Genomic DNA, 72089 nt, shown 5'->3' on the forward strand with positions numbered 1-72089 from the left:
CATCATCATTCAATAGTGTTTAGAGTATGACGTCATCATCCAATGGTCCCATCGTCAACAGTGGCACGCACTTCGATCACTTAAACAGTGTCACGCTTGCGTTATCTTTCAACAATAACGGCAACGATGACGTCATTATTCAACAATGATGCCAATTATGACATCATCAGTTAACAATGACGTCATCTTCCAACAATGACGTCATCATTCAAAAATGACTCAAATGATGAGATCATCATCCAATAGCGTCGCTCGTCAATAGTACCATGCCATCAACATTGCCACGTTTGCATCATCTTTCAACAATGACGCCAACGATGACGTAATCATCCAACAGTGATGCCAATGATGCCGTAATCGTTCAACAATGTCTATCATATGACATCATCGTCCAACAGTGTCGTCGTCAACAGTAATGTCGTTGATGCCATCAACAGTGTCATCATTCAACAATGACGCCTTGTACGACATCATTAACCAACAGTGATGCCGCATACGACGTCATCATCCAACAATGACCCCGCGTATGACGTCGTCATCCAACAATGCCGCCTCAACATTGTTGCCCTTGTGTCATCTTCCAATAGTGTTGACAAAGCCTCGCACGCGAATTGAGGCAAAATCGTGGCACGCAAATTGAGGTAGAAAAAAGGTGCATAATTCAAGGCAGTGATGTAGCACTCAAACCGAGATGATGACTTGGCATGCTTATCGGGGACATGGTACGTTTATCGAGGATGAGTGGTGCATACAAAATCAAGGCAGGGTAAGGCACGAAAATCAAGACAAAAAAAGGGTACTTAAATCGAGGCGACAAAGGTCATGCAAATCGAGTTGGTGATGTTGCAACATAACAAGCAAGTAGAGGCAGGGCACGAAAACCAAGGCAAAAAGGGCACATAAATCGAGGCGATAACATGGTATGCATATTAAAAAACAAATGACACAAATCAAGATAGAAATGGGCACGTAAATCAAGGAAAACAATGAATCGTAAATCAAGACGAAGACATGGCACGCTTATTAAGACAAAAAAAGGCATGGAAATCAAGGCATTAATATCGAACGCTTATCGAGGCACAAAAAGGCATGCAAATCGAGCAGTAAGGGTTAAGCGATCAAAGTGACCTAACCTGGCTCAATCTAGAAGGGCCCTCAATCATCTATTTCGTCTTAGGAACTCCTAAAAGAGTTTACATGCCTAGCTCAATGAAAAGCCAAGTCATTCAATTCCAGGTTCAAGTGATGGTTCACTAGTAAGAGATCAAAGAAAAGCAAGCCTTCTTCCCAGTTTGAACTAAAAGAAAGTAGTTGAAAACCAAACCAAAAGAGTGTACGTCACTTAAGGAAGACCCAAAACCCAAAACCTGGAAACCCTGAAACCCGAACCCTGTTCCCCGTGAACCCCCGAACACTTGAAACCCTGAACCCTAAACCTTAAACCCTAACCCCTAAACCCAAAATCCTCAACCCCCCTCAAAACCCTCAACCCTTCAAACCCTCATCACTCACCCCTAAACCCTTAACCCCTAGCCCCTAGCCCCTAGCCCTCAGCCCCTCAGCCCTAAACCCCAAGCTCGAAAACCTAAACCCTAAACCACAATGGGAATGTGGATAGGTTTACAATGCAACTCTATGATAATGCATAAACAGTTTCCTTTTCAATAGAAACATTTCAGAACTCGGACCACACATCCGAACTTTTAAGAGAGCAACAAAGTCAAGCTGCATATTCCTTCTTTCAAAATCCTCAATAGATGCATCACCATAGTTCAAACTTTCCACTAACTAAATCATGGGGCAAATGCAAAAAATAACATATAACATAGTATATTTCTCTCATGTATCATACAATTCAACTTTACCAAGAGAATATATTCTCCACGGAAATAACTAATTCGTAATTGTGGCTTCTGAGTTCATGAAAGTTTGATTGTCTGATCAGCCAAAGTAGCAAAATTCTCAACAATATTATGCTCTGTCAATATGGCTGCACTAACAGCTTATGTCCTTCTCCTTTTTATGAAAAATGGATCTCAACTTCTCTTTTTTATGTATATTTACCTTCTCTTGTTTTCCAATGAACCCAACTACCCTCTGTACACATGCCAAATGCATCCGTGTTCATTGTATGCTTCATTCCAGAGTTGTTTTATAGTTAACCATGTATATTGCAACAATTGTAATGATGGCGCCACTTAATTGCAAGGGCGAGAAGATCTCACCAAGATAAAGATACCTGCAGTTAGATATCTATGAGACACAAAAAAACAGGAATCGAATTTTTATTATCAGAAACATGGAATATTCCATTAATAATTACGAGCAGGTGTGTCAATTACTTTACACAAGTCCCTAAACTGTGCTTTATTGTTAAACTATATTATTGTTATGAGTAAAGTTATTGTTGAACTATATTAGACAGGGGACATCATTACGGGTTTATTAACTTTATTTATTTAGTTGAATGATCTTACCCAAATATCGATGCAAACATTGGAGTAAGAAAGGTAAGAGAGCTGAGCTTTGTCAGGCTACCTGAAATCCGATCAGAAAAAGAACCTCAATTCTACAGGCAGAGAATATCATCTTTGCAAATTATAGTGTGAATCTAGTGGAATGAGGTAGAACAAATTACTCTTCAAAGACAGAAATTCTGACTAAAGGATCTTAAAAAAATAATGGTGCAAGTGAAAGGTTTGAAAATAAAACTACTGGAGTTCATGACGAAAATAAATGAAAACATAAATTCTATTAAAAAAAATTTAGACCACACCTTTTGTTGCACTGTAGAAGTAAACACCATAGCTGATGGCACTTCCAAAAATGGATGTGTAAAAAAGTGCCAATGTATCATTTGTTGTGAACTCCACTAGACTCCCACTGACAGCATTTTCATGGTTAAGAATGGAGATTAGAACCAGAGGTGCGCCACCAATAACCATGTGCTGCAACCAAACATACACAGAAGGGTTTATGGGCCCCTGACCTCTATGCATTCTTGATATACTAAAACACTACAGCAAGTTCAGGTCCAAAAGCTAAGTATATAAATATTTTATGACTTCAAACAATGCATTGCTGAAGGTACCTATGAATAAAATAACCCACCCTCCTCTCAAGAATACGAAAGTAGACTACCCTGGTTTGTGTTTCCATATTACTCAAACCTCCTTTCAGTTTCATATTTTGCACACTATATTCTAACAGCACCTTGTCACTATTGAATAGCCATTTCCTTTTAACTATTCATCAGGTAAGTTGACGAAGATATGTATAATAACAGCACCTTGTCACTAGTGAACCACTATTTCCTTTCACCCGAACTAACACCTACTCGAGAAATGAAATAATACAAAATATTTGTAGACAACCAACTTTAGCTCAATTGGTTTTCCTGGTTATATGAACCCAAGAGTAGTGGGGAGAGGTAAATCATTGATTTACAGTTACAATCTAAGGGTAGTTTTGAAATGTGTTTTAATAAATAAAGCACCAAACGCTGAGAGCGAGGGTTGAAACTTTCTTCAACTATGAGTACATTTAATATCCCAATTTTAGATTTATACACTGAAGGTAAGCACGTTTAAAATAGAGATCAGAGTTTTGATGCTACAATAAATAATTCTAAGATAACCCAAGAAATAACATCAGTAATAAGCATTATCAAGTGAGTTGACATCGCCTACCCATCCAGTTGCCATAATAGGATCAGAGTACTTGGAAACCCAGCGCACCATGACTGTGCCAACTGCCATGCTTTGAGCTGCAAGAAGCATCCACCACTCCCCACTTTGCCATAATGAAAAGTTACTTCCATCAAAAACAAGTGAAGGTGCCTGGAGAATAAAGCTTAGGAAATAATATAAGCAAGTGACGGGGTAATACAGTAAGTCTTGACCAAACCTCTTTTACAAGCACATATGAGGAAATTATGTTCTCCAATTCCGCCAAATATGAGAAACATAAAGGAACCTTAAAAAAATCTAATTCTTTCACTATTTCATTATTACTAAATGCAGATTATGAGCAAAAGAATTATGTCCCTATGAGATTTATTTCCAAGGACTTTGGTTTGAGCCTCAGTTCCTCACCTCACAACCCCACTAATTAGAAACAAGATCATATCTAGCTCAGATGATAACTTGCCAAATAGATTCGGAATTACCCACTGCAAGGCCTCCTCTATCCTGAGATCTAGTCAAAACCGACTTCATCAATGACGTTTCTTCCCTTCTTTGATTGTACTGATATAAGCCTCCATTCTTTTAGCAAAAAATGCTCTCTTCTTCCATCTAATCTCTTCTCCACTTTTTGCACAAGTGTCCCAAAAAAGTCCATTGCTCTTGAATTTTCCCTAATGCAAGTCCCAAATATTTCATTGGCCATCCATCTACGTCCAACTCAAACCTATTTGTCAAAATTCCTACCCACAGATTCTCTCAAATGTAATCATATGAATTCAACTTCACTAGCCCAGCCATAATGAACAAATGCCCACTGTGGTTCACCCATTTTCTAATCAGAATTAAGCATCAGTGCTTTCCTCTGCATGCTGATTGGGCAGTGGCAAAATATGACAAGTAGCACATCATATTACTTGAAAGCAAAGTATGGGATCATAACTACTAACACCGCTAGTTCATTTCCCAGAACAAAATAGACATTTGAAAGAAGGAAAAGAACAAACAGAAAGGATAAAAAAATAGAAATTCATTATGCTAGCTTATTCAAGGCTAAAAAAAATAACAAAAGCATCAGTTAGCTGTGTGTAGGAAAAGCTTAAGATAATTACTAGAACTAGCAATTCAGAGATGTTGTTCAATGACGCAATGTCAAATCCAAAATGCAGCAAAAAGAATTAAAAGAAGAAAATGGCAAAACATAAAACAAGCTTAAGAAGCATTTCCAGTAAATGAAAGTTGTGAATTCAGATGTAGTTCGTCCCCGCTTAGATTTCTGAATTCAAATTCGAAGGGGCAATAGGCAATAACTAGATCAATAGAAAACAGGAGATAGAATGAAAATGACAAAAAGAAAAAGTTTACCTCAAGAAGTAGAAGTCCAATGACACCAAGAACAAGGCCAGCAGCTCCAAGAAAGCCAATAGACTCGCCGAAGAACAAGGAAGCAAGTATAGCTACCGTCAAAGGTTGTGAATCAATTATAACCTACAAGTGCAGTGGCAGTAGATTCAGTCTACCAACTGGAGTTGGAGGATTAGAAATGTGTGTGTGCGTTGATTTAAACTGACAAACTTACACTGCCCAGACCAGCAGATGTCCGCTGCAAACCTTGAGCGAGAAACCCTTGGAAACAAGCGGCATCGACGAGGCCAAAAAGTGCAATCGATAGCCAGGCGGTGAGGCCAGATGGAAAGGGGCGCCTTCGGAAGGAGGCAAAGGCAACTAGGAGAAGGCCGGCAGGAATTAGACGGAAGGCTGAGACGAAGAAAGGGCCCGTTCTTGGCAGAACCTCCTTCATGGCCACCATGGAGGTACCCCAAAAGAAGAAGGGAGAGACCAATACTGCCCATTCTTGTACTTGCTGTATCAATTCCAAATCCAATCCAACGGTAGTCTGCTGTTGAGTTTCTTCGGAAGAGACCACGTGCTCTACGTCCTGGCCTGTCCCCAAGCAATCGACGGCAGACGAATACTGTGAATCTTGGAGTTCGGGGTCACCACTACCATTACCAAGGGTGCAATTGGCAATAAAATTATTCTTCGGGTCACTGCTTCGTCGTCTTCCATTATATTGAGAAACAGAAACAGGAAGGCAAGTCCAAGTGGAAGAACATGGGAGTGGAGGAGGACCGAGTGCGAGTGGTCCATTACCTCGTCTTCTGATACCAGTAACCGAATGGCGGCTTGGCGACGCAATAGCAACGGAGACAAGGCAATAGCTGGCGCAGCGGCAGCAAGAAAAGCCTGAGGCTGAGACTGAGGATAGCAGCCACCCCATCCCCATTAGTTAGTACCTCGACCACTCAAATTGAAAATCATTTCATTCAGCGGAGGAGTTAATAACTCACCGGTCACCAAGTGACCACACACGTCACCTCCACTTTGGTAACTATTTGGAGAAATTCTGCCCGATCTGTTTCTACTTTCGAGTTTCAATTTTGCATAGCTGTATTCTCTCTCTACGCGTTCTTAAAGGGGAACTCTTTAAAAGTGAAATTATTTATAAATTTTCTATTATATATCTGTTTAACATTAATTGTCATATTAGTATTATAAAATATTATATTAAAAATATGAAATATCAATGAGTTCATGAAAAGTGTCATTTTTTAGAGGGTTCCCGCTTCTTACTATAAAAGAAAGACTTATCGAAAATTTGGTTGGTCCAACCAAGAAAAGCACGGGAGCCATAGGTGGAGAGTCCATTTTCTTAATAATAATATAAAAAAAAGGCCCAATAGCTCTTACGACCAAGAAGAAGCGGCAAGCACCGAGCACAAAATATATAAACCATACTATGCTAAGACTAGAAAAATGTCTTATACAAGATTAAAAATTGATTTTAGTCCCTAGACTATAATGTCAGCATATGCATTCAATTTCTTTTTTAATTTATTATTTTTTGTGTCCATAAATTAAATTTATGAAAAATACTATTAATTTTAATACCCATTTGAATTCAAATGAATTATCTTTATTTGTTGACATTTTGCGCCACCAATTTATGGTAAGTATCTTATATAAGAAAATATTTTGATGGAGAATTTTCGATACACTCAAGTTTTGCATATTTTCTAAAGTGCCACTGATGTATTACAGTATATTTAGGTTCGAATAGGTAGGTGCACTAGTTTAGTACAATATGTTTAGTGTAACAACCCGTCCTTAATTTTACTATTTTATTAATTTTAAAAGAGTGAATTGACGAGAATGCCCAACAGGCGAGGACTTTGACTTTCGTTAACCATTGTTTAGAAAGACGTATGACCTCTTCTTTTAGCGTATTTGGGTAATACTCGACAATACAAACGCGTAAACGCAAGGGGAATCGAATTTAGAGCTATGATGAAAATTCTACGGAACTAAGAACGTGAAGGGCAGTTAGGTAATTTCACATTTTCGAAAGATATTTTTTTGTTTCGTTCTTTTGTGGTTTGGGCTATGTGCCAAGTGGGACCCACACCTTACTCTTTTCCCTTACTCCCATGCTCCCTTTTCCAAAACTCTCGAACTCTCTCCCTCTTTCATTTTTCAAACCCTCTCAACTGTCATCCCTCTCCTTTCTTCCTCAGCAAGCACCGAGAAGGTGCAACGGCAACACCACACATACCACCTCCCCAGCGAACTCCACCAAAACCACCAATGACTGTCATGACATACTCTCCCTCTGTCATTACCTCCCCTTCTCGTTTCTCCCTATCTCTGCAAGTGTAGAGAAAACACATCAACACCACCGCCATTTTTCAGAGCAAAACTTCACTGTGCAACCAAGGTGAGCCTCAAAAACCCTTTAGTTCCTTCTTATTTTGAAGTCTTGATGCTGTTTATAATACGAGGGGGATGATCTAATGCAAAAAAGCCATGGAATAACCTCTTCAAATTTTCTAGAAAACTAGAATCCGTGACCATTTGGCCACTTTCAGACCATTTTCTCGACCAACACCAGCTATGAATGGGCTTCCAATAGGTATAGTATTGTTCTCTACATTCCTAGCTTTAAATTGGCTTTTAAATCACTGAATTTGGTTAAGTATCGAGCTCAAAATGAGCTCTAGAAGTCGAGGAAGGCGCGTGAAGCACGCGTGCTGGCCGGCGCGTGAGGCGAGCGTGCTGGCTGGCACATGCAGCGCATAGCTGCCTGTGCATCCACTATGTGGTGGCACGTGCGGCGACACGTGGAGGAACTCGAGATCCCTCTTTAGGTTTCTCGACATGCTGAACCCGAATTCGTCGTCCGTTTTTCGAAATTCGATCGTTTTAAAATATTTTCTTTATTAGCTGTACTTTGTACAAAAACGCATATTTACGTTAGTTCGTTATATATTTACATAAATGATTTCGTTTCTAGGTGAAACGCGTTTCAAGGATCTTCGATGCCCATGAGGCGAGTTCGACCTGACGGCATGATTTGTGAGTAGATCTTTGCTTTTAAATATTTTATATTTAATTAGTTTCCATATATACTTAATAAAGAATTTTCTACGTTATACCATGATTTGACTAACGTTTTAAGAATTAGCGTACTGGCAGAATTTATGAAATTCTCATAAATTCTACGGGATGCACGTTTATGCATATTTTGATGTGATGCCATAAATATATTTACGGTCGCGAATATTATTATTTTATTATTGTGGATTACGAGATTTATGTAGTATGATCATATTTATATTACTGCTCATCATGCATGCTACACTGGTGTTTGTAATCGCCCGGGCCAGGGCTAAGCTTCGCGTGTATGTTCACATCGCACCGTATGCTCACTTTAGATTCATTGTAGGTGCCAGTCCTATCCTAGATTGCTATAGGCAATTAGGACTCGTATTTGACACACTTAGTGCCAGTCTTCACGTGATTGTAAATGTCGATAAGCATGAACTCATGTGTCAGAATACCTCTGCATGAACTCGTGTGTCAGCATATGTCGATAAGCACTCGATATGATTTGTTTGTGTATGCAAGACTATGTGATTACCGGACATTAGATGTTTATTTACAAAATATTGTGACGTATTGAATATTTGAGATATTGCAACCTACGGTAATCATTTTCATACTATACGTAGTATGTATATTTTGAAAACTATACTTGTTTTACGGCGAGGGGTTATTACGTTTTGAAAAAAAAATTTCAAAACTTTATTTTTAGGCCCACTCACCCTTATTTTTTGCCCCTCCAGGGTTTAATGGCAGTGTTCATGTCGACGAGGATTTCTAGTAAACGCTGATATCGGAGACTACTCCCGATGATATAATTCTTATTCTAATTTTATTGTACTTTACTTATGCTCTGACATCACATGTGAAATGGGTTCATTCCCGCTCACAAGCACCCTCTTTCATTTAGGCACTTTTAGGTTTAAATTTACTCACATTTTCCACATCACTACACTTAATGGCTTTGTCACCCTCCTGATGTTGGCCATCATAACTCGATTCAGAGTCCAGGTGGACATTTCAGGTCGAGTATGTCATTTAGATACGAACATTTCGGTACACTAATTTAGAATAATATGTTTAGATATGAATTTTTCAATATGCTTAAGTTTTTTCATATTTTCTTATGTGCCACGAATTCATTATACTATTTTTAGATACCAACATTTCAGTACACTACTTAGTAAAATATATTATGGTACGCACGTTTAGGTACACTAAATAGAGGACGTTAAACAAAATTAATTAATTAAAATGTGCATAATAATAAATTTAAAAATTAATGTGGAGACATTAAATAAGATATCCATTAAATGTTAAAACAAATATATAATATAAAATTGAATTAAGTACAATTTAAATGACTACAATCAATATATAATCTAACACTAAATTTTTATTGAATTTTAATCTTCTTCTTCTTCAAGGATTAAAGTTAAAAAGGCCCCCTTTCTCATATCCATATATTGTTTATAACTTCTCAATGTTTGATTTGATTTGCAAGTAGTAAAACTATAAAATAGTTGAGCGGGGTCATCCCGCCTCCTCTGAAGGTGTTGACCCTAAAAACTACTAAGCATACGTGGCATGCAAGCCAAGTAATTAATAAGCTAACTACATCATTCGATTGTGTGTGGAGCATGCCAACTCGTCGGCCGAGCTCGGGCGAGGAGTAAAATGTGTTGATGTTGCATTATGCGCGCTGCTGCCTTCTTGATCTTGCGACTGCGGCTGAGGAAGGAACACGTCTTGGCCTTCGGGTTCTAGAGCCTGAAGACAAGGCTGCTAGTTTTGCGAAGTTCAATATCAAATTCGACTTTCAATGTGTTGAATGTAGTAACATATAACACTTCACTTCGTCGAGAAGGCTAATGAGATGACCTCTGCCAATAAGGATTCGAAAATCCTTCTCGACCGAGACTTGGATAGATAACCAGTCGGCCTCGACGCAGTGCTGTTTATCTAAACTAAAGGTGATCCACGTGCTGCTGATTCTACGGCAATAGTGTTATTTATCCAAACTGAAGATGTCACCAATTGCCTTCACAGTGTTGTATATTCAAACGGAAGATGTGTTGGCGAAAAAGGAAAATAAAAATCTCAAGGTTGTTGAGAGGTTTCGCGTAGAGCGAGAATTTGCGCAGGGCAGTTTGTGTGTTGAGTTGGGGCTCTAGTTGATGCATGCAACTCTGTATTTATAGGCTTATAGCATCCATACTTTTTGCTTGGCACGACACGATATTTCGTAGAGTCCAACTACAACTCTAACTCGCGGGCCTTAAATTGATCCGTGTCAGAAGCCAAAGCATATCCTTCATATTACTATTTGTGACTTTTCAAACAAGATAAAAACCTATCTAGGCTTATCACATTACATCAGAAGCCTAGCCCACCTAGGTTTCTTACCTCATGATCAAAACTCCATCAGTAGCCTTGCTTTATCCCATTAAGCTATCATTCATAACCAAGACTCCCAATGCAAACTATAAATCTTTCTCTCCCACGACACTTGTGCAACCATGCATGCATTTTAATTGCAATATCAGCTAATCACTTGAGATGCCATCTACCATCAAATACCACTTTGCATAGGAGTCCTAATTATGCATGTGTCATGTGGCCAAAGCAATACCACATATGCAAAACATATCCCCAATATCTTTGCATGTTGTTATTTGATACCATGCCTTAATGCATATCCCCATATTCCATCATCATTCAAATCAATTGGGATTTAGACAAATATTAGGTTCAAATAATTTAATATATTAATAAGAGATAACATTATGATTAAAATCACAATATTATTTCTCAATAATAATTGAAAATTATTTCAACCATTTTGTCCTTCAACGGTCTAAAATTCTACTCATTCAACGGGCTCGATTGCTCAAGCCGATAGTGTAAAATCGGGTCCAAATAGAAGGCAAGGCCTAAGTCCTACCCAGCCCTAAGTTTTAGGGTTTAGAAACAACCTTGGGCCGGCACGAGCGCTCTACTAAATATGTAAGGCCCTGACCCAAATGATGGCCAAAGAAACTTCAAGCTTATGAGCGGGTTGTCCAGCATAGCGTAATTTACATTATAAATGAAACATGTAAATTTAAATATAATAAAAGAATATGCAAGAGCAAGAACGTGTTCAAAGCATACAACTAATCAAGATTTCAGCGGAAAGAATATTATTTAAAAGTGCAATTACAAGGAAGAGGTCCTACACCAGGAGGAGGACTCAAAGCTACTGCTACGAGAATGCCTCAATGTCGGAATCGTACGCTTCGATTACAAGTCCTGAAGAGGGCGTAAAACAAAACATGAGTGGACCAAAGTTTAATATACATAATAAAATAAAACCAATCTTTCTTCTGAACATACTAACCCCCCATTTTGAAAACATATGTAGTACTATATAGTAGGTTTTCTAAAAACCATGACATGCCATGAAAACCTTCGTAAAACATGTATGTATAAAACAGTGCTCAGTAGCAACATAGTCGATGGTGTATTTAACTAGGGGTATCATAGTTGCCCGAAGGCATATCCATCACCCGATGGTGAGTTATACGACACTGGGTTACGTCAGTGAAGAAACATGGTAGGCCTCATCACACGAAGGTGAAGATGTACGACTCTGGGTTACGTCAGAGAATAAATATAACATAACACACCGACACTAGCCATGGGTAGTGAAGTTGTCCGACACTAGTTTCGCCAGTAAAGCTGGGAGTATGTCATAAACATCTCACTACTCATCAATTGTGTCCTATGACAATAGACGGATACATACTCATGTTGTGTGTATGTGTTGTATGATTACCCACTAAATAAACACGGAAAACATAAATCATATTTTTTCATGTCAAACCTCAAAGCTTAAAACCTCAAACATCATATCACAAAACCATGGAAGCTTTCTAGCTCAAAACGTCATAACCATGAATCATAAACATTTCAATAAATGTGATTTCCATAAGCATGAAATTTCATTAAACGTTAATTCGATAAATTGTAAATACTTCATAAAGGTAAATTAAATAAATCATAAATTCTTCAATAGTGTAACGTATTAATAAACATAAATAATTCATGAAATGTAGAATTATGAAATCATGTTTTTCATGAATGCAAGCCTAATATTTTTAGGCTTTTTAGCCAAAATGGTCCATGAGATTTGCATAACACATCACTTTACTCCTTGAGATTGAAAATCAATAGAGATGGTCCCGAAGATTGTCCACCATCCATTATTTTGGTCCTTCTGTTAAAAACTCTATTAAATGTCCCGGAGCTCTTGGCCGAAAGTTTGAGCAATTTTCAAGGCTTCGTAACTCAATCGTTTCTTAACCAAATTCGACCCATAATATATCAAAATGAAGATAGGAAAGTGTAGAACAAGATTATAACTATTTGAAAGAACAATGGTTGCCGAAGATGGTCAGAAAATAGCCTGAAATGTAATTGGAAAACTCGCCAGAAACTTGGTAAACTTTAAACGTTCATAACTTCTTCAATACTCAACAAAATTAAGTGATTCAAAAACGAAAATCATACTTCTTGACAAGACGAAGAGAATGGTACCTTTCTCGATGGCTAACTCACCATGGTTTGGCCTAAAAAGGGCTCAAAAGTGACTGTCTTGGTCTCGAGTTAGGAAATTTTCATATGGCTATATCTCTCTCATTTCTCATCTAAATTTGACCCATAATATATCAAAATGAAGCTAGAGAAGAGCAGAACAAGATTATACCTATTTGGAAACCAAAAGGTGGTCGGATATGGCCAAAAAAAGCTTGTAAAACGGTAGAGTTTTGCTGGAAAACTAGGGAAGCTTTCCCTGAGAAGTTGTGTCCAAACAACATAACATCTCAAAAACAAGCCAAACGTACTCCTATACACGATCTACAAATTTCTAAAGAGTTTTCAAGCCTTACCTTCGTCAGAATCAACGAGAACTCACCGAAGATATTTTTGCATAGTGACCGTTAATGTGTAGCAAGGGATGGATGAGTTCGAGGGGTGTTTTTTTTCTTGATTCTAGCTCGTTGGTTAACAAAGAGGATAAGGATGGTGGTGGGAGTGTTGTTGTTGTTGTTGTTGTGAGCTCGGAAAGAGAGTTGCAAGGAGAGATAAGGGAGAGAAAGAAAGTCACAGGGAGGGCATTCAAAGAACAAGGAAACATATGTTGGCCCTAGTGGCTCATATAACAAGGCTAAAAAAGATGAAATAGGGAAATATCTTGCGAAACCTAAAATTATCAAAATACCCCTAACGTTTTGAATTTCGTAAAAACGTCGTTCTATGCGTTTGTAACAACGAGTACTACAAGGATACCCTAATAGAATGGGTTATATGTCTCACGATACAAGGGTTAACGAAAGTCAAAAATCTCGCCTTTCGGGGCATTTTGGTCAACTCATACCTTTAAAATTATAAAAACCGTAAAATTAAGGAAAGGTTATTACAATACCCCTAAGGCTTTAAGGCTGTTAATAGAACCTAGCTCTCACAACTCCAACAAAATTAATTTGTGCCACAAGCTCAACCCATCATCGACTAATTATGCAAAATCAGTTTTGAAAGTATATGCAGATGCACTTTGTATCCTTTATTAACTAGGATATTAATATAATATTTTTTATTTTTTAAATTTTATCAAGGATTCAGTCTTCTTGATTTGTTTGGAAAGATCGAGAGGGAAAGAGAAATTATAGTTTCTTCACTTTCTATGACTCCAAATACAATCATAATTTTTTAGACCTCTTTTGTACTCAGTCATGACCAAACAAAAACAAACTCTTTCGAAAGTTATAAATCATCATTTCATATTGATCTGCAACTGCTCATACTACTGCTGAGTTTGGTAGTACGCCAGAGCACCATTGGTGCTGTTCTTCCGGTTGAGAGCAGCAGCGGTAACATCATTTAGTTTCGCGGAGCTTGGAGCCTATTGAAGCAAGGGACGGAAAATTGGGGGTGGAGATGACAAAGCAGATATGGTGGTGGAGAGAGACGTAAACTGAGCCGTATGAGGAAGAAGATTGGTCCTTCATCTTCAGGAGTGACGGTTTAGAGAATGAAGCAATGGGTTTTGGATACGAGGCGATGGCATGTGAGGGAATTGCAAAGAGAAAGAGAAGAGGGAGCAACGATGAATGATGAAAGAGATAGAAGTGGGTATTTTCATAACTTATAGTCTAGAGAAAAATGTTAATGATGTCATTTTTACATTATTAACTTTGTCTCTCTTTGAAATGTTTAAAATGAAGGGAATATTTGTGAAAACTAGTTCATTTGAGCAACATATATGCATGCAATTAACAATTAAAGGCTGAATCATGCTTGTATGCACTCAAAAACAAAACTTAACCCATGAAATTCAAAGCCTAGTAGTTATGGTGAACCAAGACTCAACTCAAGATTTAAGAGAAAGAGTTGAGATTTTTTATACCTTTGAAGCACCTCTTTGCTTAGCAAAGGTTACTCACCCATATGAAGGCATTCTTCCCTTTGTCACCTTGCTCCTTGGCTCCATGGATGTGGATGGAGGAACTTTGCTTCTTGGCTCCATGTCTTCTTGGATATGGATAGAAGAATTGGTTTCTCCAAAAGTCCCCAAAGTTGGAGACCTCTAAGTTCCGACACCAAGGATGGTTAAGGAAGAAGATGAATAACCATGGAAGAATTAGATGCTAGTAAATTCCTCCATGGTGGCCGACCCTCTAGAGAGAAAGAGAGAGCCAAAGTTTTCTCATTTTTCCTCAAAGAAAACCCTAATGAAGAAAAGGCTATAAAGTCACATTTATACCTACCTTCATTGTAGTGGCAAACTTGTAATACGTCCAAAAACCCACTCCCTCTCTATGCATGGCCGGCCTCCTTATTGTTAGTGGGTTAATTGCCCATTTTGTTTTAGTTGTCACACAACTTAAACCTTATGTGCCTTGTGCACCAAAACCCCTTTGTGTCTAATAAGCTCATATTTATATATATTTTATATCAAATTCACTTGTCTTTTCTTAGTTAGTTCCTTATATTTTTGAGTTATTTACTTTGTTTTTGTGTTTTGTAGGATTTGCCAAGTAAAGAAAAGAAAAATAACACAAGTGGAATTTTAAGTAATAAATTCGTCAAAACTGCCTGTGCAGGTCAGCTGACTTTGGAAGCAAGTTGCGGACAGCTCAGAATGAATTAGAGAATGAGCCTTATATGCTTGGAAAGCTACGGATGTCTATTTTCTGGATTATTTAACAGATTGTTAATATCATTTTTCTAGAAAAAGTTATGGTCGTTCTAACACTGAAAGGTTCCCAAGAGGCTGAGCAGTTTGTAACTGACAAGAAAGCATTGAAAGCAATAAATCCCATAAAACTAACAGCCAAAACTGATGCAGCCAAGAACAAGCCAGCTAACACCTATTCAAATATCAGAGGAAATGAAAAATTAAGTGAGAGTAATGGGCATAAAGGCTGCCTAAAGAGTTACAATTGTTTTAGCATTTCCTCCCACTTATTGTCATCACTAAATGGCTGTTAGTGGGGTGAGTTATGGAGAAAAAACTGTGGCAGCAGAAAAGAAGAAAAGACCTACAGGTTGCAGCAAAAAAAAGGGAGAAAAGGTGTGAAAAAAAAGTGAGAAAAAAAAGGAAGCAAAGCCAGGGAAAAAGGCAAGGTTGTTGCGTTGGGGAAGGAAGGAAAGGAAGGAGGAAATCTTGGCATTCTCTTCTCTCGGTTTTATCTTCTCAAACTCAAGTCTTTCTTTTGATTTAATTTGAGAATTATGTGTAACTAATTTTTAGTAGTTAGGGGCTGTTTTGAAGCCCCAAATATGATTGCAAATTTGTTATGACATTTCGTTTGAATTACTTTTACGAATGGATGAAAATTGGTTCACTACTTGTCTCATTGATGAATTCTTTTTGTGTTTTCTACGGATGCATACTTAGTAAGCATATCTAGGATTTTAATGCTATGAATATGTGTGTGCCTGCCCTTGTCAAATGAGGACCTACATATGTTCTAGAGTAGTACTTGTTAATTGCATTTAACATGTGAATCAATTTCTAGGATAAGTAAGACAACGCTAGTACTTACGATACCTTGTGATGACTCAAACTCTTTTCGTTCTTAATGATTTCTACTTGTTAAATCTATGAACACACCATTCTAGATTGCATGTTAGGGACTAAGTTAAGTTGAAAACGTCATTCTCTTAACATACTACATAAGAAAGAGTAATAGGTTGGGTTATAACATTGAGCCAACTTGAGCATCTTCATCCAAAAATGAAAGGAATTTGAATGAAACATGTTTGCATGATTATTTGGTGGTGGATAGCAATTCCCCTAACTCGTTTTTCTTAATTTGTGAACTACTCAAAAATCTGTCTCTGTTCTGTTTTTGTTCGATTTAATTTAAATAGCAACGGGGGTTGGTGCTATGTGTTAGGTCCTTCCCAACCCCCATTGTGAGTGTAGCTCTGTGTGTCTAGTATCTGCATATAAAATTTCGTAGACTTTAGATAAGTGTAAGTCAGTCTAATAATTATTTTTCGGTGGCTGGTCAGTAGGGACAGCAGCCCAGTTTTTGTGACATTTTAAGTAGTTAGATAAAACAATCTTCTGCGGGAAAGACCCTTATTTTCATATGCTACAATTGACAAATATTATTGTTAATAAGGAAAATTAATAGGACATTTGTGTGCTACTTTGTGGTGTGCTTTTAATCCTATCAGTGTCCCAAAACCCAAAACTAACTTAAGGCCTAAAACAAACCTTTCTTTCTAGATTAATTAAATTTTAATTAATCCTTGCCATATACAATTAAACTATTTAATTGTCCTTATTCATCTTCGTTATATCCTTCAATCATTACCTTACATGGTGTGCGATCCATTAGGTTCCTTTTAGCAAGGCAGTGGGCGATTAGAACTCTTCAAATCAATTGTGAATTGAAACTTACTTTCAATTCTCCCCTTAGTGATTATACCTTTAGGGCTTCCACAAACCATGAGTGACACCTAACAGTATATCATGGCTACCCAGGCTAATCAGAAAAGGTGGAGAACCTATTCAGTTTAGGATTACAATGCAATACGATCTTTCTCTAATACAATACTCTGGACCACATTGTTTGGTTTAATAGTTTATTCATGTCTACTATCCAATGTGATTCTTTTACTTATATGATTACCTTGAATGTGATTTGGAACAACTTCCTAAATCTTATTCATACTCTGGCCAGAGATTCTTAATTATATCATAAAGTATTCTCCCTCAAACAGTTTAAAGGTTAAAGATCCCTTGTTGTGCATTCACTTGCCTCCATGACTAAGTGGCTTAACCCCAACTATGTCGTGGACACCCTTTGATGGAGTGACTTTGACAGAGTCAAAGATCAGTGACCTAACCACAAGACAACTATGATGCCTCAGGTCAAATGACTACTTTGCATTATCCCAACTATGAGTTCTCATGTGACATGAGTATGAGAACTCCTTGTTGATCGCTTTCAGTGGACTCATTCTCTATTGAGCACCTACATGCTTGCCTTGGTGTCAGTCACACCAATGACTCGAGACCAGTTACTTTCTCTAAGAGAAGACATAGCACGTACTGATTTTAACAGACTATCAATTCCCAATTGGCAATCCTATGATCAGAAACATTTAGGATATGTATACGAAAGAGAATGGTCTCATGTATCTAACTTCTTTAGATCACATTCTCCCAATTACGTATTCCTTGGACTTATCGTTTAAGCATATAACGTTTATATGAGATGGCTTTAAACAATAATCTTTACCCTTTATATTAAATTAGATTAGTTTAACATGTGAAATGTCAGTGAAGTATCATCATATGATTAGCTTTTAGGGCACATTTCCAACATAAAAAATATTGTCTCAATATGTAATTAAGTATTAAAAATATACTTTATGTGTACTGTTTCCAACCTTTTACTTTTAGGAAAAATTACATATAGAGTATACTTTTAATACTTAATTTATATTAAGACAACACTTTTTAAACATTTCAAGAAGAGACAAAATTTAATGCATGTGAAACATGACATCTTAGCTTCTTCTTTTTTCTCTAGAGTGTAAGTTACTAAGATACCCATTATAGTGGTAAAGTCTTTTAACACTTATATCTCTTTCATTTATTGCTCTTTTCTCTTTTAAAAAAAAATATTGACTCGCTTTTTACTTCTCTCTCCTTTCTCTACTCACTTGCTAAGCTGTCACATCCCGACCCAGGTTCGACCACATCCCAGGCTCGACTTCACTGTAGCACGATATTGTCCGTTTTGGGCCCCGAACACACCCTCACGGTTTTTTTTCTGGGAACTCACTCGAGCAGAACTTCCCAGTGGGTCACCCATCATGGGATTACTCTCGCCTGAACTCGCTTAACTTTGGAGTTCCGATGAACTTCGAAGCCAATGAGCTCCCAAAATGCCTCGTGCTATATGGAGGTGGGAATGTACATATAAGGCATAGAGGATCATCTCCCTTAGGTGATGTGGGATCTCAACTTCTTCTTCCCATCGACCCACACCTCCACGACCTCCCATTTTCCAAGGCCGATTTCGGCCAACTTCGGTGGAGTTTTTCGACCCCACCACCACCATCTTGAAGCTCTCATTCCCCTCTACAAAATCCACCCAAGAACCACCTTGATTAACCACGGTATGTGGTGGTTTGAGGCCACGAAAGTCGACGAAAATTAGCACTGTTCCGGCCACTCTTTTCAAATTTTCGGCGAATCAGCAAAGCGATGGCCAATGCCACCACTTAAGCTTTGTAGCCCATCATCCCAGGAGAAAATCCCAACCAACCTTGACCTCGTTGGACCACCGTGAACGACGAATTGACGTCAGGAAGCTGTAGGCACCCGCCAGCTTTATGGGCAAAATTGATCATCTTCCGTCCACTTTTGGATTTCGTGGCAGGTATGAAAGTTGTTCCTCTCATTGAGATCTTCATTTTTGTAAAATTTGAGAATTTTTAAAAATAGTGGAAGTTTTTAGGCCAGCAACCGCGTGCGACGGCGCGTGAGCCGAGACCCCGCCTGACCATCTTAGGCTAATTTGGATGCTCCAATTCTATATTTGATATCTGTTTAGTTAAATTACGATGTTTTAATGTAGTTTCGTAGTTAACCACCTAGTTAGCCGTCATAGGGTCCTTGCATGAATTGATGGTCCGACCTTTGGATCATTCCGAAACTTTAGGATGTTGTTCTAGAAGCTTAGTGTGGATCTTTGGAAGTTACGGATCATAAATCTGAGGTACTAATCTTTCGGATCGAGTTACGTAAAGTTGTGGACCCTACCGTTGACCTTTGACCGACGGTTGGCTTTTAGTCAATGGGTTTCAAATCATTCTAGCACGTCCTTGAGGATGTGTTTTACGTGAGTTGCGTGTTCTATCGATAAGAATCCTGAATTGTGATTTGATAATTGTTCTAGGCGACGATCGTTCGTGACACCTTGATATTCGTGCTAGGGAGTTGTAGCACGGACTCCAGGTGAGTAGGCAATTTATTTTATACCTATACATATTGATAGTTTCCCTAAATGTTTTACTTCATTTTTTACGCTTATTGCCAAGTATTCATTATTGTGATATAAATTGTGATAAATGCTGCTATATGGTTGGGATATTACTGTCATGGCATTCATACATATTTGTACATGCTCATCTGTTGCACCCCGGTGTTAGTACTCCGCCCAGGGCTAAGGCCAGTCCTTCATGTGTATGTTCACATACGCACCATTTACTCGCCTTGGATCCAAGTTAGGTGTCAGTCCTGTCATACAGATTGCATTAGGCAATTCCGACTCATATGTGACCGCGCCTCAGCGCCAATCTTCACGTGATCGTAGTACTAGAGCATATTGATTACACCCAGTCCTGTTGTACAGGTTGCATTATGCAAGTCCGACTCTTGTGCTAGCATAGAATGATGAGCAATTGATTATACTTGATTATCACATGATTATATTACTGTGGCATTTGATATATCATGACTTGGCATATTTTTGGTTATAATGTTGTTGTATTATTATTTACATACTTACGTAGTATGTTTTAAGGAAACTATACTTGTTTTACGGTAAGGGGTTAGTATATTCGAAAATAAAGGTTTTTACAAAATGTTGTTTTGCTGACCCACTCAACTTTGTTTTTCGCCCTTCCAAGTTTAGTAGCTGTGCTTACGTGTAAACGAGGATTTTGGCAAATCTTAGTAGATGGTTATCTTTAGTGGTATAACCCTCACCTTAATTACTGTACTATTCTTATGATCTACCATCACGTGTGAAATGGGTGCAATCCCACTCACCCGCGCACTCTTTTGTTTAGGCACTTTTAGGTTTAAATTTATTCACATTCTTTTTCCACTACACTACACTTTATGGCTTCGTCACCATTCGGGTGTCAGCCAACACAACTCGATTTCAGAATCCAAGTAGACTTTCCAGGTTGGGGTGTGACATAAGCTACTTCTACGGTTTAACACCAGCAAATATTTTTCAAAAATTTATATTTTGGCAAGACAAATCAATTTTCCCCCCAAATTTTATCGTACTATTTCTATTCTTTGCCCGTCCTTGTCGTTGTCCATCATATTGTATAGGATGTGGAATAGTAGGTAGTCTAAAGCAATTAAAGCTGTGAAGATCCGTTTCTCTTTAATTTGTGAATCGTAGAGGGCATTTCTGTTAAATTTCTGTTAAATTTCTGTTAAATTTCTCTGCTTCGTTATGATATATACAAAAGTTTAGTTTCGTGATCGCTCTGTGTAATGCTAATTTGGTGGTGAAACTCTAAAACTTTGGAAACCCATGAATTTCATATTTTTCATAAATTCGTACAAGTAGTATGATTTGAATGGTCCCTCCAGGAATTTTGCACCTTCGAAAATGCCAAGGCCTACTGGTATACAACTACAAGGTAAGAGGCGATAGGGTAAATTTGACTTGTGGGTGAATAATAGCAGCAACAAGAACAACCTAATTGCTAGTTTGTAAACTATTGCTGTCATTATTTTATAATTCCTTTCTTTTTCTCCGTTTCAAGTTCAATATGCCTTGAAATTAGATCGAAGTTTGTTCTTGCTGCTTTATAGTAAAGCATATGATATTCAAACAAAACACAATTCATCACAAATAATCTTTCATTTTCTTCCAAATTAAGATGAATTTCCATTCAAACAAATTCTAAATCAAAAGACCTTTTCCTTGCTTTTCTCCTCCAAAATTCTATTGTTTTATTTCAACTTCTGCTAACGAAAAAAAGAATCTATCGAAAATTTATTTAATGGGAAAACCACGATTTGAATTTGTAACTAATTCTTCACATCTTCATTCCGTAATAAAGAAACCGTTATCCTTTGTGGAAGGAATTGATATATGCATACACAAGTTGATGTCATTTCCCTCTTTAGAAAGCACCTTTTTTTAAATCTTTATAAAGCACCTTAAGTAGTTAAAGAACCTTAGTAGAAAAAAAAAAATCTTTAAACCACTTGCTCTAATAACTGGTAAAACAACACTATTCATGTGAGTTTATAGTTACTTTCAAGAAAAAGGGCCTAATGTATCTTAGGTTTGATAGAATCACGATGGGAAGCATTGAACCCTCCCCCTGACATTGTTCCCTTTCCAAATCATGTCAGTATTATGTCGTTATAAATTGATTCTACTAAAAAAGTATACAAAACTAATTCTACATGTATTTGAAATTGATTATGCAAAAATAGTTGAATGTGGGTTGAACTGATTCTGCAAAAATTGTCGAAAATGAGTCGAAATGATTCTGTAAAAATAGTCGAGTATTGATTGAATTAATTCTGCAAAAATGGTCGAAGACGGATCAAATTGATACTGCAAAATGGTTGAGAATATGTTGAACTGATTCTGCAAAAATGGTCGATGACTGAATTGATTTTGCAAAAATGGCCGAAAATGGGTTGAACTGATTCTGCAAAATGGGCGAGGACAGTTTGAATTGATTCTTCGAAAATGGTAAATGACTGATTGAACTAACTCTGCAAAAATGGTCGATAACTGATCGAACTGATTCTGCAAAAATGACTGAAGACGGATTGGACTGATTCAAAAATGATCAAGGGCAGGTTAAACTAATTCTGCAAAAATGGTCGATGACTAATTGAATTAATTCTGAAAAAATAGCCTACGACGATTGAACTGATTCTGAAAAAAAAAAGATTGAATACGGGTTGACCTAATTCTACAAAAATGGTCGAGGACGAGTTAAACTGATTCTACAAAAAGGGTCGATGACTGATTGAACTGATTCTGCAAAACTGGTTAAGGACGAATTGAACTGATTCTGCATAATAGTCAAGGATGGGTTGAGCTTATGGCATATATTAATTTTGTTGTAGTCAAATATGGGTTGAACTGATTTTGCAAAAATAGTCGAGAACGAAACTGATTCTGCAAAAATGGTCGACGACTGATTGAACTGATTCTGCAAAACTGGTTAAGGACGGGTTGAACTGATTCTGCATAATAGTCAAGGATGGGTTGAGCTTATGACATATATTAATTTTGTGGGGTTGTTAGGGTTAGGTTTTAAGCCTTACGAGCATGGTTGGTATTTTAAAACATTGTTTCCATGTTTTTGTTGGGCTTTAGTTTTTTTCTTTCTTTTTTATATGTTTTTGTCTCTCCTTGATATATTTAAAAACTAGTAGAATTCCTTGAAATATAATGAAAATTTTTGTCTCTGTATATGAAGCTCCCTTACTTAGTAGTTTTCAATTACCGTTTCAACTAAAGTATTTGTTTGGTTAATACAGTCAATTAAATAATACAAGTATAAAAAAAAGAGAACTGTTATTAACACTCCAAAAATCTTATTCTACACTCCTCATAAGTGTATTTTTTTCTTCTAATTATAGAAAGTTTGGAGTGCCAAATAAGATTTTTAAAATTCTAATAATAACTCCCTTAAAAAATAAGTTAATTATATTACTACATTGTGCTATATCGGGCCGGACCTAACTCAGCCCATGGGTCAGCTCAAGGCATAAAATGCAAGGCTCAGGCCTTATCTATTTAAAATCGAGTCGGATAAAGCCCGACTTTAAATTTAAATCAGCAGAACGTATTTTCTACTCTCATTGTAAGTATGTGTTTGACTTGTTGACTTAAATATGGATATATGGGTGTAAAAAGCTCACACTCCGATTGAAATGAATCATAAACTGACTGAGCAAGTTGATGTACCAACCGACACGGAGCAATGTCAAGGCTTTGTTGGGAGGTTAATCGACTTAGCTCACACAAAACCACATACTGTACGTGTTGTGAGTGTTAGTAAGACCTTTTATGCATTCACTTAGTGAAACCGTGAGAGACAAAATGTTGTCGATCAAATATTAAGGTATTTGAGTCGGCGACAGGCAAATGGATAATGTTTCTAAGAATCAGGCCAGCATACAATCCAAACAATAGGGCTGGGCTTGAGCCAACCCATCGGGCCTCGACCGTTCTACAGGAATTTACTTAAAGTTGAAGATGAAAATTTAATATAATTTATGCTAGTTGGAGATGAACCATTATTAACCTTAATTTTATTTTTTCTCACAACTGTAACTAGGGCTGCATCGAGCGGGTTAGAACGCCAATTCAATTCTAACTCAACCTTTACAATTCAGGTTCGAGTTGGGTTTCACTCGGGTCCACTCAGATTTGAGTTTAAATAAGTTCTGATTTACTTGGATTGAATTCGGGTTATCAAACTTTGGAATTGGAAAAATTGTGTGAAGAAAGGAAAAGCATGATCGCTAGACCCCCTGATAGTGGTGTTTGGTCACTAGCCCACTCATAATCACGCACATCGATACTGTCTAGCTTAATCACCTATTACTTGATGTCGGATTTTATCACAAGAAGATTCGGTATTATTAAGAGTGGAACCATAAACTTGTATATTGTCTTTTATTTTTTCAAGTCCCGATGTGGAACTTATATTTAACAATTAGCAGCGTCAATAAGAACTGGAACAATACTCTTCTTCCATCCTCCCCGTTAACCATAAATAGTGGAACCCTGAGCAGTTTCTACCCTCACACATGAGTATGACACTTCGAGTTTGGCAACCATTTTATTTATTGACTCAGTAATGTTGATCTAGGTGAATGATCACCACTAGATTGAATATTAGAATATAATTAGTGAAGAATAGGGTTTGAAACTACAAATTTAGACCGAGTATGCAAAGCCCTTAATTCATATAAAGCTTAAATAATATTATGAAGGATGATAGCCGTTGGATTTGGGTATTAATATTCACCATTTCCTTGAATAGGGTTTAGGGCCGAGGGTTAACATGGCTTTTTGGAGTAAACTTGTATAGTTCTCATTGCAGACAAAAATTTGGCTTGGTCCTGCATGACCCAGTCAGGCGGGGTACGTATCGTATTATAATATCAAATACACATAATGCTCATTACAGACAAAAATTGGCTTGGTCTTGCATGACCCAGTCAGGCGGGCTACGTATCGTATTATAATATCAAATACATATCATCATATACTCTTAAATATATTTTGTGTATTATAATACATATCATGTGGCTTGCTAAGTCATTTAGTACACTTAAATATATTTTTAATCTTTAATTTGATAATTAAAACACTATTACCAACAAATAAAATTAACAATTAAACCGAAAATAAACAATCTAGAGCAACCACTCCTCCCCCGTCCCCACACAGCCCAACTCGTCAGCAAAGAAACCCCAAGCCACTAGAGCTCTTCGCCTGGGGATAGCAAAATTATTCGCTCATTTAAAATTTACGATTAGAGTTACGGATATAGTTATTTATCTGTGAAATTTAAATAGGCAGTCACGAGTATTATTCATAGTTATAAATGAATACTATTCATGGTTATAAACGAATACTTATTTAACCCTTTATTTTAATATATGCAAAATAAATAAATAACTAAAAATCCTAAAATTGTTCGACCTCTCCCAGACTCCCGCCGCTCGTCTCTCTCCTCGTTACCCTCTCTCCCATCTCCACCTCTCTCTCTCTCATCTTTGGCAAAACAGTCGATTTGTTGCCCATTTCTAGACGTCAATGACAATTATGTTTGCATTGAAGGCCTTTGGGATTAATCATTTTAAGATAATCTGGATTGACTTGCTCCCGAGTTACGTTGGGGATACTCTGGTTTGTTACGTTTCCATTGGTGTTGTAATAATGCTTTTCATAACTAGTGCTAGAACCATTTGTTTAGAGTTATCATCCTATGTTCTGCCTGGATGCGTTATCCATAGTATATATTAACTCAAATTTCATAATAAACATAGTAATTCTATTGTATTAATTAATACTAGTATATGCCCAACACAGTGTGAAAGTTTTTACTTTTGGTTTTTTTGCTTTGTCAAACGATAGATTTGTTAAATTAAGAAACTGAAGGAGTTCAAACCCATATGTGGTGTAAGTGCAAAACTCCTCTCCACTACTGTGGTAGAGAGCTACTTTTGTTTTTAAAATTAAAGAAGAGAGGAATATAATGAGAGAGAACGTGGGAGTGGGGAGAGAGGGAGAAATGTTTGTTTTTTATATTTCTTAAATTAGAGATGATAAAATCACATGTATGTGAGGCTTAAACAAAAAACAGCAAAATTTTGTTTTGTGAAAGTACTTTATTGTCCTTAACTTTTTTGTTGTGATAAAAGACAAAAATGTCTTTTCACCATTTTTTGGTTGACAAAGAGGATTTCATTAATATGTAGTTTATATTAGCTATATATGGATGTTCTGTAAATTGTATCTATTATGTGTATACATTGTGTTTCTTTTTTAATAATCTGTACGTATATATTGTATCTAACCTATGAAATTCTTTTTCTTTATTTTTTTCAGAAGGTATGGTTGTTGTTCTTTTTTTATATACCTGTATTTACTGGCATTATAGAATTTATATAGCTGACGTTACTTACGAAAATAAATCTTGGTTAATGTTATACATTGTAGGCCTCTTTTGGTGATAACGATTCAATGTGACTTTTTATTGAATATGCTAAAGTATTAGAGTGTTCGAAAATTTAGTTACTGGCATTATAATTTCAATTATTAGAATTGTATGAAGACTTAAATGATTGAAATATGAAAATTTATTTTAAATGTACCTATAAATGGGTAAAAAAATGTGTAGATGTGTAAAAAAAGGGTAAACATGTAAAAAAAAAAAAAAAAAGTAAACGGGGTATGCGGTTATGGGTATGGCTAACCGTTTACAAACGATTATGGGTATGTGTATAACCATTTATACAGTTACCCAATGCGTAAATGGTTATGGCTAAATAACCGCGGTTAAAGCATCCCCAGTGAGGAGCTCTGTATGGAGTTGGAAAAGTGCTGGATATAGCCTATTTTAGAGTTCCGATGAATCGTTTGGGCTTTATAAAAGAATCTCTTCAAATGAGGGGTTATATACCTTGTGGGCTCTATAGGGGGCTATATAAATTTATTTTTGTCTTAATTTTTCTTAAATTGATTTTTAGACGTGTTATCTTAAATTTTTTTTAATGAACTTTTGAATCTAAAACAATTCAAATTCTGACAAAGTTAGATTTCATTACTTATGTACCGTCGGATTAGGTTATCTTATCTCAATCTCATCCATTAGCTTATTCTATGAAATCATATAAGATAAGATTTCACTTCATGACAACCATTTGATTGAATTATCTTATCTCAATCTCATCCGTTGGTTTAATTCTCTAATTGGCACATTCTCCAAAATCAAACAAGATAAGATTTTATTTCATTACAACTATTGGATTGGATTATCTTATCTCAATCTCATTCGTTGTATTATTTCTTTGATTGGCACATTCTTCGAAATCAAACAAGATAAGATTTCATTTTGTCACAACCATTGGATTGGATTTATCTTATTTCAATCTCATCCGTTGGTTTATTTATCTGATTGGCACATTCTTCAAAAATAGACAAGATAAGATTTCATCTTTCACTAATCGTTAGATCAGATTTCGCTTCTCAAGCTAACCCGTTGGATCGTCATCTCGAATGTCATTCACTTTTTATAAATTATATCACACTAATATCATAATATATAAGCTTCGAATCCCTTTACTCTCAAAAACCTTCCAACCACCAAACTATAATGGCCCAACCATGGAATGATAACTCCTCGTCTTATGAGATAATGCTACTTTTGCAATGGTAGGGGCTATGTATCAGCACTTCCAGAGATGTTTAAAGGCTGCGCAAGTGCAAAATGAGCCAAAACACGGTCACATCTTGAGTAATTTGTGCCCTTTTGTGATTTTTCCCCCATTGGAGGAAAAATGATGAGAGCAAATAGAATGAAAAAAATTTGTTGCAACTAACAATTTGGAAATGAAACAAAATTAAGAAGTTTGTGAAAAATATAAATTTTTGAAGAAATTTATGGGGATTTTATAGTAAATATGTGAAGAGAAAAATTACAAAAAAAAAAAAAATGAAAATAGAGCCGTTGAAAACAACGGTATAAAAAAAAGGGTAATAAAAAGGGAGTTTTAACGAAACAATTATGGTATTGTTCACTTTTAACAAAAAAACCACATTTTTATCTTTTCCTTGTACTATTCACTACACCTTTATTTATCATTTTTCAGTAAACCTAAAGTTTTTATAAACTTTTCGTTAGCTTTCCTTAATAAAAATGGAGGGTCACCCACCCAATTTGAATTATAAAACAAGAAGGAAAATAATTGGGATAGCAAAGCGGCAACAAAAAATGGTGGGCTCCATTTTTGAATTAAAAATAACAAAAAAAAAAGTCTGAGCTCCATTTCTGATGTGGGTCCCATTAATTTTTAAGGCTAGATGTAGTCTAACTTTTTGCTATCCAAAAAAGAAAGTTACTAGCCCTTGTGGTGGATGTAACCCCATTTTTCGGCCCATTAGAGATGAAATTTCTCACTAGGGCTTCAAATATGGTAGCCTATGGAGGATAGAGCCCCCATTGGAAATGCTCTTACCTGCCCGTCATAACCGTTGCTCATTCCTATCCCCACCCTAACCCCATCAGCCGCCCCACTCCTACACCGGTTACCTCCCTACCGCTGGTGATCCCATCACCCTAAACCATTACTCATTTTAAAAAGAAAATAAAGAAAGAGGCTAAATCTGACTTTGCTCAACTGTCTACATCGTCGGATGTACTGGTTAATATGATCATATCTTTAACTTTAGGCGGGGACTCAACACCCACCGCCCCGCGCGGGGGAATGGGATTGGATGTTAAGGTCTTTCTCTGCTTTTGTTTTTATTTTTAAGGTCTTCTAGAAGGAAAGGTGTCCATTTAACGCTTGGAGTTATCAGACGCGTGAACATATTGCTTTAAAAATAAGAAAAGCAAGAAGAAGTTTCCGGGGAACTTAAAGTCGTCGATTTTGCATACAGACGTATGTTTGTTGAATATTAACACTATAGGGGCGCAGGTAAGACCTTCCTAATAAATAAAGATACAAAGGCGCCTACAAAGTCAAAAAAGGAAGCTTCAAATTTCAATCGTGTAATGTATACGACTCTTCTCCATTGTAGCCTTGAAAGTCCGTCCAAGCAGCCTATATAACATCAGATTAATACAAGCAGAAGAAGGAAATCTTCGCTCGCTGAGCTTACTTCTTTCTCTATAATTATCAGACCCCAAAAATCTTCGCTCTCGCTGATCATCTTTGTTGCTAGATAATACATAGGGTCGTACATACATAGGTCGAACTAAATGGCAGATCACCAAAAGATTCATCCAGTACTTGATCGAGATGTTGAGGCACCACATGCAGCAGCTGAGGTACCCTTGGTACCAAGGGGAGCTTCTAAGTCGGATAGAAGTGATCCTGCCGATCAGCAGGGCAAGTATCCTCCCTTACAACGACGTACCTTTCCAGTGATGCACTCCCCACCACCCATGCACAAGAAGAGAAGTTGTTGCCGCAGGTGCCTCTGTTGGACTGTATGCCTGCTCGTGCTCCAAGTGGTGGTCATTGCGATCACTGGTGGAATTATATACCTCGTGTTCCGACCAAAGCTTCCAAAATATTCGGTGGACCAATTGCAAATAACCCAGTTCAATGTTAGCACTGATCAGACGAGCTTGTATGCTACTTTCGACGTGAACATCACCGCACGAAACCCCAACAAGAAGATCGGTATTTACTACGAAGGTGGCAGCCGCTTAAGCGTGTGGTATACACGCACTAAGCTTTGTGAAGGAGCTTTGCCAAAATTCTACCAGGGTCACCGCAACACCACGCAACTCCTGGTTCAGATGACAGGACAAAACCAAGATGCAAGCGGCCTGCTGACCGCTCTTCAACAACAGCAGCAACAGACGGGTAATGTTCCACTCACTCTCAGGGTCAGACAACCTGTAAAGATTAAACTCGGCAGCTTCAAGCTCCCAAAGATCTTCTTCGTGGTCAGGTGCAGGTTGGTAGTGGACAGTCTTTCGGAAAATAATGACATTACAATTCAAAGCAGTAGTTGCAAGTTCCGGGGGATTAGGCTGTAATATTTAGTTGTATCATTCTTTTAATTAATTAATACATTACATTTCATAAATAGGGCATAGGCTCATAGCTTGAGCGCGCGTCGTCTGTTGTCCCATAGGCGCAAGCTCTCTATTATTGGTAATATCACATTTATTTTCTTCCATCAATAAAGATTTTTCGAGTTTTTTCACACTCGCTGGGCGGATTTGTACATAATTTATTGATTATTTCCCTGTTTATTCATTAATTAAAGTTCAAATAAATAAGCTATTCATAAGTACACCTTATAAATTGTTTCGAAAGTACATTCCCTTGGTGTGTCAGGGTTTATGTTGTAGTGGCAGGGAACGGGCAACAACCTATTGCACTATGTACTGCTGTTACAATTTCACCTACCAGTCTAGTAAAAATCCATAAATTTTATTTTGTAAATCATAAATCCACCTGAAACATACTCTCACATCAAAGCACATTTCCTCAACAAAAACAAATATCTTAAAAGTTCAAACAAATCACGTTGCAGGAACAAAAAGAGCACAATGGTATAGTATTCTTTTCTCGTGTAGTCATATAATCTACATGCACATCCATTTCAGGATATCAATTTTGATATCAGTAAAGTATATACCAGAAAGTGAATAAAAGCGCCAATGACCGTTGGCCAGATCAAACTTGCCTGCTGGTCCTCATTTATAATTGTACATTGCTTGGGAGAACTACCTATGACTCCAGCATGCATTTAGTTGTGTGGTTTGCTGCTGTGATAGCTTTTCCTGCAGTATTCCAATTTTTTTCTAAGTAGACTGTAGACCGTTACAGTCTCTAAGATCGCTTCCAATCTACTAACATTTTTTCTCTTCATAATATAACATGCTATGTTGTCACACTGCCCTCTCAGAATTTTACCATAAATAAATTGATTCAAGATAATCAGCATCATATTAGATATAGCAATTTTAGTCAACAACTAAACAAGTTTAAATAGAATTGCAGCCAATATCAAATGGGTTGGGCTTCAAATTTGTGCATGATTAGTGCATTAAATCTACCGGCTGAATTGCAAAAAACAAATCCCATAAGTTATTTAAAATTGTAAAACTCACCAAAAATCAATTAATCTTGCCTAAAATGTGCGCATATAGACACAATGCATACATACACCTATTTAGCAATTCAAGATAACATTTTACCTTTCTGCTCTCTTTCGAGCGAGGAGTTCACCATTGTTAACCATGAGTAAGAATCCCACGAAGAGAACCAGCTACACCGCGATGACGACCCCTATATCATTGAAACAGATGGTAAGTTCTCAGGCATATCCTCTTCTGTTGGGTGGAGAGAGAGAGAGAGAGAGAGAGAGAGAGATACACTTCATTACTGAATAACTCTTCAGAAATGGCTTCCATTTGCTTTCTCCTTTTCTCTTCTTTCACAGACTCTACCATTTCCTCACTCCCATAGTCAGAATCTCTATCATCAAGAAACAAAGAAAAGATAAGGGTAACCTGATGATACTCTAAACATCATAAACTAGTTGGACAGGCTTGATAAAATGGATCTTACTTATATGGGGACTTCAAGAATGGAATAAGTCTGCTGAAGCTATTCCCGGATCGAGTATTTGTCTGTAATTCCAATTTGGAGTGGTGATAGAACATAGGGTCTTTCAAAATCCAAAATATCAAGACAATTGTATTCATTTCTGTTATAAATCGGTGTACTTAAAAAACACACAGTAAACATAGAGTGCATAATCCTTTTTCCCATAACATGCAAAAAGAACCTTGGACAACCTTTTTCGTATATAAGCCAAACACTAATAGGCTTATCTAATATATGGGATTGATTTAACTGCTGCATAAATCAGTAAAATCCCAAACTGGACAGGATCTAAAGATGTATTTTGTCTCGACAAGCCAAAATATAAAATTAAAAGACTAGCACAGATTGAAACCTCAACATACACCAGGTTTATTCAGAAGTTGATAATGCACCATCTCTTGACATGCCAATGTATGAACTAAAGGGTTTGGCTCATATCACTACCCATTACCCAATAACCATATGGAACTGAGAAAGATTAGAGCATTACCTTTCTGAAGCGTTTGAAATTTACAACTCTGTTGTTTGCAGTAGTAATAATGGCACAAGGTAGGCTTGTACTTCGCACAATCAAATCTTGGCTATAAATAATATCTGCAATTCCACTTTCAGACTCGTCAAGCTTGCCCCTCATGTCACTACTTCGTCTAGAGCTCATGACATAGTTATCCTCAGATTTGATAGCTGCATAACTCATGCAGATTTCATGGGGTACAGTTTCAATAACTCCTTTGGTCCCAACAGATGAAGTTGCCAGAACTGAAGTGGCCATTTCTTCTGCATCAGAATCAGCTACCACAGTTTCATCTGTGGAGCATGAAGATGATACAACTACTGCAAAACAACAAAGATTCAGGTACACTGCCTTGCAGAACACACACACACACACACACACCCACGTACTTGCATCTCACTAATAGATAATATTCTCGCACTTCAATGAAAATAGAAATAGTGTAGAGGTCATACAAAGAGTACTCACAGGAAAGAGAAAAGTGGCCAAGTAATTTTATTTTAGTGACATTAGAGAAAAGTGGCCAAGTAATTTTATTTTAGTGACATTATCTGCTACATATAAGGTGAGAGCTAGGTAATCTAGAAGGATTTCAAGTTAAAATGAAAGATATTAGACCTTAAAATATTATTGACACTCAAAGTGTTAGTGGCATTCTCTTGGAACAGATAAAGGTTTCACTTGTTTCTAGAAACAGCACAAGCCACATATATAAATACCCATTAAACCTTTGTAGTTAAGGAAACTGCATGTCTCTTGATCCATATGATTGAAGGCATAATGGGCACAGCTATTTCAGAAAGACTACAAACTTTTCTACACCAAAATCGCTTCAGAAACGTACTTAGAACTCAAAAGAAAAAGGCTTAATTAAGATATATGACTTTGAAACTTCGGTGCAAAATATTTCTTCCAGAAGGCCAAGCTTCATAAATGTCTAGCTACTCAGTCCAAACTGTCAGAACTGTTAAAGGGTGTCATTGCATTGTCGAATCATCTTTTGTGACAGTAGACATTACTTGTGGAGGGAATGTAATCTCTGTTCTTAAACCAATCTGATCATCTTTAGTCACTATATTATTTCACTATGTCAAAAGAGAATTTGGTCACATGGGGCAAGGCTAGTGAATTAAGTCTGAAAATAACACAACTAGGTGTATTAGCTGCATATCTGTACCCTTTGAGCTGGAGTTTTGATTTCAGAAGTGTTATTTCAGATTTATGTTGAAAGAGAGTACAATCTCAAGGGGAAAGACTAGTGGCCTTATGAGCCAGAGTGCATCCCCAATTGAAACTCCTATTTCTCTTATCACTTCAATAGAAATTGAATGGAAGTAAACGCTCATTTTCGTCAAGCAAGATTGCTATCTATTAAAGATAGAGGATCTATATGTTTATTTGTTAATATAAATAACTAGACAGTGCATAATCTAAACAATTACAGATTCATAATCTCCCAATATCTTTTGTCCTTGTCACAGTTAGGCAGAGCAACCAATCCACTACGACGATGTAAGTAAATCTTTCATAAGTACAAATAACACAATGCATAGTACTATTTGAGTCAATCAGTTGGGCACATTTATCAAACAGATAAAAAGAATACTTACCACAAGGTGACTTTAACATGGATGTATCCAACCGTCCATTTAAAATGGCACATATTAACCCAATCTCATTCACTCTTAAAAGTGAACCAAGCTTATTGAACCCAGCATCTGATAATCGTTCTGGGATAACACATACAACACGATCATTTTCTCCACAAACTGAGCTCTGAAAGAAAATATACATTAAAAAGATTCAGAAAAAAAAAAAAAAGCCAAAATGTAATATCACACAAGCCATGCTCCATATGACAAAATTGGGTTTAAGGCATTATTTGTAAAGAAGGATGAAGAGTTAATCTTCAAGATTTTAAACGCCAATAAAATGATGCCATAAATTATAAGCCTAAGTACATAGGAAGCATGAGCTTTATTACCTTGGCCAAAATGACATGAATACAGAAAGCAACAGATAAACACTGAAAACTGGTTAATATTTTAAATCTTTCATACAGACCAAAGCAGATGAGTCACTCAAAATTTGAAAATTGAATATGAACTGTTATATGGCAGTCAATGTTGAAAGAACTGTAAGCAACCAAACTCACCATACAGCTACATGAATTTTATCCAGAGAAGATGACACTCACTCTCTGGATTTGAACACTGTTTCAGTAGTACACCAAGTGTCATAATACAAGTGATTAGTACGTGCCCTGTGGCCCAATGGATTAATCAGTTTGTGATATTTTTTTGTTCTCTCCTCTTGTCTCCCTCAACTTGTCCTAATAAATCAACTTATTAATCCATTGGGCCTTGGCTAGTACTTGCCGGACTCGTGCCAATGTGTCCTCCTGTTTCTTCAAGCCTAAAACTAAAACTACACTGAAAATCTTCCGTTATCTCTCTATGAAACAATTCTTTCAATTTCATGGTTCACTTCTAGATGTACTGATGTTTTTTATATTTGTCAAGCTTTGTGATATTTTTTGATAAGGTTGGGAAATATGCTGGTGAGGTTAGGTGTAGTGCTCGGTTAATCACAATGGTAATGTTGAGATTTTTTCTTTTTCAAGTAAAAACCGTTGTTTAGTGTGACGGGAACACAGTTCGGTAAACAAGTGTAATAATACAATTTGTTGGATTTTCACACACACACTTCTAAATGTATGTAACTACAAAAGCTTTGTGATATTTTTTTGTTCTCTCCTCTTGTCTCCCTCAACTTTTCCTAATAAATTAACTTATTAATCCATACTACCACCACAAATCCCTTTCTATTTATCAGATATTTGTCAAAGCCAACTCCTCTGACAACCCACCACAAATTGCTTTTGAATATATACGGATTCCTAAGCCCATATGGTAAAGTGGTTCATAGCATAAAACTTATATATCGAGGTCCTGTGGTGAACTAATAACATTAATATTTGTGTTTTTCTACATATTGGATAGTGTGTAGTGTTATCCAATTGCAATTGAATATCAAGTGTTACGAACCCTAAACCCTTAACCACAAGAGCTCCACAATCTGGCCCAAGCTCTATGACGCAGCATGAAGCAATCAAAGGGTTACCAACATAATCCCTAGTAGAACAAAGTCTGGAGTCCACCCGAAAATTGAGAGAAACCCCAAAGGTTAACCATTGATTAATGATTGAATGAATACAATTGTTACATCCAACGACTTAAATAAAAGATTGCAACCGCTTGGAACAACTTAAAGGACTCTAGGAATTAAAACAACCTTAATTAAACATTAATCAGATGTAAAGATCCGATTTTTATTACAAACCATTAAACTGTGTTTTGGAAGCCTAAATGAGTTCAGATGGCCTTAGAACATGACGAGCTCATGGTATACCATATCGATTGAATCCAATATTTCTCGATGCCTATTATGTTTCCATATCGATTGAATCCAATATTTCTCAACTCTAATTCTTGTTATTTAGAATTTGAAACATTTTATTTTCTTTATACTTCTTCGTTAGAATTGACCCATATCTTGTACTACATCACTCTAAAAAGCTAAACCTATTACATCCAGGAAAACAAATGGCAGTCATCTCTCTAACTAGAAAGGATCATAGGAACAACTTACAGCTGCCCCCTATCCAAATTAAGAAAGTAAACGAACATCTGTAAAAAGAACAGATACAGAAGCCTATAAAGAAGCCAACACCTCACTCTTTCACATAAAGATGTGACCCTAGCCTTTTCTTGAATATTTCATTATTTTGGCGTTCCTCTCTCACCAAAACAGCAAATATCCCAACAACAAAAAAAACCAGTGTATTTTAGCTGATAAAAATCGGGAAACACCACATACATATCCATAATCTTTCAAAGTGTAGAATTCTCTTGTCAATTTTATTTGAACAAAATAAAAACTAAAAAATCTCGTTTTGTGCAAAAAAAATTTAAACTGAGGAGTCCAAATATCACATTTTCCACACATCAAAGTAAATCAAGAGTCAACCAGCTAATAACACACAAATGATAATAAAAACATGGAAAAAAAATGGTAATGTTACTATATAGAGATAATTTTTCTTATATAAGAACTTTAAATACAGACAAAGTAAAAAAAATATATCACTAAAGCAGACATCATAATTTGCAAAGGGAACTTAAAAAAATGTTCGTGCAAAAATGTAGCGATATTGTAAAACAGAGAATCATACTTGGCTCTTCAAATTAAACCCATCAATGGAAAGTATCTTTGCACCACTCACTTCCAGTAAGGACCACAAGCGATCCATGAATTTATACTGTAAAAGCACAAAATATATAGATTAGCATATTGTGCAATCATTTCAATTTACTCTACACACGAGAATTGAGATTTCAAATATGGATTTATTTTGTAAAAGCACAAAAGTACTGTAAGACATAAATGGGTGAAGTTCATGTAGACCCCCGCACAGGTTATTCTACTCACACCCCTCAGGTTTCAGTAATGCTGATGACACAATTACTGATGACATGACAACCTCTGCTGATGATGATTATTAACAGAATATGCTTTTTAACTAAATTTGAAAGACAAAAGGAAAAATTTAACCCCACCAGAACATAATTAAGCAAGAATTTTTCTGTTCCTAACAAAAATCATTTCCTTAAAACAAAAAAATGAACTCTGGATGAAATCTGAAAATACTAAATCAACTCTGTAAGAAAAAATGCAAAAAAGTAAATTTAACTCAAAAGTCCTGAGTTGGACACCGCTCAGGCTCTCTGTCCTCATCACCTCACCCAGTGCATGTTATTCTGTTCAACCGTCCTTTGTCAGTCTCCAGTGTCCGCCACTGACATAACGCAATAGATCACAGCCGTTTCAAGTAAAAGACCATGTACCTCCTCTTCCTTTCTTGCTTTTAGGTGTCCAGGGATGCATTTATTTGTCATTTCAACACCTCCATTGCAGGTGCCTACTGCCTTCAATCTTTCAATTTTATTTATCGACTACTGAATTCAGGTTTAGGTTTAGAGAACATGGGTTTCTTATTTAATTTTTTTAACTATAATGACTCTCGTGCCCTTTGACTGTTAGTAAGAATTAAGCGGTGTGAACAATATAGGGTATTAACGGAATTAATGAAACTTTAGGGGTCTGAGCGAAATAAGTCAATCTTAGGGGATGTCGTTGGACTTCACCCAAAATGAATATATGGATTGGAGAGAGCAACAAAAAATTCATTAAATCTGCATGAAACAATTTACAACTTCTACAAATCATACTGTAGCAATAAAACTTTCAGTGTGGAGTCTGCATGATAATCTGTGTTTGGTTATCAGTTTGTCAACAGCTGAATGCACAGTTGTGAACATTTAAAAAATTTCTCTAATATAAAAAGTGATGAAACTTCATGCATTTCGAACCACTAATAAAAGTTAAACTTGTTAGATTTCAGCAAAGGTAAAATAAAATTGAATATTCTAAAAAAATTATGGGAGTCAAAACTTTTACCACAGGTTTGGAGTCCAACAAAAACGTGTATCCTTCTAAACAGTTTTCACGAGTTTTCGGATCTGTAAGTTTGACTGATACTCCTTCCACTGTTAGTGTTGGAGCAAAGCTGATTACGGGATAGATGAAAGCATACTTTTATCAGAACAACCATTGCTAATCTACAAGGAACTCAATGAAGTTAAATCCAAAACTAGATCATAATTAACACTCACGATTCACACCCAGGAAGCTCATTGCGAATGTTTTTTTCTGCAAGAAACTAAAAAAACAGCAGCAATCAGCAATAATAGAAAACAGGAATAAACTATGCTATGAAGAATTTCCCATCAACTTAGTTCTAAATAGTTCTAGGTTTAGGTAACAAAAAAAAAAAAATGTATTATACTATTATATTATATGTGTGAATTTCCACTTAAGAAAATTAGTACTTTTAGATGATGTTCTGATACCAGTGCTCATTTCGAAAATGCCAACAATGTGGGATAATATATTCAAAACATAAAAGAAAGAAAAAAAAGTACAGGAAGAACTCTACAAACACAACAGATGGAAACATGCTGGCTATTTAAAGAAAGATCTTTGAGTCAAATTCGCATCAAGCAACGTATAAACAAGAAGTAATGGTAAGGAAATCAAACACAAACTGCAACGAAGTTGAAGTTCAATGAAGTCAATGTGTAATCAAATTTTCAATTTTTTTAAGAAGAAACAAGTTTATATTGCAAAACAAACAATAAAAATACAAGAGCTGACAAGAAGTTCGCAAAAGCATATGCATCCACGTACAATCATACTTCCATTTCCTTTCACAACACTGAGAGTTAGTCGGGAATAATTTGTGCCATATACAATCCCCTTCACTGTCTTAATCCATCACTTATACAATAGGAAAGTGACTAGTCTCATCACCCTTAAGATCTATTATATTTGATTCATCCTCAAAGCATAAAGAGGCCCCAACATTTTGTATCACAATTTTCTAGATCACAGTAATTAAGACTAAAATGAGTCTTATTTCCTAAAAGCATATCTTAAGCAAGGCGACAGTTACAAGGTCCCCTTTGTTAATAGAAGCTTTGATTATTATGTTATGCAACAGGGATATCTCATTGAATAAGATTACGTAATTGAGTAAGTGAGGCACAGACCCCCATTATATTGTCTTCATTCCGCTTTTCTCATTTAAACTTTTGTAAGCACCACAAATATGATAATAGATGAAACACAGAAGTCAAAGCAAGTGCTACCAAGCCATTATAATACACGTTTATCACAAGAGACCAGTCAAAGATTTTAAAAAGGGAGACTTTGGATGCAGTCCCTAGCTATAAATATTCTTTGACTGAAACCTTGTTGGTTTTCAATTTTTGATCCAAGTCCCTGAAATTAATGTGATAATTTATTTCTATGTACGTTACTATATTGTTTAAATTAAAAATTGAAATTTATAGTTGTTTATATTAATGAGATTTTCAATAAAAAACCATAATTTGTGGGATTAAAAATATAAATATACTATTGTGTGTGTGTGTGTGTGTGTGTGTGTGTATAAACATGGGTACATCAATCAAAATTAACCAAAAAATTATTGTATCAAAACATGGGTACATTCTTCAAAATAACAAAAATAAAAAAATAAAAAAAGATATTAGGCTTAATAAAATTAGTAAATTTCTTCAATTAAACTTAACATGGATACATTCTCAAATCAAAGAAAAAAGAATGTACCCATATAAGTTTAAAAATGGATTAGGAAAAAAATTGAATAAATTTTATATAAAAAAAAAAAAGGGTACATTTTACATATAACAAATTGGTATATTTAAGAATGAGTACATTTTAAGATTAAAAATTTTAAAAAAAATTACATGAATGGTACATATAATTAGCATGGGTACATTTAGCAAAATTAAAAATGGGTACATATAAATAAAAAAAAATATGGGTACAAATACAAATAAAACTTTATAAAATATGGGCACAAAAAGTAAAACTAAAAAGAATATGGGTACAAATTAAAACTAAAAAGAAAAAATGGTACAAATTAAAAAAGGGTTGCAAATTAAAAATGGGTACAAACTAAAAATAAAAATATATGATAAAAAATTTAGCCATAAATATAAATATACTAATTGTAACAGTTTTAACATTAAATGAATATATTTAGAAATAAAAAATATTTTATTATTGAAATAATTAATGATGTTATTAATACCAAGGACCTTGATCAAAAATTGAAAAGGAATACAGTTTTAATCAATGGAGTAGCAAAAGGAAGGATGAGAACCTAATTTCTCCTTTAAAAAATATTTATACTCAATAATTTGAAGCACAATTCACTCAAGAATAGCAATGAATGATCTGAACATTGGCCCACCTCAACCCAACTACCAAGAACAATAGGTTTCTTTGCCACAATAGCATCCACTATATCTTCTTTCACTGGCATGAGTTGGTCAACAAGGACATGTGTGCACTCCTGATTTAGATGATAAGTGACATGAGCACCTAATGAAAGCATAATAGTTAGCAACCATCACAACATCACTCTAGTAATTAGACAAGCACATATCACTCAGTTAGATTCAAATGCTGCTAACCAAAAAACCATGAGGAAAGCAAATAAAGGAAGAAATTCGTGTAAAGATATTGGAAGCTCTCCTATTCCACTCCAACATAACATCAAAATGCATCATGGAATAGACCTTTAAATGTGTTTCATTAGACTTTCAAGTTTCAACAAATCACCACTCCAACCCCAAAAAGCACACCCACCACTAAGCACACAAGAAGTTTTTGCGGAGAACATAACCACCCCCCCCCCCCCCTCTCTTCCCATTTTCTCCTCCTCCTAACCAATCATCAAAATACTGTAATGTATAGTAGTCCTTGAAATCTTAGCAGGAACCAAAGCAGTGGTTGGTTCGGACAAATGTCCAAGGAGACACACTTCTCAGGATCTTGTTATGTTCTCTTCCAACCTTGTATCATTTTGGGAAATGCAAAGAGGATCAGTTTTAGGAACAAATATCTGGACAGGGGAAGGGAGGGGATTACTTCTTCAATGTTTCTTTATAGGACTTCCATAAACAACATATCTAATGTCTATAACTTACTTTTCATCATCGGGGTTGAATCTTTTCAGAGAAAATTTGAGTAGTGTTGAGATTGAGGAGCTGTCTTCTCTCCGCTCTTTTATTGAAAGTACATCCCTTACTTTCTTGATATTAGACAGAAGGTCTAGTGAATTTTTAAGTCTGGTAAGTCTCTTTCTGCATATTAATTGATGATTATATTGTCTTTCAAGCCATTGTTAGTGATATGGAAGGGATAAACAAACAACAATTTCTAGCTCGAATGGTAGTTTCTGAAAGAATGAATACTTGTGAGGCCCTTCACAGAAAAGCCAATCACTTAGTTCTTAGTTTTCTGTTTCTTTGAGACTGCAGAATAAACTTTTTCAGATAGGTAACCGGTAAGAAGACAACGGTCTTGTATTAGATAAAATGTGACTGATATTCTTGGATGGATTGGTCAGACAGGAGCGACTTAACTTTTTTAATTTAGTGCAGCATATTACTTAAGGGATAAAACCAAATTGTTGCCTCAGTTTCTTCTAATTTCTAAGCTGTTGTTTCTTCCTTCATTATTTTGGCAATTTTGTTCCTTTGACGTTTGTTTTCAGGTTACTGGAGTCTATTTTTATGAGTGCTTTTATTTTAGTGCACTGCTGGATCACTTTCTGTCTTACCACTATTTATTTTATATAATAATCACAATTTCCTATCCTCCACAATAATAGGGCGAGGCTGATATTCTATCTGATTAATTTTTCAAAAACAGTAATAAAAGTAAACCAATGTCTATAAGAATCGGGCTTAATTATTAAAAGCACAAGCATCTGAATACAATGAATTATAAGAGCCCGACCCCTATTTTCTATGTTAACATATACTTTCTACATTAACATTTAACTGTTGTTGTCAGAAAGCACACGTGAAACAACCTAGAGACATTTGCAGATGAAATATGACAAGGAAACATAACAGCATATGGGCCTGGAAATTTCACGTAAATAGTAAGTATCTCATGAATCACTAACCAATTGATGAAAGTTTATCTTCAAGGGGGTGATTCACTTGGGTTGGTTCCGAGCAGCACGCAAAGAAAATGAGTGGAACAAAGGAAAATCTGCTAGATATGTAATTACGAGATATAAGCATATCAATGCTAAAAAAAAAATATATATATATATACATATATATAACCGGTGCAGTGTAATCCTTATTTAATAGCGTTCATTATCAACAGACATAGCTGTATCAGGTATCGTCCTTCAGCAGTTAGAATTTGATTTAAAAAACATAACCAAGTGAGTTGTGAAAGATACTATCATATTATAATATAAAATCTGAAACAGCTTTATTCATTAATGTGACACATGCAGAAAGTAAACTAAAAATAAACAGTTAAATTACCTGTAGATTGCATTGCCAGTTCCAAATGAAACCAAGTCTCCTTGCCTTAACGATGTTTCTCTATTGGGTAACTCATGAATCTTTTCCATTGATGTAAGGTTCTTGTTAATATATGTTCCATATTTTGAGCAATCTCTAATTCGAACTTTGGAAGATAATATAGAAGATTTTGTTTGCAGGGGAAGAGGGGCAATCATTGCATCAACAACTATTTCTGCATGAACCCGAGAAACTCCTTTATCTTTAGTGATATTTACATCACAACCTACAATGTTACATAAAGTTAGATGATTTAATACCTGGGGACACAACGAAAATATAAACAATTTAGTACTATAATCATTATTAGAACTGGACAAGTGGGCATGTCATAGAGGAAATTAGACGAGGGTGAGAAACTAGTTTATCCAACAAAAAGAATTTCACGGAACTGGTGCACAAAAAATTTCAGCTAATTCTGGCATACCTTTCCGACCCACTTTGTACGTCCCCCTTGCAAAGATATAGTATTTATCTTCACCTGCCAGACTACGCCAGTTAGATATTGATGTGAACTGAATCCTTATCAAGATATTCAAAAGATAGAGATTTACAAGAACCTAAAGCATTGAGGAGGGAAAGGTTACAGATATCTAAATACACATTTTTCAGTGATGACTTCTACTCCACAATCCACATTCACAACTATAGAAGCTACAAGAGATACAGACACATGTGCTCATACTGTGAAAAACTGAAAATTAATAATCGTATTTGCCAGCTAATCATTGTTGTAACAGGGTCCAGATTAGTTATGATTAGTCTATAATTAATATATTATAATGAGGTGATTAGTTATCTAATCATTATTATGATTCTGGTATAAATATCAGAACCTCTTCTCTGTGTATTCTTTCAAGTTTCAACACATATCAGTAGACAATAATATCTTTTTTTTCCAATTCTTCTCTCCAATCTCTCAGATTTCTCTTCACTCTTAGTCAAAAGATTAAGAAAAATTGTTGATTGGTAAGACCAGTTTTCTAGAAACAAAAATCTTAAAAGTGACTCAAAAACATCTTGTTTTCAATAAGTTTTCAAAACTCAAGGGGCTCTCCAATAAAAGAAAGTTGTTACTCAACAAAAACAGTTTCTACAAGTTCAATACCCAATGAGTTTTCAAAGTTTTATAAGAATAAAAAAAAATCACATGCATTCACAATTACGAAATTGAACTATATGATTTCTGATAAGTATTTTGAACAAATTTGTTCTAATCGAAAATGCAAATTCAAATTTCCTGGATAAGCGGGGCAAAAAAGAAAACTAAAATAGAGAGAGATGTTACCTGAGAGAGAGTCGGTAGGGAAGAAACCCCAAACCATGGTTCTCGAATTATTTCGAATTTACGGGAGATGACCGATGGATTGCCGGTGCCTGCCTTATACTGAGAAAGGTATTAACGACCTGTTGAGCAAATGCACCCCTTGTGCCCTCTGGAGGTTTTCGTTTGTAGTTATTGGGCTTATCTCCAACCGATCTAACTAGCCCGATCCAGAATTATATTATTATTAAGGGAAGATCTCAGTTTACTGCCACGAAACTTTTTGATTTTCAACATTTGGTATATAAAGTTCATTTGATTCTAAAGTAGTACCTAAAATTGTAATTTTGAAACATTTTCAGATTACTGTTAAATCAGTCACTAATTGATGACATATCAACTAAGTGGACAATAACTGATCGTCACGTCAATATAGGCCATCTAAATATTTAAAATTTGATAAATTAATAAAATTTTAAAAAATAAAATAAAAAAATCAGGGCATCGTCTTCTACCTCACCTCACATGCCGCTCCCACCCGACCCTCCCTCCATTATTTCTTCTGCGCCCACCCAATTCCGACTCATCCATTGCCTCTATCGCCTCCATTGCCTCTTCTCTTTCGCAGAAGCCTTCAAAAAGCTCTCTACTTCTCCCAAATCCCCACAAACATTTCTGCCATTAGAACCCTAATTTCTAATTCCAGAGAGAGAAATTCAATACGCATAGAACAAAAATAGAAACTTTCTCTGCAAAATCGCAACTTTTTGGGCTCCGGAAATGGCCGACGCTTTGGTGCAAACGGCTGAGCTCCAAATCCAATCGGAGGGCTTTGCGGATTTAATGCCCGAATCGGAAACCGCGTCGAATCCACTTCAGAGGCGTATCGAGTTCCACCGAGCGAGGAAGCCCTTCAATGACCTTAACACTGATGGCGGTGACCCCAAGCCAATTGTAGGGGGTGGAGTCGGCGTCGTCGAGGGAGAGCTTGAAGTGTTGAATTTTTTTTTTTTTTTTTCTGTACTTTTTAAAAAAAATTTAGTTTTTTTTTAATTAATTATTTTATTTTATTTTGTTTTTTTAATATCCATGTGACGCCTAGTCATTATCCATATAGATGTCACGTCATCAGTTAACAACAAATTTAATAGCAATCTTAACAGATGTATGGGAATGGGATACATTTAATAGCAATCTTAACAAATGTACGAAAGTATCCCAAAATTATAACTTTATGTACTATTCTAAGATGAAAAAAACTTCATGTACCAAATGTTGAAAATTAAAAAAATTTAACGTAATGAACTGAGATTAACCCTATTATTAAATAAACAGTGTCAAGACATATTTATATAACTTCTTCAATTGAAGAGGCTAAATGTAGCCCCTCTAATTTATTAGTTCAATTATTGTGAGGAGCTAGGTCTCAATAAAATGGCTAAGATGAAGTTACATTAGGCCAACATGATGCCCTAATAATGACTAGGTGCTTTATAGAATTATAGCTTAGCCGTTAGAAATGAGTTTTTGGGCTATTTGTTGGTTTTTAAACCTTTAGCCCTCTTCATTGGAAATGTGTTAAACCAAAAGGGCTAAACATAGTCTCGTTCAAAATTATAGCCCTTCAAAAAATTATTTTTAAATAAACAATGACAGGTTATATTTACATACTATCTCCAACCGAAATGGGATATATTTTTTTTTTTGCCCCTCAATAATTTATTATTTTTAAGTTTGTTCTTTAACTTATTGGTTAATTGAACTAAATTACCATATTAAAACTACAACAGCTTAGACATGAATTCAACAATTGTATTAAGTTTGTTTTTAAAATGGCTTTGGTAAAAAAAATGTGAATAATTGAAATAACATGAGGTAAGATAGTATGGAATGGTGAAAATGATGTGAGAATAGTGTATAAATGGCTTAGGTATTTATAGGAAAAAAATAGAATTTTTTAATTTTTTTTTTCTAATTTCGTCCTAAAAATTAAAAATAAAATAAAATATTTCCAACAAACTGGGCCCAACAAACGAGCTGGCTAGCTAGCTAACAATACTCTGCCCGATGGCCAAATGGCTGAAACTTGGCGTGGTGGGTCCCTTTTCCCCCCCCCCCCCAAACCTCCATTGGAGTTAGATTTTGTCTCAATTCGGGCTAAAATATGGCCTATGCCCCTATGGTCTGATCCATTGGAGATGGCCTTAGAGGAAGGAATTCAGCTCACTCAACCGAGTTATTTTGCTCTGACTTTAAAACTCCTATACTCTCACTTTTGTTTTTGTAGAAAAATTGCATAAATTATATTGAAGTCTTTTGGATGAAGTACATTCTAAACTTGTAAGAATATGCGATAATACCACTTAAATTTTTTATTCTTATGTTTTACCACTTGAACTCTCTTAACTGTTCAAATCTACCACTTGTGTTACTTTTGTTACTTTCCATCTATTTTGCCCTTAAAACATGTTACTTGTAGAGATATTTTCGTCTATTGACTTCAAGGCTGGCTAGAATCAAATTGGCTCTAAAATATGGTGTCAAAATTGGGAATTTGTACAGCCTCAGTTTGGCAATCCCTCCATAAGAATTTGAGAAATTAATATTTGAAGAAATTATGGTGAACCACACTACTTGCTCACCTACAAAAAAAAAAAATTATGAAAACTCATTGTAAATGAAAGACTAGATTTTTGCATATGTTGTACTTCGATCTTTAACAACCCTTGCCAAAATCAACTTCTCACTTTCTCTTCATGACTTGACTCCACACTACAAACAAAATATCTTCAATTGGTATTGGCACACATGTTTATACTATTACAATAATTTAAGGGAGTGAGAGTTTCAAAGTCAAGATGCATGATAAACCCTTTTTGCTGCACCACGTCTATGAAATCCCATCCCCGAATTTCACTATTTAAAATTATGTATTTCGTATTCTTAGTTTCGACGCGTTTATAATTATGGCGTATAGTTTTCTTTTCGATAAGTAAAAGAACGAAAACACCCTTAATGAACTAAACGGACTTTTCGATGACGTTTTTTATTCATAGATGTTTTGTCACTTTTATTTACATATTTGGATAGAGCTCGATCTCACGAGTGTGTAGGCAAAAACTGTTCGCCAAATGAAGCTATAACGAATGAGATATAAACGAGCAAAGACAAGGGCGAAATGGTTATTTGACCATTATCTGGAAGGCTCCAGATTTGCTGGAGCACTGATTTGGTGCCACGTGTGTGACTAAGATAGAGAGATGAGGAGAGAAATGAGGGAAATGAGGGAGAGGCAGGCGAATCAGGAGGGAAGGAAATGAAGGAATGAGAAAGAAGGGAACCGGTCCACCCGGTTTCTTCCCTTAAACCCGTGACCCGACTTGATGGAATCCATGACTCCTGATGCCTTTCACAACGATTTTCTAGTGAATTGAAGCTACTCACCCCTTGGAATCAACCTAGCATCTTTCCCTCTTCCATTTCCACTCAAAAACCAATGAAATTTGGCCTTGATTTTGCAAAAAACAACACGGTGGATATGATGGGTTCTTGGCGGCGATTTACCAAACCGGAAGCTACTTGATCATTATAACCATTGATAATCCGACCGTTGGATCATCACCAAACTTTAATGCATTATAGTACACAATATTTGAGGAACTTAAGAACTTACAGATCTGGAATCCGATGTACGGATCTTCCTAAATTGAACTTCTAAGTTTGAAAAACCAAACGTTGACCGCTTCTTAATATTAGCGATTAGCAGAGATTCGATCATTGGATCATTTCGAAATTTTAGGATATTGTTCTAGAAGATTAATGAGACTTTTCGAAAATTACGGATCGGAAATCCATGCGCGGATGTTCCAGATCGAATTACACAGGGTTGTAGACCCCATCGTTGACAGAGAGTTGACTTTCGTCACATGTCTCGAATCATTCTTAAATACTAAAATTAGTACTACTAGAGACTAAGTGAAGTCCAGTGGGCCTACATTGGTTAATAAGTGACTTTAATATATGTGATATGGTTATTACCCTAATTTTGTATTTAGTATCCTTTGTGGATATGACTTGGTTTTATAAATGTGATTTCTATTAAAATGTGATTTTTAATAATTAGCCGTTGATCGGCATTGGTTACTCACAAACTCCTAAATACATTCTTTTCAAAATTCTAACTTTGGCATCTGAGATTCTTTGGTGTTATTATTTTGCAGGTGCATTTTTGTCAAATGAGAAGATGGCGGAAATTTGCATCCACAAATTGGTGCTTTCATTGAGAGTCTTAATTTACATGCTCAAAGAAGACTCTCGCATTCAAAGTTTCTCATTTCTTGTTCATTCATAGATTTTTCGTACATTCTTATTCTTAGAATTTCTTATAAAGTTCTTTGAATAAATGTAAAAGAAAAGTATAATGACTAGTAGAAATTCAGAAATCACAATGAGCGAAACATCATACGTTCAAGGATTTGGACCAAGTAATAGAGATCAAGGCATAACCTCACCACGACGATCCACGAGGCTCAACACGACAACGAGTGAAGCGGCACCACCTCCACGAGGCACCATCGTGGCTATGCCGACGGTAGCCATCACGGCAGCAGCCACCGTGGTAGCTCACGGCGAGACCCAAACCCCCTGTGAAAGCATCACAGCAGGCCTAAATTACAGCCGCAACAGCCCAAGACCCGCAGGCCCAAATCGTGCTAAAAGGAGCCCAACACCCATGTGCTCCTGTGCCCAGCCCACACCCACGGTCTGACTTGTGCCGGTGATACGACTTGTTCCCGCAATCTATCTCATGGCCCATCTAGCATCCCAAATTGTTAGATTTCTAGATTGACGATTGAACCAGAAGTTTTTTCACCATATTTTTCTGCAAATTTGACATATCCCAACTCAAATCTCAGGCCCAGAGTCTATTACACTTCCACTACTCAAGGAGACGCATACCGTCCAAGCTTTTCCAACCCAAATGGCGAACAACACTTGTCTTGGTAAGTCATAGAGTTGACAAGTGCCTTCGCATAGCAAACGACCTTAGTGAATCAGCTCTTGTAGCGTACCGAGATGCAGCGCACCCTAGACCAGGTGTCCTGAAGTAAGACAAGGGCAAATGACAAACCTTTCTAGCAGAGTCTTGGAAAGCAGCTCATTGACCAACCACAAACCGAATGGTCGGGCAGTGTACACTCTTGACTGGGCCCCCGAGATAACGTATACACTCATCTTAGCGCAAATGAGTGTGCACTTTTGGCTAGGCCTAGGGACGAGCATACACTCACAGTTGGGGTTATACTCTGATAATCAACATAAGCAACCTTTCAGTCAAAATGTTTATTCATGGCTAGACCCGCAATAAGCATCTTTCACCTCACATCGGAGGAAGCAGCATGACGAACGGAGAGAAACAATCACTCAATCCGGCTCAAGTTCAACTGGTAGCTTGCGAGAAATTCGTTCACATGCTAAGAACGCACCACATGCACCCCAGCCGCGGCATAGACAAGCTGAACACATGGAAAAATAGCCTAGACCAGCAAGTCATGACCGAGGATAGTCGAGAGCTCTGTTACCCCCAACAAAGGCAAATTCAAGAAGAAATAGAGAGGCTTATGACCGAGCGATTGCACGATTTCCAATGCAACGAGGTCACTGACGAGGCACTACGACAAGACATAACCAACATAAGCAGGTCACCATTCACGAATAAGATCGAGCAGGCAGAGCCTCCATACAAGTTTAGCATGTCATATTTCACATCATTTAAAGGGGAAGAAGACACAGAAAAACACCTAAAGCATTACTGAAGTGCAATGATCCTTTATCGGAGTAATGACGCACTCATGTGCAAGATATTCGCCACCACTCTATAGGGCGAGGATCAAGATTGGTTCCACACCCTGCCACTACAAGCATTCTAAAGGTTACCTAGAAGACTACTCTTCAGCAGCTTTGACATCCCACGACTACTCGATCGCCACACCTTCAGTAGCTATTACACTCTTAGCAACGACATCATCCAGCACTTCGCCCCCGGCTGCCCCAGCTTGGGTACCAACTTCTCCGACTACTTCACCAATGGAAGGCTCAAACGTAAAGGCATACAAGTCTTCCAGAGAAATAGAGAAAGTCTCAAAGCTTTTCCCAGCAAACTCAAAGCCAGACAACCTACCAAATAGATGATCTACATAACCTAGCTTGTAGCAATCAACCTAACTCTGAACAAGTGAAGCTTCGAGTCCAAACTTCTCACACTTCAACTGTTGGTTCTCACCTTTAACTGGTCGTTCTCCTCGAGCAAACGAAGACAAAAATGCAGAAGCTCATCCACATCATTCTTCAGACCTTCATTGATTTTTAGCACACCTTAAAGTTCCAACACTTGAGGTTTAAACCTATCAACAATCTTCTTGAGGTGAATCACTTGATTATAAGCAGCAATCAACTTTTCATCCTTTGCGTAAACAACAAAACGAAGCTTAGAAATAGCACACTCAAGATCTTGAATATGAGTTATGTAACAGCCAATCTCCTTCTTTGCACTTTCATACTTAACTTGGATGTCAAGCCTAGTCTTCAAGTCAATGATCTCCTGGTGAACTGTCTCAAGCTGTAGAGAATTAGGGGCAGAGATATTGGACCCATTCAAAGCGACGAGCTCACACTCCAACCTCTTGATCTTCTCAGCAGAAAAGTAAGCCTCAGCTGCCATAGTCGTTGCCATCTTCTTAACAGCCTTCTATCCTCTTGGTCAATAAGCATAGATTCGGCTACTAAAATCGTCGTTTTCTGCATTGATAAGGATTGGAAGAGGTTGGTTTTGAATTTAAAAATAATAAAAATGAATTTAATTAAAAATGAATAAATAAATTAGCAAAGTAAAGAAGACAAAGGAAAACGTTTTGAAAACCAAATCATAAAACCCTAGGGTTCTGCCGTCCCTTTAACAATCTTATGTAGATTTACCAATTACTTATGAATTACCCATGCAACTTTGAAGGTTAAGTTTTCCTTATGCATATTCTACTTGTGGCATTCAAGCTAGAACGTATATCAAACATGCAATCCGTCTGTGGGATTCAGATCAAATATAAACATGTATGACTCATTATGTTTTGTGAAAACCCTTTGAAAAACCATGCAACCCTTAAGACATGACATTCGCCCTAGGTGAAATTACAACTATTAATCACAAGAAGCAACACTCAATTCCCCCGTGGCATTCTGCCTGAATTGCATCTGATTACTTATCTAAACATCCTAATGGTAGCTAAGCGTTAAGATATAGAGATAGTTTAAGCACAGTGATTAATAATTCAAAGTATGCATGCATAATATCATAAGCAGTTAAATAAAAACTAAATATTCATGCTAACGCTCAAGGCATCGTCCTAGCAAATGAAAACTAGTTACAAACAATCATAAAACACAAGGAATCATATTGAAATAGAAAAATGATAGAAAACACATTGAAAATACAAAGCATCAAAGCCTAGCTAAATTTCCACGTACGTTTTCCAAATTGATGCCCCCTTTTCTCTAATGGCTAAAAAGTCTTATTTATACTACTAGAAAATAAAATCCTACCTTGAAAAGGTCTTAGAATAAAATTAGGAAACAGAATTAAATGATAAAACAGAAAGTAAAAGGTTTCCTATTTGAACTAAAATTTGGACTTCATGAGATAATCCATCTTTTGACCGACCAAATCAACTTCGATTTGGTCCCAAAAAGTCTCTTTTGAAAGCACATAGATCTCAGCAACCTTTCCAGAAACAGGCTTGGTACATTTCTCACAATTGCCCAAGCGAACAGTCTCTTATTTCTCAGCAAGCGAACTAGTCTCAGCAACAAGAGTAGTAGGCCTTGGCACCACTTTAGCAGCAAGGTCCACCTTATCGCTCTTTATAGTAGCAAGCCTTTCCAAAGGTGAACCAAACTCAGCTCCCATTGGCACAGACTTCGGCACTTGAGGCATGATGGAACCTCTACATTGAGCAATCCTATCAGCAATTGTACTAGCTATCTTCAGCATGGCAAGCATCACAGGCTTAGATCTAGCAACCTCATCTTTATTCCCCTTGGAAGAAGTCAAGTCAATAATGAGCCTATCAGCAGTGGGCGAACCTTCACGAGCAGAGGATGAAGCCTTTAGTTTTTTCTCAACTGGCATCTCTTGAGCAGGTATGGAAGATCTTTTCTTTCTGCCTTCATTCATAGCAGGTTCCATGACAAAAATTGGACGAGCCAATGCATCCGCCTTCATTCGCTTTACCTTTTCTCTCGGAGGCAGCCAACATTTCTATCGGCGAAAAAGACTAAGCAGCCAACGCTACTCAAGGTACTCAACGAGGATACCTAAAGCAACGTGCACCTTCTTTATATCTGGAGAAGTCTTGGAAGTTGAGCCAAATTCTGAATCTACATAGACAAAGAAGGATAATCAACAAATTAGATGACAGCTCAACAAAAGCACAAAGTAGCCTAAAGACCAAACAGTCTACTTACCAGTGATGAAAATCGTCGGAACAAGTAGCTTAGGGGAAGAATCAGACTCCCACTCTCCACTTATCTCCAAAGTCTCATTGGCCCAATCATGATCTCTCTTGCTCGAATGATTGAAGAGCCTATGGTGGGATCTCATCTGCCCAACTCCATCAATATAACCTATGTTAAAGAAGTACTAGAATTTGTTGACAATTAGATCCATGTCAAAAAATTGGCTTAGATTAAGGAACCCCACCATCACATGGACTACATTTGGAGAACATTGAGTGATAACACACTTCATGGAGCAAAGCACTTCCTAGAAGAAAGCTACATGGGAAAAGTAAATCCCAACACAAAGTAGTAGAAGTGAAACTTTATAGCTTTCCGAGCCTTACTACATGGCTCACCATTGCTACCCTTCTTAACACGTTCACACGTATTCTAGACAGAATGACATACCTATATACTTCAAGGAAATCTCTAAACGAGTCATCAAAATTAATTGTGAAGTAAGCAGCCTTAAAGTAGCCCACTTTACTCAAAGACCCGCCTTGATGATACAACGACAGCACACCATCATCACTTTTGTGGCTTGAATAAGACATGCTCAAAGAAATTCTACAAAGACGCAAGGAAGAATTGTTAAACGGCTACAAAAAAAATGTGCAATAGGCCCTACGGTGCAATGGTAGCAACCAAGGGAGCCCAGCCTGCGCTGACTCCCATTTCTCTCTTTTTCTCGACCCAACAAGCCTCACGGCCCAATCTAATTGAAGGGGAGGTTGGCACCCCCGTACCTCCCTCTTTCATCTCTTATACGGGCCAGCGCAATGGCCGACGACCCAAAACCAACAGAAAGGGGGCAGTGGCCTCCACACCTTATTCTTCTATCTTCGCACAGGCCCGAGCCCAAACAGCCCAGACCTCGCCCTTCAGCGCCCACCAACATTGGCCCAAGCCAACTAGCCCTTGGCCTATACCAGTCGAGCCCCAGCTTGTCTCCGCGGCCCACGCTGCTGCAGCCAACCCTCGGCCCACGCCGAGCCGCCGTCGTACCAAGCCACCCACGACAATAATGTCGTGGCCCATCTAAGCCACTTTTTGAACATCCTCGACCCTCGGCGAGCCAAATTTCAAGCCCCAAGGCTCCTAAAAATTAATAAGACAAGGAAAATTAATTTTTTTCTTACCTTGGTGCAACATGAAGACTAAGAAAGCAACGAAAGACGATCCTTTACACGAGCAAGTGAAGAAGATTGCTAAAGGAGGGGGAACAAATATCCTTTAGCATTAGCTTTTGTGTAGGGTAGAATAAATTGGTGTCTGAAGTTGATTTATTCATCTACCTAAGGTAGACTTACATAGACTTTAGAAATAATTTATTTCCTTTCCTAGAAGGATCTAATTTCCAATTAAAGTGGGAATCTACATCAAAATAGGAAACAATCTTGTGTTTTCTAAAGCAAGAAAAGAATTCTACACCTGATGCCCTTTCCTGTGAGTAGTCCAACAGGTGTGAGGGCATTTGTGGAGTAAAAAATAATCAAGAAAATTATGGAGGTGACACGTGGACTTTTGGATGAAAAGGACAAAATTACCCTCGAGATGCATCGGGATATTCACATGCGTGTAACGGATAATAACGGCTTAATCAAGGAAGAGTCAAAAAGTGATCAAAATGGTATTTATTCAAATCTCTCTCATCACTCTTCATCAAATCCTTATTCAAAAGGTAACTCCCAATTATCCTATTTAATTTAGGATTAATTGTCATGTTAATTACAAGATATTATGTGAAATGGTTGGCCACTATTCTCCAAATAAGATCGGCCACTCCATTATAAATAGCCATATTATCCCACTAAAAAGCGAAGGCATTGGCTACCTATAAACTTCTAAACACATTTTTTTCATAATTCTAACTTTGGCATTAAAGATTCTTCAGCCAAAGCCCCTCATTCATCGTGGGGGCATAAGGCTTTTGGCCTTAATCTTAAGTGTTATTATTTTGTAGGTGCATTTTCGTCAAAGGAGAAAATGGCGAAAATTTGCATCCACAATAACCGCTCACCAAGTTTTTACCCATTTTTAACCGGTCTACATGTTTTATTAACAATTTGAAATTAAAAAAGAATTTTGCCACGATTTTCTTTTTTTGACAGTTAAACACCATTATAGATACATTTAACATGTATTTTCGTATTTTAATGTTTTAAGTCTTCATGCCTTTCCAATAATTGAAATAATAATTTAGAGACGATATAAATATTAACATTTTTATACTAACATTTTTGTGTAAATCAATTAGAAACTACTCTATGTTATAAACTTCTTTTTTAAGTATGATTGTGTAAATCCTATATTAGATTTGATTCTAGTTATTCTTCCCTATTAGGACTCGTATTCCTTGGAGGAGAAGGATTTCTTGTCTCTCTTATTACTATAAATAAAGGCACTGCGTAAGGGGAATAACACATTCCTCTACACAACCCTACAAACACATATCTCTCTTTATATTCTCTTTGTGTCGTCGACCCCCCATCCCCTGTCAGTTAAGTATAGGGCACAATACGTTATCAACATGCTCCTACCACTACGCTTAGGAATCTGACGTGGAAGCTTTCTGCATCAAACCAATTCACCAATTCACCAATATCACCATGCAATTAGGGTCTTCCAAAACAACTGTTTTTATCTCAATATTTTGCAGCCCTGATAGCATGAACATTCACCATAATGCATGACCCAAATTTACATTTTTTGAATTTTAGATTCTATATAAATTGTGTATGCATTATATCCATAATTGTTTAATTATGTGAATTTGATATTGCCACGAATTGCATCAAATATTTGTCCATGCATTAAATTATTTGAATACATATGCATTGAACTAATTGAAAAAAATTAAAATATGATTCTTCTAGGGTTCTTCAAACCCAGGACCCGACCCAACCTTGTGGAGCTTGAAGCTCCACCCCGTGAATGAACCAAAACAATGTCGTTCCTGACGTCATCCCAAAACCCAGAAAACCCATCTCGCCGTCATGAGCCACGACCTTGCCATCTTCTTTTCTGGGCAACCACAACTTGAAGTCGTGTTCTTAGGCTACTTTCATCGTCTTGGATGATGATTACATAGAATTCCAGAAGAATTTTTTCAAATTTTTTGTTTTTTAATCTTTGGTTCTAAATCCCTCGATCAAGAAACCTTTTCTCAGTCACTTGGATTTGTTCCCCATCAAACTCACGGACATGCACCATGATTTTCAATTCAGAATTCAACCGCCCACACCGGTGAGGCCAATCTCCTTCTCCGGTGAAGCTACCCAGCACAAGCTAGGGTGTTATGCCAAACCCGAAGCCCATATTGGGCTGGCTTACTCGGCTAGTGAAAAAAAAATATTTTTTTTAACTGGGCTCGCTTGAAGCAACTCAACACCATGGCTCAGCCCAACACTTGACACCAGCTTGAGGGCTACGGTGTCCTTGCGCCCGAGATGCACCGAATCCCAGCCTCGTGTTGGTGCATCCATGTTTCGCATGCACATGCAGCTGGTGCATTGGTGCACCTGCACCGCACTACACTTGATCAGCGCCCATTTGGGCCTTTGTTTCTTTGACCCGGTTCTTGCAACTTGTTTGCTGCTACTAGGCTTGCAACCCAAATTCTATTTGAGGCCTAATCAACCCGTGTTTATCTAAGCCCACCTAGACCACGGTACAAATTTACTTAATCCACCTGTGGGCTTTGGTCCATGATATTTAGGCCCTAAGCTTCATAATTTGGGTTATGCAATTTTTTCACCCACATTTTAAATTTGGCCCTAAGTCCAAAAATAATTAATTCAATTATCATTATAGAACTGAAGTTCTATTTGCATATTTTCTTGTTGCATATTTCCACATATGTTTGTGTTTGTCTACAGGAACATATGAACTTGAAGTTCATAATTATTTCGAAACCTGAAGTTTCTAGAAACATGTCTTGTTTGAAAATCTAAAGTTTTCCTTCAAAACATCACCCATGAAAACCCGAAGTTTTTTCATGTAAATTTAAACCAATAAATGTCTATTAGAACCTGAATGTTCTACTCCTATGTGAATGGATTGGTTTTTTTTTTCTCCATTACACTAATGACATCTTGTCCATTTATTTTGTGATAGGAACATGTCGAATTTGAACAAACTCAACTTTAGCACTTTGGAGGTCTATAGAAGAAACCACCTCAAGTGGGTCCAAGATATGAAGCTCCACCTCACCGCAAAGAATTTGTGTCCCGCCATTAAAGATAAGAAGGACAACCTGGTTAGTGAAGCTAAGAAAGCTATTGCCACGATCTTCATCCGAAAACTTATCCACGAGTACTCTGAGTCGCTTTGGCTGATCGTTTTGACCACTAAAAGGATATTTTCTTGCTTGAAGCAAGACATGACTGGCAGCATTTGCGTCTCTAAGACTTTAAGTCTGTGAATGAATATAATTATGAAGTTTGTCGAATCTAATCACTTCTTAAGTTCTATAACGAGTCCTTGACCGAAAAGGATGTGAAACCCCACCTTCGTTATTAATTTGTCATTCCATATTATCCTTGAAATTTTATAAAAGTTACAATTTAGTCCTTCATTTCTTACCCTATCCGGATCCACTTTTTGGATTCTCTCAAACCCTTCATCCTCTCACAGCTTGCCACATGGTAAGCACTGAATTCTCTCATCTTTTCTCCCCCGAGTCAACACTTCTCTTTCTCTCTCACTTTCAACATTTTCCCTCTCTCAGCTCAACTCTCCCTTCCTCTCACTCAAACCCTCTCTCTCGGACTTTCTTCCCAATCCACACCTATTCATACCCTAGGGATACCCCGACGACGATACAGCATCATCACCACCCTCGAAGACCTCCCTTCCCTCTCCCTAGCCTCGGTGGAGCTCGGCGAAGCTCAGAAGCCCAGGGAAAATCCCTCAGCGTACTCGCGACCTTTCAAGCAAGATCTGCCTGTCATCCCACAGTGAATCGAAGGTGAGAAAACTCCTCATCTCATCTCTAACTTCCTTTTGGTACCCTTTGTGTAGCCTAGGGTGGAGTGTCGTCATCGACTGGAGCTAGGAAAGCTTCATCGTTCGTTTCCCGTCGAGACCAGGCCATTAGGCCGGCTCATCCCAACCCAATTGAACCAATGCCCTTTGGTCCATGTATAGGACTAAGGTCTTAGGCCCGTTAGTTGTTTTAACCCAGTAGCCCAACCCGTTTAGTTTTTAATTTTATTTATTTATTTTAAAAACCCAAAAGCCTTTAGGCCAAACTTCAAGCCCAAGCCCCTTTTAAACAACCCAGGGCTTTAAGCCCTTTTTGAAACCTTGAACCCACACCTTTGGGCCGTGAGAACCAGGGTCTTCGGCCCATTCACCCAAAACCCTAAACCCTTGGGCCTTAGAACCCAACCCAGTGGCCAAGCCCTCAGCCTAAACCGAACCCAAGCCCAATCTAGTTTGACTCGGTTTGACCGACCCGACTAGTTGACTTTGACTTTGATCGACCAACGGTCAACGTTGACTTTTGATGTTTCGTCCAGAACCCTTCCTAGGGTAATTTTGACGTTTTGGACCTGTTTTTTACGTCCTTTTTCCCAAATTAAATCGTTTGAGTATAGTTTTGTTAATTGTACTCTTTATATGCTTAGGTGCAATTACAAGAGGCGATTTCATTATTCCTTTTCCGTACAGCTCATCTACAACAAAGTATATGTGAGTAAACCCCTTCTAAAATGCATGTTTTATTAGTAGAAATGCATACATGAAAAGTATGATTTATTGAATACATTTTGTGAATGTTTTATGAGAAATTGATTTTCATGCTATATTGAGCTTATTTTGGAATACCATATTTTCTATCGAACCCATGTTCTTGTAGGTTATCTGATGGATGACAATATACTATTTATAGCATGTTTTCATGCACTTCTTTATACTATAGATGATGGATGACTTTATACTATGAAGATGATTTTGAGATATATGTACCTATGTTTGGAAAGACTATGTTCAATGTTTTTCTGCGTATCTAGTGGTCACTATTCCGCCAGGGGTGAGGATCTGGTGCTGGCATATGGGCCAGGAGAAAAAATCCTTGGCTTCGGGTCGAGGGACATGGAGCTGGCAAGGGGCCTGAAGAAATAATCTCTGGCTTCGGGTCGAGAGACATAAAGCTGGCAATAGGCTGGGAGATATTATTATTTGATACCACTATTTAGCACACTATTTACGAGATATACTTTATGAGATGTTTTACGGCATGTTAGGGTTTCAGAAACCTATCACTTATTATGCTATTAGTTTTCATAAAACTTTTGATAACTGTTTTAGTATTATATATATATATATATCAACTTGGTCCACTCATGTTTGTTTTGCGCCCCATTAGGACATAGGAACGAGGACTACGATCCGATGTATGTGGCATTCCTATACCAGTGACATCATGATATCTCCTCTACTTTGATTACTATTGTAATAACACATTCCGTTGTAATCTGTTTTAGAATATGCTTTGAACATGCCATGCATTATCATTGTGAATTCATTGTTGGCAATTGAATATTATTTATGTCACATTCTTTTATCTTGCAAAAATTTAGGTGCATGTTTCACATGCTCTCAGCATTTGCATTCATTAAATAGCTTGCGTCACTTTCGGGTGTCGGCCAGCACGTGGTCATCCCGATGTCCCTTTGACATCGGGATCGGAACATGTTAGAGGATCTCCTGAAGAATACCTATTCGACCTTATCTGCTACTAATATTGTCCTGCAGCAATAATATAAGGCTCAGAAGTTCACTAAGTTTTCGGATTTGATCTCTGTTTTAGTTATGGCCGAAAAGCAAAATCAGCTATTGATGAAGAATTAGCAAGCTCGACCTAATGGGGTGACTGTTGCGCCTGAAGCACATTATAGCACCAACAAACACCCAAAACACCAAAATAGGCATGGTAGGGGCGGCCAGAAGCCACCCTGTCAAGGTCAACATAGCCAAGGCACATCTAAGGGAGGAAATCTAACCTCGCTCCCAAGGCCCCAAACTTCAAGAATAAGGGCAAAGCACCTGAAACCATGGTTACGGACATGTGTTATCACTATGGTTCAAATGACCATTGGTCCCGTGTTTGTAATGCTCCTCAGAAGATTGTAGTTGAATATCATTCTCGTCGTAAGACGTTTGAATCAAACTTTGTGCAAGTGGATTAACCGGAGAGTAAAATAGAGGTTTTTGACTTTCAAGAGGCTATTACCCCTATGCAAGATTACAATATTAGACATAAACTATTTTCAGGTTGATATTTAGACAATAGGGCCGAATTCCACCTAGTGGCCGAACCCCCCCCTTGTTTTTGGTTTAATTTTTGAATAATTTTCCTTTATGTTTAGACTATTTGTTGGTGATTTGTTTTTGGATATTAAGTTTTTATTAATGACCATCCTTGAATACTTAAAATTATTTTGAATGGATATTTGTTTTTAGAATTTTTATGCATGTGATCAATTCAAATTAATTTTTATTCTAGGTATGACTAGTCGGAAAGTTAGTTGTCTGGCAGATAGTGCAACCACGCACACCGTTTTTCATGAACGCATCTATTTTACTAACTTCATACCTAATAATGCACCTTTGACAACCTTCTCAAACCCATCCAACCTGATTAAAGGATACGGTAAAGCACATATAATGTTATCCAATGGTACAATTTTGACCATTGATGAGGCACTTTATTCTCTGCGTTCAGGAAGAACGTTGTTGAGTTTCAAGGACATTAGAGATAATAATTACCACGCTGAAACCTATATAGAAAATGGAGTTGAATTTATGTGCATAACTTCCTATGAATATGGTTAGAAGCGTATTCTAGAAAAGATGGAGTGTATCCCGAGTGGTCTGTATACTAAGACCATACGCCCTATAGAAAGCCACTATGTGGCCGGCCCTACCTCTGGACCGCGCACAAAATTACATTTTGGCAAGATCATTTGGGACATCCTGGACGAATAGCGATGCGTCGTATCCTCCAATCATCACACGGGCATCCACTAACCTGAAGTTTAGGTTCGATTCAAGGAATCATATGTCAAACCTGCTCCATGGGAAAGCTTATTATTAAGTCTTCTTATGACAAGATTCGTTTGAATCCTCCTATTTTTCTACAAAAGATTCAAGGCGACATTTGTGAATAGATTCACCCTCCACGCGGACCATTTAGATATTTTATGATTTTGGTTTAACACTTCCACACGTTGGTCACACGAGTGCTTGTTGTCCATAAAGAACACTGCATTCTCCAAACTATTGGCTCAAGTTATCAAGGAATGTTTAATGCTGGAGAATTCACATCTAAAACTTTTGATGACTATTGCATGTCGGTTAGGGTTGAAGTTGAACATCCAGTACCCCATGTTCACACCCAGAATGGCCTGGCAGAGGCATTTATTAAGCGCTGACAAATGATTGCTTGATCGTTGGTCATATGTACCAAGCTCCCGATTGCTTCTTGAGGCCATACAATATTGCACGCAGCCATGTTGGTCCGCTTAAGGCATGTTATGACCCAACCATATAGCACCATTCAGTTGGTTACCAGATACATTCTCAACATATCGCATTTGTACGTTTTTGGCTGTGCGGTCTATGTGCCGATTTTGACTCTTTTAAGTACAAAAATAGGGCATCAGCGAAGGATGGGAACCTATGTCAGATATGATTCTCCTTTGATCATTCATTACTTAGAACCTTTGACAGGTGATCTGTTTACCGCTCATTTCACGGATTGTCACTTCTATGAGACAATTTTCCCATCGTTAGGGAAATAAGAACATCAACATTCCTGATGAACAACCAAACTATCATGGATGACTCCCACTTTGTCTCATTTAGATCCCCACACCACTCAGTCTAAGATTGAAGTACAACGCATATTAGATGTTTAGAGCATAGCCCAGAGCATGCCAGATGATTTCACCGATCTAGCACAAGAGACAATATCACATATTCCAGCTGTGAATGTGCCTGCAAAAATGGATGTACCAAATGTACGACGGACTTCCCTCCTAGAGGCCCGGGATGCCAACTTTGGCGATCTACGTACATTAGCGGCTAGCAAATCATCTGCCCCTACACAGAAGTATGGCAGATCTCTTGGTTCAAAGGATTTACACCTCCAAAAGAGGAAACCCACGACACATGCACCTGAAGAACCTACCGTGAATCCGACTATCGCTTACCTATTATATCCAACTCATGAGGAAATTCTAGATTACGGAAATGTCCTTGAAAAAACAAATCTACCTCTCGAGAATCGTGAGATTTTGGTCCGTTATGCTAGCTTGGATGATGTTTGGTGTAGAAATGAGATGATCGTCGACGATGTATTAGAATATGCAGTAGTTATTAAGATCATGTTGAGCGATGACATTGAACGCTGTTCCATTGATGAATGTTAACATAGAACCGATTAGTCAAACTAGAAACAAACAATCTAAGTCGAACTCGATTCGCTTGCGAAACGTAAGGTGTTTGGACCTGTAGCTCCTACTCTTCCATATGTGAAGCTCGTTGGCTACAAGTGGGTTTTCGTTTGGAAGCGTAATGAAAAGAACAAAATTGTGCGTTACAAAGCTCGGGTTGTTGCGCAAGGCTTCTCACAACACCCCGAGATTGACTATGACGAAACTTATTCACCTGTTATGGAAGTGATTACTTTTCACTACCTTATCAGTTTGGTAGTTTCCGAAAAACTAAGTATGCAACTGATGGACGTAGTAACTGCGTATCTCTATGGGGATCTTGATATGGAAATTTATATGAAAGTTCATGAATGACTTACATTGATTGGATCAAATATTTTCACACACTGGAACACGCTCTCAATTCGACTAATGTGTTCACTCTACACTTTAAAGTAATCTGGAAGAATGTGATATAACCGTCTGAGTGAGTATTTGACTAGTCAAAGATATGTGAACGACGAACTATGCCCTTGTGTGTTCATTAAGAAGTCACATTTTGATTTTACGATAGTTGCAATATATGTCGACGACATGAACCTTATCGAAACTCCTAAAGAACTCGCAATAATTGTCGTGCACTTGAAGTCAGAATTTGAGATGAAAGATCTAAGAAAGACTCGATACTATCTCAGTCTCGAGATATAGCACCATTTGGATGGAATCCTAGTACATCAATCGAACTACACCCAGGAGGTGTTGCGTCGTTTTAACGAGGATAAAGCGAAGCCTTCGAGTACTCCTATGGTCGTTTGATCATTAGATGCCAAATGAGATCCCTTTCGTCCAAATGAGGATGATGAAAAGATTTTGGAGCATGAAGTTCCTTATCTAATTGTGATAGGCACTTTATTGTACTTATCTCAATGCACTAAACCTGACATCTCATTCGCTGTTAATCTTTTAGCAATATACAATAATGCACCAACACGCAGTCACTAGACTGGTGTTAAAGACATTTTCCGCTACCTTAAGGGTACTATGGATTTGGCCTTGTTCTATCTTTGCAAATCCTCAAGTGATGCCGCACTTCCTTATCTCAAGTCGAGTTTTGCCTTGTTGGTTATCAGTCATCTCCTATGTGTGACTCAAATTTGCATGGAAGTCGTGCTCTCCTGACGGTCTCATGGCAAAGATGATCAAGAAGGACGAGGACAACACCGCCTCACTCGAGTCTCAACGACCTCACGGAGAAGGAGATCGGTGCTATCTCTCGGGTTTGTTTCTTGATTTCAAGTTGCTTGTGGGGGATTCTAAGTAATTAAAAATAGGGATCCAGAGAAAGAATTTGTTTTTTTTTTTCTAATGCATGCAATCACTGGGATTCTGATCAATTGGGTTTTGTCCCTACTCGGGTTTATACCATAGCCATAAGGTTTTTTGTGAGACTTATTTTTTTATGCAAGTTCCTATCTTATTTAAGAATAATATGTTCCCATAATCAGTGTCAATGAGTCGACCTTCCTTAACCTCTATATGATGCCGAATCTACTTGAGTATCTACACACTCAAGGGGGAGTGTTATAAACTTTTTATTTATGTATGATTGTGTAAATCTTAGATTTTATTTTATTCTAGTTATTCTTCACTATTAGGACTTGTATTCCTTGGACGAGAATGATTTCTTCTCTCTCTTATTACTATAAATAAAGGCACTGCGTAGGGGGAATAACACATTCCTCTACACAACCATATAAACGTATCTCTCTTTCTATATTATCTCTGTGCCGCCGGCCCCCCTTCCCTGTTAGTTAAATAAAGGCCACAACACTCTAAGCGGTATAGTGTAACACAAAATAAGAATCCATTGCTCATTGCAATATCGATACATGTGCTCTACAAACACCCATAATTTATTCAAGGGAGTTTTAACGAAACACTTATGGTACTATTCACTTTTAAAGAAGAACCACATTTTTTACCTTTTCCTGGTACTATTCACTACAACTTTATTTGTCATTTTTCATTAAAACTAAAGTTTTTTTTGAACTTTTCATTAGTTTTCCTTTTTTTCAATACTCAATTACTGAAATAAATAGGTATTTTGTAGATGGTTAGTTTAGTGCTATATGTCACAAAATTGGCTAATAAATGTCATATTTTGACCTATATTACCTAATAAATATAGGTATTTTGACCAATTTAAATCGAGAGAGGATCCTCGTAGGATCCTCTTTGTGAGGATCCTGGAGATCCTCCAATCATATTCATTTATCGTACACGTGAGACTAGTTTTTGTCAGGTACTGTTTATATTCAATTTTAAATATAAAAAATTTCAATGATTTTTTACTGCACGATATACGATGAATGGATATGATTGGAGGATCCCCAAAATCCTCATAAAGAAGATCCAGCAAGAATCCTCCTGGATTTAAATCAAGTAGTTGGTTAAGTTAAAATTTGATCATAATAAACTCCACTGATTTATTTCAATTTGGAATACTTAAGATTCATTTTACATTTATTAAAATAAACAATTAAATTAGTACCTGTTTATAATTACGAGTAATACCTATAACCACTCATTTAAATTTCATATGTAAACGGTTATTCTCATAACCGCTTATTTGTTTAAACTGTTGATCATAACCATAATCATGAATTTTAAATGGGTGGGTAACTACTGTTACCCATACCCGTGGGTATTCTGTCCATCCCTAATCACATATGCCACTTAGTACTATAGTCTAGTGGTATTCCTTAGGGGTGGGTTCGGTTCATTTCGGTTTAGTTTTTGGTCGAAATCGTAAACCAAACCAAAATTACTGTTCGGTTTGGTTCGGTTTTTTTCGGTTTTAGGTTTTTTCAGTCCGGTTCGATTTTTTCCATGAATTTTTTTATTTTTTATTTTTTTTTATTTTTTTAATCTGGAGGTAGCCAAAGAAGAAAGAGCAAAGGAGGAATTGTTGCCATCTTGGTCTATCAGAGAGCGAAATCCCAATAAGGAACCGGACTTGCTCTTCATTCTTCATCGATTTCAATTGGTTTTCTTTTCTTACAGACAAATCATCAAACAATAATTATAAAGAAATACGTTCTTGCTTTGTTCCCGAGCTCCCTCTTTTGCATTGGGAATAAAGATGGTGGATTGGGGGCAACTTCCTCTCCTTGCTGCCAAATTGAAAGATTATAATATGCAAAACCCCAACAAAATAATTAAAAGAAAAACCCATTTTAATTCAACAAAATCACAATATAAATCATACCCATTTTAATTCAACAAAATCACAATATAAATCATACTCGTTTTGATTTGAAAATTACTTGTGAAAGATCGGAAAATCCGGATTAGAATCTTCCAATTTAGATGGGTTTCGATTCGAAGGGGCGAGGGAAAATCATGGTTTGGAAGAAGGAATCTGTGAGGAGGACAGGAGAAGATTGGAGAGAAAGTGATTTGGAGGAAGAGAGGAAGGAGAGAAAGACTGAGGAACAGAGGAAGCATAGACGAAGAAAGTAGCGGAGGGGAGAGAGAGAGTGTAGAAGAAAAGTGAAAACTGAAATGGAAGTCGGCTAGGGTTTGTAAACTCTAGAAATTTTATGAAGCATAAAGATTAGAATACCTATAAATAACTTAGTTGTACAATTATACCAACAGAAAGCCAACAGCAAGCTGGTTTGAAGCAACTATCCGAACCTAGAGGGAAGGGATTCGAATCCTCAAGCCACTAGGTAATGCTCTTAAACAATTAAGTTACAAGCTTAGTATTCAAAACTGTATTTATAAAATATACGTTCTTTTCTTTTATGTCCAGTTAGTTAATGGCGTGATGAAGTTATTGAACTTAAGTGCAGCTTCTAACATCCTCTAATTTTCTGCCTTTGTCCATTTACGCAATGGTAATCATTGCCAATTCTGTTTTGTAGGGGAACTTGAGACACAGCACTTCAGTTGTTTCTGGAAATTAGGAGAGATTCGAGTTTCTGGATTGATGGTGCATTTCATGTCGTGATTTGTACTTGTTTCCTCTTCCCCTGAATTAATCATTGGTTAATTTGTGGTTCTCACTGTGCACTGCATTTGTTTATTAGGTCAATCGAAAATCATGCCTTTATCGCCTGCCTGATTCAATGAGCATGAAGAGTGCTTTCCAGGGAGTGAATGGAACATGGTTTCTTCATGTAGACGCAAGACTTCTGTTAAGTGATTGCAATAGGCCATGTTTACACAAGTAGTGGCCTCAAAAGTTGGCGATCATTTGAATTCAGAGAGTTTTGTTACAAGCACGGCTGCTAATAGTAATACAAAAGGCAATTATAAGAGGTCGAGCAAAAAAATATTTCAACGTCACAGGCCTCTACTAGGAAAGCTCAGAAGACCTTTTTACTTTTCAAAGAAAAAGAAGAAAAGAAAGAAGACGTTTCCAGACTGTGCATTTGTGAATGAAGCCGGATCCACCTCGTAGTCATATCCATCTCCTCTTCTCTTCCGCTCAAGGCTCATCAGCCCCAATCCCGCAGGTGGATGCAGCTCTTGAAAAAATCTCTGCAAAAACTGATAACCCTGTTCTTTGCTCCCGCACCATCCTTCCCCTTGAATACAGTGCTGCCGACCCTACCAGCGCGCTTCAGATAGAGATTAAAGCATGCTTGAACCGCATGCAAGAGGCCCTCGCCCAGTTCAAGAAGCTGGATGGCCTTGCGTTAGATATGTCGACTGTCCAAGTATGCCACGAAGAATATGAATCTGCAGTAGATGACCTCAATGGTGCTACTGATGCCATTGTCGCACACGATGTCGGCACAATATAAACAAGGCTTAGCGGAGTAAATACCTTTTTGGGCACGTGTGATGATGCCGTCGCTAAGTCTTTGGGGGTTCAAGTTGCCCTTCAACTTCAAGGATGAGGATGTTGTTGCATTGCGTAAGTTGGCTAGCAATTGCATGGCCATCTCAATATTGCTCCATTAAAAAACCTTAATTGAGGGGGATAGAATATATGGGATGTCCTATTTTGAAAATTGTTAAATAGTTCAAATATATTATCATAAATTCAAAGGATTTTTGCTCCCAATATTAGATAACAATAACACTATTTCGTTACAAAATTGATAAAGAGTGACTTCACTGTTGTATATGAAACCGACCTGTACTAAATGAATGCGTCTAAGAACATGCCCTTTAGTAGTTATTCGTCCATTTTCCTATAACTATCTCTCCTCTCAATATGAAGTGACACTCGAGGAGGAAAAAGAAGAGAAAGGAAGAATCAAAGTGAAATACGATTGTAGCCATAAAAATATGGGCAATTAGCAGAAATGGTCAATTTTTGACATTTGATTGCCAAAATGATTAGTGTTTATTATGTCTTCAATATATCATTATTATGCTGTTGTTTTATGTCATCTCACGACAAAAATGATCATTTCTACAACCAAAAGTCAAAAACTGATCATTCATGCTAATTGCCCTAAACATAAAAGGGAATCCATTTTTTTTTTTTTTATTCTGGGCAATTTAGTCCATGGGAGGTGCGAGTAATAAACGGAACACGGTGGAGGTGCAATTCAACAAACGTTATTTTGTGTGCTTAGGGCGGGGTGTGTACTTAATGAAACGTACAAGCGTCAATTCCAAGGAGAAGTCAAAATTATGAGCACTTAGTACTAACAAGAACACAAGAAAAGAAGAAAGAAACAATGGGACTTGATGTCATGAGTACTCAAATCACATAAAACGCATCCCTGCAACTGTAAAAAAACGCCCTTCGTCTTCCCCACACCCGACACCCCTCCACAACTCCACCCCGTTCGTCTTCCCGTCATCACTTACTCAATTAGCCTTCCATCCGTCAATGTGAAGCTTCCTTAGCAGCTTGCAGCGTTCAGCGACGGAGACTAATCCTACATTGGTCCACTCAGGGCTCTTGACCAAGTGCAGAATCTCCAAATCCAAGCAATTAGAGATGGCTGCCAGTCCCACATCGCTGACCTGAAGCTTTTCCAGGTGGATCTTAACCATGGAGGTCACTTGCTCATTAATTTCGACGACCCAATCATTAGAGACCTTCTCAAGAAGGCGGAGAAAGGAGACCTCGTAAGGGTGGAAGTGGTTCTGAGGAAGAAAACGAGGAAAGCTAATGCGACGAAATGGGTGGAGATGGAAGATGCAGCCATGGATGAAGTGGGTTGGAGCTGAATCTGGGTGGGTATTGAGCAATGGGGTTTCTAAGGCTCAGGGAAGATGCCCATTTGCAATTAAAGGTGAATTTCTTTGGTTTTTTTAAGGGTTTAGAAGTGGAAGAAAGCAGTGGAGGAGGGTAAAGAATATGGAGGGTTCACAGCAACGACGAGTACTGAGAGGTGGACGATGGCGAGGGGTTGTTGATGAATCTCAAGTCGTTGTGCTTGAAAATGGGTTCTGGAGGTTCGTGACGGCGAAGAAGAAGGAATTGGAGGCTCTGAGGTTGCAGATGCCTCTAGCTTTGGGCGATTGTGTCGATCCGGCAAAGTTCATACTAGAGGCGATATTAGAGGTGTTTTTGGTGGACAATAGAGTGGAGAGGAGTGATAGAGGTGTGCAAAGGAGAGGGGTTGCAGAGGAAAGAATGGGAGGGAGGGGGTTGGGGTGAGGTAAAAGACGGTTTATGTGTTTTTTTTTTTTTTTTTTAATTTTTAAATTCCACGTGGACCCTTTAATGACACGTGGCGTTAAGTCATTGTCCACATAGGCGCCACATCATCAGTTAACGGCAGAGTTAACAATTTGACTAACAGATGTATGAGACTGTCCCAAAATTACACTTTAGGTAAGACTCTAGGATGAAAAAAATTTGATGTACTAAATGTTGAAAACCATGAAACATGAGGGTAGTAAACAGAGATTTACCCTATCTTATATACTACTACTGAGAGCATCTCAACGTTGTCGTAAAATATTTTGGGAATATATCGACAAAAATAAAAAAAAAAATTTTGACATCACTATTTGTGACAGCCCGTTCCGAAAATTTTAAAACGCACGCGTGAAAAGACGATTTTGCCCCTAGTGTGAATTTTCGTTGTGTGGTATGTTTTTGGGCTTGGTGTGGCTGGTTGTGGACCACACACAATTCCACACACTCACCCTCACCATGTATGCCCTGCACTCCCCCTGTCCCGAGCCCTCTCTCTCCCATTTTCCCCCTCCATGTGTACGGACACACTCCAAAACCACCCAAAACTTCATAGATCGAAGAAACAAAGTACATATCCATGCTCGTGAGGTCCATTGGAGTCCAACCATACCCATTTCAGGTAAGGATATCTTCGTTTTCACGTCGAACTCGAGATACCCGATTTTTGGTACTGTTCATGCACACGTAAATTCTTATGTTTTTGGGAATTTCAAGCTTGTAGAAAGCTTGGTGAGGTCATTAGGAGGCTCGGGGTGGTTCGTTTTAAGGTTTTGGACGTCGGGATCACGAGTTTCGAGGTTGGCCGAAGTTGGGGGTATTTTCCCGGCGATATTTCGTGGATTTTAGCACTTGAAAGTGGTATGATTTTGTTCCTCTCGTTGTAAGCTTCAATTTGGTACCAATTTTGTGAAATTTGGTTGAAAAACGAAGAAGATATCACGATTTGAAATTTTCCCGATTTTCCGGCGCTAATGACGGCGCCGAAGCCTCGCCGGAGAAGACGACGGAATATTCCATCAGTTTGGACGAAATATTCCGTCAGTTTGGACGGAATATTCCTAACGCTGTTGACAGAATCCGTTAAAGTTAACGGAATATTCTTGACGGCATCAACTGACGCCGTCAGCGTGCCAGGCACGTGCCTGCGCGTGGAGGCGCGTGCGGCGGTGAAAATTTTTTCTAAAAATATGGGGATGTTCCTGAGGTTGAGTAGATCACATTGGTGTATTCATACACCCCATTTGAGCATTGTATGAGAAGTTATTTCTTAAGTTTGGTTATGTGCTTTAAAGTTAACGTTTTTATAGTTGTTTCGCATATAGGTGATACATATCCCGAGGACGAGCGTGGTCACTCGAGGCAGGGGGGTTACGACCCTTCCACATACCAGTGAGTGGGCTTTTGGTTTTCCGTATATACCTATATACTTATATTTTTCCCATAAAGTGATTTAAAACGTTATTCGTTATATGCCATATATTATATTGTTGTTTGTTATGCATGGTTAGTTACGTTTATATATGTGTGTATGGGTGCTGCGGACGCACAGGTAAGTGCCAGGTAAGTGTAATTCATGTTTACATTCAGTAGGGATTTGAGATACATAGAGAGCTCATAACATGCACCCTCGGTGTTAGTGCTCCTGCCCAGAGTTGGGCACAGTCCTTCACGTGATGTTCACCTCCCGCACCACACGCTCATCTTGGATCCAAGTTAGGTGCACAGTCCTGTCGTACAGACCACTTTAGGTGGTTCCGACTTGTAAGTGACCCGCGATTATTCGCCCAGCCTTCACGTGATCGTAGCACTTGAGCGTATATATCTGTTACACCCAGGCTTGTCGTACAGACCACTTTAGGTGGTTCCGACTCGTGTGCAGGTCTAGTTAGTAAGATGGAGATTCGAGCTCTAGATTCAGCCGTACAGGTCATATTAGGTGACTCCGGCTGACAGATTATATGATATTGATGCGATATTACCTGAGCACTTGCATTTTACTTTGAGGGTTTTGGCATAGCATATTCCTGAGCATGACTTATATATTTATATATTCTATTTTCTGGGAAGTATACAGGTTTTACGGCGAGGGGTTAGAACTTATTTATTAAATGGTTTTCGAAAAGCTTTGTTTTTGCCCACTCACGCTTTTGTTTTGAGCCCCTCCAGGTTCTAGTTGGCTAGCACGTTTGGTGGTTTCCCTGAGGATTTCCCCGGCATATCTGACAGACGATCACCAGTGTAGGACCACCTTCGGGTGTGCTTTTGTTGCGTTGTTTTCTCCTGGACTGCATTAGGCTTTCATGCTCTGAACTTAGTGTCGCACTTACGCTTGCACTTGTGGTTATTACCTTGTGTAAAGCTAGTTTTTATTTATTTGTACTATTTATTATTATTATTTCATTTGCTTCCGCACTGTACACATGGTTACGTCACTTCCACGTGACAGCCAGCATGCCCTGATCTCGATCGGGGTGTGTCACTATTTCTCTTCATTTGTAAGTAATGGCTCCATTATTGCGTTTTGTAATGCATATATCATGATCAATTATTGCAACAACTGGATTAGATTTTTTTATCTCAATCTCATTCATTAGATTGTTATTTGTCTTTTTATCCTCTTACTATCAAAATGAGGTTTCCATCTCTTTCATATTCATTCTATTTGCTGCCCACATCCTTCAAACCCTAAACTACCATTCCCAATTTTAGCCCCGCGCTAGGGTCTCGATGTCACCAAGTATACATTCCAAATTATCACATAAAATTATAAAAACCTAAAATTTAGGATTCTACAAAGGACAAATGAACCCGTGACGGAACTACAATAGCTAGATTCGGCATGGTGCTCATATTGCATAAGAGAGTTTGCAAATTCGGCTTCTTCGTTGTGTCTCATGTGTTTTGTTTGTATTTTGGTATGTGTTTTGTGTGTCTCATGTGTTTGGTGTGTTATACATCTCTATCATGTGTTTTGTATGTGTTTCATATGTGTTTTGTGTGTTTCATGTGCTTTGTGTTTATACATCTGTATCAAGTGTTTCATATTATTCCATAGTGTTTCATGAGTTTCATGTGTCCATTTAGTGATTTTTCAATATTTATCGGAATTAAATATTTTTAGGTCAAAATGTTCATAAAATTAATTTAGGATAGTCTACACAATTTTTTTTAAAGTTAATCTAAAAAAAAAAATTAGCCTAAATTCATTCTTCAATAATCTGGGGCTAAAATTTTAGGCTAGAAGGTTAGAGCAGAAAAACTATTTATAGGTTAAAACCTAAATTTTCTGAGCAAAAAATTTTAAGTTTTACTCTAATGGTTGGAAATAGTTTTAGGGAGACAAAGATTCCCTTTTAAGTCTGTAAGGCTCACTTTACACTGGAGACCCAAGTTTTCCTATACATGGGTTTATATGGTGGTTTGTTCTCAAGAAGAAAAAGGCGGCGGAGAAAACACAAAACAGTTCGTGGACGAGGTTCACAGGTTCAAAAAGTCCCAGCATGACTCGTTCTTGCCCGTCATCGAAGACGGCAGTATAGACTGTATAGTCTTCATGGGGCCACCACCGAGAACCCTTCCTTCCATTTGATCAGGCCGCTCGTCTCTGTCTCGCAGCCGAGTTCTTGTTCTCCGCCCTCTGATACCCCACGTGGTTGAGCTCCTTCTCAAGTGGGCCGCCAGTGCCTCCGATAATAAGGGATTGACTCCCAAAGTGTGGATGCCTGGAAGTTTCTGCAACAGCTGCCCGAGTGGCCTCTATCTCTAGTTCCTCGACCTCTAACTCTACCTCTCCTCTACGAATGATGATGATGATGATCATAATAATTTAGTGGCTACTGATGTTGTTACCTTAGAGGATGCCAAAGAGGCTTTGTAATGCAAACATGTTGCTTCTGACAAAGCGAGGGAAGAGCACTATAATCTCATCAGTGCCCTTCACTAGTCCATGAGACTAAGTTATGCTGATGCGCCCATTTATTGGTTGGCAAAGATGCTAGAAGGAGGCCAAGAGCCTCTCTATCTTGCCCGCCAGACTCATAAGGTTCGCCATTGAAGATGTTGGGTTGGCTGACCCATCAGCACTGAACCAGGCCGTTGCTTGTCATCAGGCTTGCCATTTTCTGGGAATGCCAGAGTGCAATGTCATTCTTGCACAGTGTATGGCTTACTTGGCATTGGCTCCTAAACCTTTCGCTGTCTATAAAGCAATAGGGAGTACACAAGTGGTGAGGGACTCTGTCGGCCAGAATGAGGGAGTGCCTCTTCATCTGAGGAATGCGCCTACCAAGCTAATGAAGGAACTTGGGTATGAACGACA

General features: G+C 37.5%; 3 protein-coding genes and 1 pseudogene across 4 annotated transcripts; 2 read left to right on the forward strand and 2 right to left on the reverse strand.

Moving 5' to 3' along the window:
* Nucleotides 1-1704: 1704 nt before the first annotated feature.
* Nucleotides 1705-6110, reverse strand: LOC137742275 (WAT1-related protein At3g02690, chloroplastic). Its single transcript, XM_068482098.1, has 6 exons — nt 5263-6110; nt 5049-5171; nt 3690-3839; nt 2777-2948; nt 2478-2538; nt 1705-2239 (listed from the first exon to the last, which is right to left on the reverse strand). Exons 1-6 carry the CDS (start codon nt 5968-5970, stop codon nt 2137-2139), a joined length of 1317 nt encoding a protein of 438 aa, XP_068338199.1. The 5' UTR covers nt 5971-6110; the 3' UTR covers nt 1705-2136.
* A 22661-nt stretch (nt 6111-28771) lies between these two features.
* LOC137741687 (NDR1/HIN1-like protein 6) lies at nt 28772-29872 on the forward strand. Its single transcript, XM_068481390.1, has one exon. It carries the CDS (start codon nt 28914-28916, stop codon nt 29700-29702), a length of 789 nt encoding a protein of 262 aa, XP_068337491.1. The 5' UTR covers nt 28772-28913; the 3' UTR covers nt 29703-29872.
* A 305-nt stretch (nt 29873-30177) lies between these two features.
* LOC137741686 (nibrin homolog) lies at nt 30178-43432 on the reverse strand. 2 transcript variants are annotated; one of them, XR_011069326.1, is made up of 14 exons: nt 43127-43432; nt 42266-42319; nt 41800-42064; nt 41424-41512; nt 39699-39829; nt 37534-37580; nt 37319-37427; nt 36033-36119; nt 33409-33574; nt 31775-32118; nt 31246-31307; nt 31061-31152; nt 30873-30963; nt 30178-30455 (listed from the first exon to the last, which is right to left on the reverse strand). XR_011069326.1 is itself a non-coding variant. In XM_068481388.1 (14 exons), the coding sequence occupies exons 1-13, from the start codon at nt 43161-43163 to the stop codon at nt 30909-30911; spliced, it is 1548 nt and encodes a 515-aa protein (XP_068337489.1). In that variant the 5' UTR covers nt 43164-43430; the 3' UTR covers nt 30178-30455; nt 30873-30908. The 2 variants fall into 2 exon arrangements, 1 of the variants encoding a protein (XP_068337489.1); XM_068481388.1 differs by having other exon boundaries at nt 31051-31152; nt 43127-43430.
* A 27751-nt stretch (nt 43433-71183) lies between these two features.
* Nucleotides 71184-72089, forward strand: part of LOC137741763 (uncharacterized) — a 1016-nt pseudogene continuing 110 nt past the window's right edge.

This window comes from Pyrus communis, chromosome 8 (genome assembly GCF_963583255.1).
Source record: "Pyrus communis chromosome 8, drPyrComm1.1, whole genome shotgun sequence".
NCBI lineage: Eukaryota > Viridiplantae > Streptophyta > Magnoliopsida > Rosales > Rosaceae > Pyrus > Pyrus communis.

Excerpts from the sequence above, each read along its gene's own strand:
- LOC137741686 (XM_068481388.1), bottom strand. The coding sequence starts at position 43,163 with ATGGTTTGGGGTTTCTTCCCTACCGACTCTCTCTCAG. Across the intron at positions 39,830-41,423 it reads AGATAAACTTTCATCAATTG|GTGCTCATGTCACTTATCAT; the intron begins GTTAGTGATTCA and ends TGCTTTCATTAG. Across the intron at positions 36,120-37,318 it reads TGTTGGACTCCAAACCTGTG|TATAAATTCATGGATCGCTT; the intron begins GTAAAAGTTTTG and ends GTGCTTTTACAG.
- LOC137742275 (XM_068482098.1), bottom strand. The coding sequence starts at position 5,970 with ATGGGGATGGGGTGGCTGCTATCCTCAGTCTCAGCCTCAGGCTTTTCT. Across the intron at positions 5,172-5,262 it reads CATCTGCTGGTCTGGGCAGT|GTTATAATTGATTCACAACC; the intron begins GTAAGTTTGTCA and ends CTGCACTTGTAG. Across the intron at positions 2,949-3,689 it reads CTATTATGGCAACTGGATGG|CACATGGTTATTGGTGGCGC; the intron begins GTAGGCGATGTC and ends GTTTGGTTGCAG.
- LOC137741687 (XM_068481390.1), top strand. The coding sequence starts at position 28,914 with ATGGCAGATCACCAAAAGATTCATCCAGTACTTGATCGAGATGTTGAG.